The 72,089-nt window shown below is 32.6% G+C and overlaps 4 protein-coding genes across 4 annotated transcripts; 3 read left to right on the top strand and 1 right to left on the bottom strand.

Moving 5' to 3' along the window:
* The first annotated feature begins 38,836 nt into the window (after nucleotides 1–38,836).
* On the top strand, nucleotides 38,837–40,265 carry LOC130979443 (ethylene-responsive transcription factor ERF021-like). Its single transcript, XM_057902890.1, has one exon. It carries the CDS (start codon nucleotides 38,892–38,894, stop codon nucleotides 39,462–39,464), a length of 573 nt encoding a protein of 190 aa, XP_057758873.1. The 5' UTR covers nucleotides 38,837–38,891; the 3' UTR covers nucleotides 39,465–40,265.
* A 1,111-nt stretch (nucleotides 40,266–41,376) lies between these two features.
* LOC130979442 (uncharacterized) lies at nucleotides 41,377–42,705 on the top strand. Its single transcript, XM_057902889.1, has 5 exons — nucleotides 41,377–41,771; nucleotides 41,838–41,952; nucleotides 42,038–42,119; nucleotides 42,223–42,274; nucleotides 42,381–42,705. Exons 1-5 carry the CDS (start codon nucleotides 41,439–41,441, stop codon nucleotides 42,441–42,443), a joined length of 645 nt encoding a protein of 214 aa, XP_057758872.1. The 5' UTR covers nucleotides 41,377–41,438; the 3' UTR covers nucleotides 42,444–42,705.
* A 6,593-nt stretch (nucleotides 42,706–49,298) lies between these two features.
* On the top strand, nucleotides 49,299–52,799 carry LOC130982059 (peptidyl-prolyl cis-trans isomerase FKBP53). The gene is made up of 11 exons (XM_057905905.1): nucleotides 49,299–49,405; nucleotides 49,596–49,669; nucleotides 49,941–50,176; nucleotides 50,280–50,416; nucleotides 50,673–51,027; nucleotides 51,163–51,321; nucleotides 51,678–51,924; nucleotides 52,045–52,132; nucleotides 52,220–52,261; nucleotides 52,337–52,385; nucleotides 52,464–52,799. The coding sequence occupies exons 1-11, from the start codon at nucleotides 49,393–49,395 to the stop codon at nucleotides 52,543–52,545; spliced, it is 1,482 nt and encodes a 493-aa protein (XP_057761888.1). The 5' UTR covers nucleotides 49,299–49,392; the 3' UTR covers nucleotides 52,546–52,799.
* A 754-nt stretch (nucleotides 52,800–53,553) lies between these two features.
* LOC130980524 (uncharacterized) lies at nucleotides 53,554–54,567 on the bottom strand. The gene has a single exon (XM_057904193.1). It carries the CDS (start codon nucleotides 54,565–54,567, stop codon nucleotides 53,554–53,556), a length of 1,014 nt encoding a protein of 337 aa, XP_057760176.1.
* Between the last annotated feature and the right edge of the window lie 17,522 nt (nucleotides 54,568–72,089).

Genomic DNA, 72,089 nt, shown 5'->3' with positions numbered 1-72,089 from the left:
GTCTAACGAATTAGGGTCTAGTCACAAATAGTTTGCCATGAATTAAATCTTGAATGATTAAAATAGTTAATAAGAAGAGTCAATCAGGAAAATAGATAACTCTGAAACCTTAACTGTTTCTCCAATATTTTATTACTAACCTATTCACCTGCTGTCTTCAAACTCTTAATTTACTGTTAAATGCTCTTTTGAACACTTCAACACTCTTTTCTGTTTGCCTAACTAAGCCAATCACTCAATCATTGTTGTTTGATCCATCAATTCTCGTGGGATCGACCCTTACTCACCTGAGGTATTACTTGGTACGACCCGGTGTACTTGCCGGTTAGTTTGTGGGTTATAAAATACTGCACCACACACCAACCAGGAACTACTTGGTGTGCATGCGTCTTACCTATGTGAACACCAGCAGCAGAAAGCATATCCTGGTGCGTGCGTGCGCCTATGGCGTGCGTACGCACATTTTCCGTAAAACACCAGGTGTGTGTGCGTACGCACAAGTGAAGTTGTTGCTACTGTTGGGTGCGTGCACACATTAGTGTGCATAGGCACACACCAGAAACTCTGGTTCTGCTGCATTTTAATAGATTTCAGTTTTTGCACCAGATTTTCGGTGTTCATAACTTCCTCTACAGGATTTGGTTTTCCACAAAATTTATATTGTTCTCAAGCTTATAAAACCCTCTTGATTTGAAACAAATCTCATCTTCATCCAACATTAAGATTCGAGTTATGAACTGCCATTGTTCGTAAAAATCAAGTTTTCGTTCAAAATCTCAAACCTCCATTTTCTTTAAACTTCAACTTACCATCAACATAACCTATCTATATCATTACCACCACAACCCCCATAATAGACCATACCTCAAATCAACAACACATACACACACCTCCCAAATGCATCAACCAAAATTATATTTTACCAATTCTAAGCTCATATACTCATGTACCTAAGTCATTATTTATCAATTCATCAAATTACCAGCTAGTTAATAAGCACCAAAATCAACGTAATATCACTTTACCATTACCACAATAATTCTTCCATAACTACCCTAACCCCATTCCACAATATCATATATCAACCTTGCAAATATATCACCAAATTGTCCTTCACCTATCCAAGATATTCATATATCCCTTCAACAAGTTCATAATCATAATTTCATCAATTCACATCTTGTTATTACTATCCACCACAATAACCCAATACACAACTCATAGTATAATTCAACAACAAGGATACTAAACATTAAACGTTCATTTACATTCCAACTTATTCTTGGGTCATCTAGCATAAGTTTTCATAGAACATTACATATTAAATACGCACAACCTAAACCATACCTTGGCCGATTTACGCGTATCTATCCAAGGTAACCCACAAGGCAAAGTTGTAAGCCTCAACCACCAAAAATCCAGCAACTAGAACTCTCACCCCATACTGTGTGATTGTTTTCAGATGCAGGTCGAGAGGCTCCTCACAAGGCGTCTGGATCCCTGAAGTGGAGTGGTCCCTGGGTTCTTTTGATTAGCTATTTATGTATATAAGTACTTAGCTTTCTCTCCTAGAAACTTGTTTATTTTGTTCCTCTTAGAGGTTTGAGGAGAGTTAAGGTTTTATTTCTGTATTGTGGGTATTTTGGGGATACTTATATAAGTATGTAAATATTCTCCGGCCAGTCATATTATATATGACTGCCTGTTTACTAGGCTCGGGGTTACACTTCTTTTGTCTGATTTTGAAAATGAGATCCTTAGTATATGCAAAGTAGCTCCGTCTCAACTTCACCCAAACTCATGGGGTTTATGAGAGTTTACCAACTCATAACTCGGGAGCTTGATTTTTCTTTATCTTCAAAGATTTTCTTTTATTTGTTCCAACTCACCAAGCTTTTCAGCTCGAGAAAACAACAATGGCTCTCTTTCTAAGCTATATAAGGCCGGAAAGTTTTTTCTGCCTTTGACGAATCCTTTCATGACTTCAAGAATTACTATTTTAAGGACCGGGATGTTGAAGGTGCCTGACTATTTTTTGTTGATGATAACGATGAACCCACCATTAGGTTATATTGGGAAGAGGTCTCCACCATTACTAAATATAATATTGAGGATTTGGATGAGGTAGAGGAGGCTATAATGGCCTTTTTCCATGAGTGTTGGGTTCGAGCTCCAAACCTAGACATAAATAAGTTATTGATAGGCAACCCAAGCTATGTCTGTACGGAATTAGGTAGTTAGCTTTTCTTTTGTAGATAATTTCCTTATGTGTTGTTGGATGATCTAACTCGGATCTCTTGGGTTTTGTCTTTTTTTAGAAAAATTGACCAGTGGTTCAGAAGCTTTACAAAGAGTTTGGTAGGTTAAGAAGAACACGACTACTAAGCCCATCCAACTGAAGGAGGTCGGCAGGTCGGGTGATACCTTATCTCCTTCCAAATCGGATTCCTCCTCCTCTCAATCAGCAAAAATTATCCTCCCTTCACCCCGCCTTTGCATACGGAATCTTCGCCCCGAACAGTTCCTCTCGTGGCTCCCTTTTCTGACCAGGGTTCTCGGAAATAAAAAGCACCTTCTCCTGATCTTAATAGTGTCCAAGACAAAAACTTCAATGCCCTTGATTTTTTGAGGAGCACATCCTACCTTATAGCCGTATAATTATGGATGATGTTTCTCTTTATAAGCATTTAGAAGTGCTCACCCGGGTGGTATCTAGAATGCAGGGATGTATTTAGAGAGAAGTGACCGATCTCTGAGCTGAGGTTGCTTCCTTTCGGGAGATCAAGTTAGAGTTAGAGATCAAAAAAATAGCTCTTTCATCCAACATATCAAAATTCGGGAAAAGGTGAAGCAATTCGAGGCTGCTTGGGTCATGGCTGAGAGTTTACAAAAAAAGGCTAAGGAGAGTTATACCTGTGTTTTCGGGAAGAAGCTGGATATGAAGGAAGATTTGGCTAGGATGAAGGAGCAGTACGCTAGTCTAGAAGAGACGGCGGCTGAGGGAATGGATGAGCTGACAGAACCTGAAGGCTCAATTTTGAGACCTAGCCCCTAAGGTCGACCTTTCTCATATTAATCCTGAGAAGGTCGTGGTTGATGGAAATACCTTTCTCCCATTAATCCTGAGGCTGAGTCCACTCCTATTGGGAATCTGAAGACCTCTAATGCTTGAGTTGAGACCCACATAGACTCCTCCATCGTAACTTCCGAGGGTCTTCCTTCTGTTCAAGCCGATGGGACAGGCCCTATGGTTATTGACGAGCAAGGTCCTCTACTTTCTTAGTTTTTATCTCAAAACTATTTTGAATTCAGTGACCCGATCTGTGGGCCTTTTTTGAATACTTTTTTGTATTTAAGTGGCTTATGGAGGTTGGACCATGATCTGCTTATATAACTTCTTATACGGATTTGGATCTCGTTGCTTTATCTTACCGACCATTTAGGTCAGACAATGATTTTTGTACATTATTGAGCTTAAATCGGTGCATGTAGTAAAATAATTACTTTGTAGAAAATGAGATAAATGATGAATTATCATTAATAGAAAATGATTTATAGATGCTATTTTGCTACTAAGAGTTTTTCTATCTCTAACTCCTAGCCCTTCCTATGATGCCTCGTTAAAATCCCTTCAGGAAAATCCTTCTCGAAAAAAAACTATGAAGTCGGGAAAAAGAGTACACCAGGGAGCAAGGTGCACTTTCTAGCTGTAGTATCTCTTCATATTGCATGCATGCCATGACCTAGGGAGTTTGTTTCCTTGTAGGTGGTGCGGATTTAGAATGTTCGCAACTAAACTCGCAAATGCACCGGGTCGTCCAAATAATACCTCAGGTAAGTAAGGGTCGATCCCACGAGGACTGAGGAACTGAGCAACAATGATCAACTAATTGACTTAGTCAGGCGAATCAAAAAGTTGATTTTGTGGGATTTAAAAGCATTAAACAATAAAACAAGAGTAAAGACAGTAAACAACACGTTTGGTGTAGAAATCAATGAGAGAGACTGTCAAGGTATCGGAGATGTTTACTTTTTCAGATTAAGTTTTCTTACGAACTATTTTAATCATGCAATATTCATTTCATGAAAAACTGTAATTGACTAAACCATAATCTCTTAGTGATTTAGTCTCATCTAACCTTCATCAACCGCCAATCTTTTGGTCTCTTGATTTCGATTAAAGAGTTAAGTTCAAATCTAGTTTGTGGCCACAAAAACCTAATTACCCAATGCTAAACAGATTATATGTCACGTATCCAAATTATTTCAAGTATTTAACAATTTAGGAGGAATTTACTTTCAAGCTATGTTCATGTGAGAAACCTTTCCCAAGAGTCACAAGAACGCATCTGGAATAAGGGTCATACTCTTGTTCCACCCAGATTCATAAAATTAAGAACGAAAGTAATCCTTGAAATTAAATTAGTACATTAATTAAAATAGAAAAATAATAGTCTTAATCTATATAAATAAACAAAGCTCCTTACCTTAACCAAGAAGGTTTAATGGCTCATGACTTACAAAGAAAACAAGGGTTCTGAAAAGTGCGAAAGAGAAAAGATCCGAGCCCTCTTCTAAAAGGTGAATCTTTTCCCTTTTATATCTAACCTAATTTGATTTGAACATAAAAAAAACTATTAAATCTTAAAACTAAAAGATATTATTTGTAAATAAAAATTACAAAAATAAAATCTATGATAACTAATAAAGGCTAAATCCAACTAGAGATGCTCCAAGAGTGGGCCTTCAACTCGAACTGCTTAGCGCTAAACGCCAGTTGGGCGTTTAGCGTCCATAAGGGGGGCAAAGACGTTGCTGTTTGTTGTGCTTACTGGCGCTAAACGCCAGCTTGGCATTTAGCGCCCAAACGGGTAACTCTAACTCTTCTCCTTTTTACTCAAAATTCTGCCAAATTGCTCCGAATTTCACCTGAAATCACAAAAATACTAAAACAACTCAAAGTAACATCCAAAGAGAATTTTCGCACTAAAATATAATAAAACTTAATAAATACTAACTGAAAATAGCTAGAAAATAAAGGGAAAAAAGGGTATAAGATGCTCACGCATCACAACACCAAACTTAAACTGTTGCTTGTCTTCAAACAACTAAAACAATATAGGATTGAGAAAAGAAGAGAGAAATGATCGAGACTTGAGTTTTACCTTAAGCTCATGTCTAGGTATTGAGTGGGGCTAATGACACTGTAATTCTGAATAGACTTGACATCTCACTATCCGTTGAAGTTCAGAAATGTTGATGTCTCTCAGCACTAGAACCCGGATGATATTATAGACTCTCTTTCTCTTGAAGCTCTGGTTGATCCTTGAACACAGCTTTCTCTTATCTTTTCTTTTGGTGCTTTGCTCCTTGAGCCTAATCGTGACTCTAAGTGTTTTGTCTTCAAGCTTAACTTGATACAACAACACTATAAGCACGTAATTGGGGAACTCTTTGAGTTCTAATTTTCTTTTCATTTTTCTCAAAAAGTGGTGCTCAGAGCCTTTGGCATACTCTATACTTGCATTTGGTCACGACTCTTAGTGCTTTGTCTCAAGAATTACTTGACACATTCACACCAAAAGCATATGATTAGGGAAACAACTCTTTTGAGTTTTAGATCAATTTTGACTCTCCTAACCATTGATGCTCAAAGCCTTGGACCTTTCTTTTATTTTCCTTTTCTATTTTTTTCTTTGTTTTACTTCAAGGATCAATGTGTTACTTAGTTAGAGAATCCATAATACTTCTCTAAGTTCCTATGCCTCAAGAACCAACATTCTTAACTTGAAAATCAAATATGCGTTGTTTATTCCTACATTCAGAATTAAAGATAATGCCACCACAACAAAGTAATCAGAATAATCTCATAATATAGAGCTCAAACCTAATGCATTTTACAATTTTTTTTCTTTTTCTTTTGATTTTTCAAGCTTGGTAAGGAATACATGAGACATCTTTTAAAATAAACATAGAATATAGAAATAAAAATAAACAACTAACTAGAACGTAACAAACTACTCCTAATGATCATGCAGAGGCTTTAAACCGAAAACAGGAAATAAGATAAAATACAAAAAATAGATAGATAGATAGATAGATAGATAGATAGATAGATAGATAGATAGATAGATATAGCGAGAGATAATGAAACTCAACCACCTCAGTCATGGTGGCTGCTGCTCCCTCCTGGGAATCCTCTTTGGTGCTTCAACTCATCTATGTCGTGCCCCTGCCTTCGCTGCTCCTCTACTAGCTTATGGAGGAGGGCTGAGTGGTCCTGATGCTCAATCATCAGCTGATCAACAAATAATGTCAGCTCCCCTATGGATGTGGTCAACTGGTCCTAGTAGTCACGAGAAGGGAAACAAAATCCCTGAGGCATCTCCGAAAGCTCTTGCTGAGGAGGAGGAACGGGCTTCTGTGGTGGTGCATTCCCATGTTCTCTAGTATACTCCATACACTTCCTATTAATATGTCTATCGACCTCAATAGAGATATCTCCATCAATGTGAACTCGGATTGCCTCACACATTTGGAAGATGAGGTGAGAAAAGGCCAACCTAGCAGAGGTGGAGGCCTTTGCCACTATGCGGTATAGCTCCTGAGGAAGCACCTGATGCACCTCCACCTCATTGCCAAGCATGATGCAATGGATCATTACTGCTCGTTCCACTGTAACCTCAGACCGGTTGCTTGTGGGATGATAAAATGCTGAATGAACTCCAACCATCCTCTAGCAACTAGCTTCAGGTCATGCCTACCCAACTGGTATGGCTGACCTCTGGCGTCCCTCCTCCACTGTGCTCCGGGGAGGCATATGTCTGTGAGGATCTGGTTCAGTCTCTGCTCAGTGTTGACCTTCCGAGTGTTTAAATGAGGGTCCTCTCTTGATGGTGGCAGGTGTAGTACTTCCCTCACACTCTCGGGACTGAACTCCATAATCAATTCTTAGACCATGGTGCGCCAGTTCTTTGGGTCTGGATACACGCCTTGTGCATGCTTGTACGTCACCCAAGCGTTGGTGTAAAACTCTCTGACCATAAACACGCCTACGTCAGTCACGGGGTTAGTCAAAAATTCTCAACCCTTCCTCAAAATCTGGTACTAGATCTCCAGGTACTCATCCTACTTCATATCGAAGTGGATCTCGGGGATCACCTTCTTTTTTTCACTATCTCATAGAAGTGATCTTCGTGAATCTTGGAGAAGAATCAGGTGAAATCATACAAACTGGAGGCGGGGACCTTCTCTTTCCTCTTCCTGGAGAAGGATTCATTAGTCTTAGGTGCTATGGAGATAGTAAAAAGTGAGAAAAAAGTAGAGCACCCAACACCAAACTTAAAAAATTTGCTCGTCCCCGAGAAAAGTAAAAAAAAATAGAAGAGGAAGGATAAAAGAAAGCAATGTGGTAATAGAAAAGTGAAAAGAAAAAGATAGTGAAATGAGGGAGTTACTCACGGTTATGTGATGAAAAGAAAGAGGAGAGGAAGATAAGGTATGAAAAGATGGAGATAGTAGAATGGAAGATGGTAGAGAGAGTTGCGGGGAGAAGATGTAAAGAGGTGGGTATTTATAGAATTGGGGGGGTTGGGTTCAGTTGGGGTGGGTTGAATGGGAAGGAAAGAAAATTTGAATTTAGTTATGGGGAAGAGAGATTGATGGAAAAGATGAGTGGTGATTAGATGGAATGGGGGGTGAGCTGAAGGAAGAGTAGGATTTGATAGGATGATGGGAGGTGATCTTGGAAAAAGGAGTGGATGAATGTGGATGGAATAATGGATAAGAGAGAAAGAAAGAAAGAAGGTGGTAGACTGGTCAAAGTGGGTGGGGTTAGGGTTTTATCCGTTGGTTGAAACCCCTCCTTCAAATTCGAAGCTGAGGTATTCTGCGCCAGTAAGGGGACTTATTTTTTTTAAATTGGGGCGAGCCATATGTGGTGCTAAATGCCCAGCTGGCGTTTTTCTTCCTTTTTCTCCCTTTCTCTATCTTTTTCGTTTCTTCATTCACTCTATCTCTCTTATATATTATTATCAATAACTAATTATAAATTTGACAAACAAAATATAATACATGATATTCTCTAATTGCATTTAAATTAAACTAAAATTGAATATTGAAATTGAAATATAGTTATATTATATTTATATATTACTAACTAATTTAATAACTAAAATGTGTTATATGACACTCTTTTATTAAAATTTAGAGAAAATATTTTTTCTAAAATTAGTAAGCCTCTTTCTTTCATTCTCTTATCTACCTCTCTCTTTTTTCTATTTCTCACAATCCTTCACACTCTATATATAATTTATTATTTATATTTTATTATTAATAATTTGACAAATCAAAATGTGTCTCCAGATATTTTTTATTATAATTAAAATAAATTTTTTCTTAACTTCTAAAATTAACAAACTCCCTCTCTCATTCTTCTTCTTTATCTTTCTCTCTCTTTTCTCTCATTCTCTATTTTTTTTCTATCTTTCTATTTTATAAAAAATAAAATTAACATAATATAATTTCAATAAAATTTATTATTATATGCATATTTTTTTATTTAGTTTTAAATTTTTACTGCTTATTTTTCTAATCTATATTTTTACTTTTTTCTTCAAATATTTATTACATATAATTTAAAGAAAATACTAATGTTGTGATTAAAAGTTAGAATCAAGATTTCAATTATTTTTAAAAAAATGTGTTAATTTTATAGCTATCAATATAAATTTTTTATGCTAATATCTAATTATATTTTTATAGATAGAGAGAAAAACAAATATTTTTTTAAATAGTAAGTATAAAAATTAATTATTTTTATTTATGCAATAAACTTAACATCTAATCAAATATAAAAGTATACCCGTTAAATTCTTTTAAATTTTAGATAACGAATATTAAAATTAATTATTAGTAAAAAATTAAAGTCTTTTATATAAAATAATAACTAAAAAATTTATTATTTAATTTTTTTTATCTACAGAGATCCTAATTTTTTTAGTTGACGACGAGAACTTTTATCCCTTATTACTTTTTTTATAAAAGTAGTTTAATGTTATAAATTTTTTGTGTCATAATCTATAATATCATAATATAATTTTAAAATATTTATATTTTTATAATGTTATTATAGATAAAAATATTTATATATATATATAAGCAAAATAAACGTATTTTTATACAATGTTTTTTAGATTTATTTGTTTGCTGTTTTGGTGCTCTCTTCAAATCATAAAAAGAAAACGTATTTTTATACGTAATATATTTTAAAGAATATAAAATTGATTAAATTTTAATGTAATAGTATAAATATATAATAATAAGTTAAAATATTAGTTAATATTATATTGAAGAAAGATGATAGATATTAAGAGTAAATAGTTTTTAATAATCAAAGATTTGACCACTAATAAAATTAATTATAAAAAAATTAAATTGATGTTGTATTTATAAAAGATTAATATTGTTTGATAAAATATTTAATCGTTAAATTTAGAATGTATTTTGTTATATATATAAAATTTTTAAAATACTATTTTCATCATCTTTTCTATTTCTACTATCACTACAGCAGAGGCAGAATATAGTGGCGAAGAATTGGGGGCCTCACACAGAGCTGCCGCAAAATGTTAGATACCAGACAAATGACACATCAAAATATAGAGATGAAAAATTATAAATTTGTATAAAATATGGGAACAATTGAATAACTTTTTTTGAGAATTACAACTTCTCTCTATCACAAGGAGACTACAATAACACTCTCTCTTGACAAAAGGAGAACACACTTCTCTCTATCATATATAGGAGAAAACTACTCAAAGAAATATTATGTTATTCTATCTGGATGACTTGATTGAAATGAATTAAAGAAAAACTCAATTTATAGGTGAGTCTCTTCAATATGAACCATCCGTCAATTAGAGGTATATAATTCTTCTCTTTTTCAACTATTAAAATTCTAAGGTTATAAACTAAGATTGTTTATTAGCTCTCATTTTATTTAGTTATTATTTATTTATATATTTCTAAAATTAGCTTTACTAATTTTCACACAAAACAAGGTTGCGAAGACAGGACTCCTTTGCGTGCCACAAATCAACGGCAATCGCATCACAAACGCCACTAGGTGAGGATTTGTTAACTCAATTTCTCCTTTACCCCTTTTTAGTTTATCCTATAAATTCTAATTGATTCTTTCCCAAATTAAGCAGAACCCCGCGAAGAGTCCTTAGAAGCGCGCGAACTCTGTTGTCGCTGCTCCATTGCGAAGGTGCTACCGATCCTAGGTCCTCTGCCCACCGTCGAGCATTTGCCGCAACCACAGTTCCGGAAACCCATACTCTATTGTTCAAGGTATGCGAAATCCCTAAGAGCTGCAAGACCATGCGCCTCTGTTTGGGTTGTGGAGTCGCGCAGCTCCCATACACGATTCTCCCACCGGCGTCGAAGTCTCCCATCACCTTGGTCGTGTACGAAACTGTTGAGCCACCCTCCACTGTTCGCCATCCTGAGATCGCAGCCTCTCCCTGTCCCTGGTTAGTTCTAACACTTTGAGCTTTCATTCGTGCTTTCACCCCTTGTTCGGAATTTTGAACAAGAATTTGTCCATATCTTCTATTAATTCGGGTTAGCTGCTGCTGTTTAGGGTTAGAGATTTGATTCATGTGACTTGGTCCCATATGAGCAAGCTTAGCTGGCTAATCATTATTCTATTTCTGTCATAACTTTAACTACTTAAAACGTGTGTGTTGATCAGCAAGAATGAATTGCTATGTTATTTTGTTTCTCTTAAGTAATGAGACTTGATTGGTTTTAATTAATCTCATCCATCTCTCATATAGAATCGTAAAGATAAATGTAGAATTTCACGAAGATTTCATCATGACGTTAAGATCATTAAAGATATTCTGCAGTGAATCAAATAAACTTTATTCCTAATATGTAACCTTAGTTAAACAATATAAAAGAAAAAAAACATATGATAGTTCAAAATGATCTTAGCCTATATGAAAGCATTTTGGCTTCAATTTCAGATCCACCACCACTTGTAGATACAAGATCATAGCTAAATTTGCTGTCTAAGTCAAACTGAATTGAACCCTCTTCAATTTTAGGCTTTTGATCAATATTTTTTTCTCCCCTTAGTCAAACTGCAGGTAATTATGGAAACCTGAACCATGGACTTAACTATAAAATCATTCATGTCTAATATGCTTTGTTTGCTATTTTTATTGTTCATGTTTTTCATGAAATTGGACAAGACAGAGTTGAATTCGGTCAATTGAGCTCTTGATGCTTCTAGATTATTTCCTGAACCTTTCATGAAAAGTGTCCTCTGAGCTTTCTCTAACACAGCTTGCAAATACTTCCCTTGAGCCTCTATTCTCATTTGCAATTTCTTCTGTACCTATTGGCTATGAAGCATGTTTTATTTTTTATTTTTCATTTTTTTCAGTTAAACTATGCCAAATTATACTATTTTTTTCCAAGGTTTGATAAAAAATACCAAAAATAAGTGCATAAAAATACCAACTGTACTATTATATGAATCTTATAAATGATAAATACATCTAGCTGTTCTTCCAGTCTGTTATCTATTTCAACAGCAAGGTGAGGAGCTGCCACCAGACATCGCTGCAGGGATGAGTTTTGTGAAATGATAGAGTGAAAAATAGAATATTAGGAATCACAATGTTTTGAATTGAAGCAAATGTTTTATTGAATTAGATTGAGAAACTCTTTGAAAGAGATTTCTTTTTGTTCGTATTTTGATGGATGTATATATTTCTTGTTTTGCTTATATTTCAATTTTGTTTTTGCTACAAGTTTAGATTCTAAGGTTGAAAATATTCACTCTTAAAATAAATAAAAAATATATAATGATATTAAAAAATAATTGAATAATATTTTAAACCAATTATGCGGGTTTTTTTGAAAAACCCAAATTTTTATTTTTTTTAAATTTTACTTAAATTAACGGCGGTTTTAAATCGCCTCTATTTTGGTTCAATGAGTATAAAAACTATTATATCTAGCGGCGGTTTGCAACCGCCGGTATCCCTAACAGAAACTATATTAAGATTTAACAGTGGTCTGAAACCGCCGCTAAACGTGCTGGAACTTGGACACTATGGATAAACATTGCGGCGGTTGGAAAATCGCCGGTAAATATGAAGCGAATCTTGACACGCTCATTTGGCGGGGGTTTTCTATTGGTGTGTCGCGAAATTTTAATTTAGCGGCGGTTGCTGGAAACCGCCACTAAATCCAATCACGCGCCCATATCTTTGGCGGTCTGGTTAACCGCCGGCGTTTGATTTTGTGGCGGTTTAAAACTGCCGCTAATCAAGAAAAAAACTGCCGCCAATTCCCGCCTCTCTTGTAGTGTATTATATTCAACCACTTTTTAGAATAAGAATCAAAGTCTACATTAATAACCCAACTCCTCACCCTCACTTCTATAGATCTTCTTCATTCATTTGAATCAACTCAAGCATACACTCGAAAAGCAACTTACTACTTCGCCAAACCAATGGCCGCAACGTTTCATATTCCCCTTTTACTGCAAAAAAAATGGTTTAAAATGGTATTAATAATGCATTGGCTTTCTAGACCCGCCATAATATTCATATATTAGGTTGTTTTATGTTGCTGCCATAATTAATTGGCATTCAATGGCAGTTTTTTTTATGATTCTAACGGTTTCAAACTGCCAATATCTTTATTCATTATTTAAAAAAAATCCAACTTTGATCCAACTTTAAAATTGCACACTGAAACTAACGCTACCATTGTGTTAAGTCGAAAACGCTACCACTGTGATCTACTCCGGCGACGATCTCCTCAGTGGCATTCTCCTCTGACTAGAATCTTCTCCATTGAAATTCTATGCTGTGAACTGAAACTCTTCCCCTGTTATCACCTCTAGTGACGATCTCTTCCAGCACGATCTCCTCCTGTGATATTCTTCTCCGGCGGCGCGGTCTCCTTCGGCCACAATCTCCTCCATTGAGCTACTATGCTGCGAACTAAAACGCTGCCATTGTGTGAGAGCAAGGTTGAAACAAAGATCTCCTCGGATAACTTTCTTCTCTAATGACGATTGATGCGTGAGCATCTTTCCTATATTTTCCTAGTGAATTTGCATCTAAGTTATTGAGTTTGATAAAGAATTAATTATCTTTTAGCCAATATGGACGCTACTTTGAGTCTTTTGCAATTTTGTTTATTTTAGGTAGCATTCGGCTGGATTTGATGGAGTTTCTGCAGCACAAGAACAAAAGGAGATGGCAACGAGGAGCAACGCGTACGCGTGACTGATGCGTGCGCGTGATTTGGAGCTTTCCATGGCTATGCGTGCGCGTGACTGACGCATACACGTGATTTGAAGATTTTCTCAGCGACGCGTGCGTGTGACCGACGCGTCCGCGTGACTTGCGAAAAAGACCATCGACGCGTACGCGTGACTGACGCGTACGCGTGACATGCGCCACGTGCAGAAAATGCAGAAAAATGCTGGGGGCAATTTCTGGGCTGTTTTGACCCAGTTTTCATCCCAGAAATCACAGATTAGAAGCTGCAGAATGGATAAAACATGTGGTCCCCACCCATCAACTGAAGACCTGCTGATTATTCTGATTTAAATTCAAATCTTATTTTTAGGAAAAGATATTATTTTTAATTTTAGATAATTAGATTTTAAATTTATTAGGATTAGTTATAAAAAGGGATTCCATTAGTTAATTTAGAGGCCATCAGATTGGAACTCTGTACATTTTAGGAAAATCCTATTTTTCTCTGAACCATGAGCAACTAATCCTCCATTGTTAAGGTTAGGAGCTCTGTCTATTTGTATGGATTGATTTTATTATTTTTTCTATTTTAATTCATGTGTGGATTTATAATTTAAGAATTATTTTCGCTATTTATCTCATGAATTTGGGTGGAACGGAAGTATGACACTCTTTCTATTTGAGTTCTTGTAAAACTTGGAAAAACTCTTTACTTGAACAACAGCTTGAAAACATATTCTCCTAAATTTTAATTATTTGTATTTAACAGGATACGTGACATATAATCCTCTTATTTTTGGGTAATTAGAATTTTTGTGGCATATAAATTGGAATTTGAACTTCACCCTCTAATTGGAATTAATTGACCAAGGTATTGGCAGTCGATGAATTTTAGAGGAGACTAGAAAGGTCTAAGGAATTAGGATCTAGTCACATATAGTTTGTCATAAATTAAGTCCTACATGATTAAAATAGTTAGTAAGAAAAGTTAATCCGGAAAAATAGATAACTTTAAAGCCTTACCTGTTTCTCCAATATTTTATTTTCAACTTATTTACTTGCGTGCCTGCCTTCTGATGTTTTCAACTTAAACCTTTTGAACATCTCAAAACCCTCTTCTGCTTGCCTAACTAAGCCAATCACTCAATCATTGTTGCTTGATCCATCAATCCTCGTGGGATCGACCCTTACTCACTTGAGGTATTACTTGGTACGACTCGGTGCACTTGCCGGTTAGTCTGTGATTGTTAAATCACCGCACCAACGATCTTCTCCGACGGTGTTCTCTTCCGACTACAACCTCCTTCATCGAGCTACTGTGCTGTGAATTTCTCTTTCCATTGATATTCTTAGATTTTACGAGGTAGATTTTATTGATTTCAGTTCATTAACTTACGTATAGAAAAGAGTGGTACAGGTGAGGTGAAATTGAGAGAGAAATTATGCACTGAATTATTTGATGGAAAATAATCTTGTGATTCTTATTAAGATTAAGATAATGAATTACTCAATTATGTCAATTTGCAAAATTGAACAGGAGATGGAATTCGCCCTGAGAAATTCATATCATTATTTTTTGTCTGTCAATTTTTCATTCTAGACATATCCAAATCTAAAAATTAGGAACATTTTTAGTATTTTTATGTATTTAAACCCCGTAGGTAGTTTAGATTTTAACTATGACATTTTCTTTTAACATTTTGGATGTTGGTCTTGTAACATTTTCTATGTTATTCCCTCTGATGAATTGCAGAACAGTTAAGATTGAAATTCCTTCATCTATGGCCTCAACCTAAAGTTTAGTTTCAGCATGCCACTACCATGAGAGAGAGATTGCTTTGATTTTCAAGTGTTACTCCTTCCTCCTTTTCTCTTATTAGCCATGCCTCTTTGATTTCTCTCTCAACTTCGTCAATTTCATTATTAAGTTTTTTCTCAAAATATTTTTAAATAGGAATATCGAGCCGTTTCAGTTTAAACATGACTACTTCTCAATTGATTCTTTATCATATTTAAAGCTATGTTGGAGTCATTTCTCTTTTTTTCCCATGGTTTTTGTTAAGAGATTAGATCAATTAGTATCATTCATATTTATATAGTGTATTTGTATATTAATTATAAAATTCTATATTTTTATTATTTTGATTCTTCTAACAACTATATATATCTCTTATACATTGTATTTTTGTTCACATTAAATAATACATAAAAACATTTTCTTTAAATTGGTCTCTTTGTTTCTAATATAATTTTGTTACCAAAAAATTGATGAATTGAACAAGGTTACAAGGCTATAGAGAGACTACTTTTTTGTTTTTTATTTTTTAGTTGCTCCCTAGAATTTGATCAAACTTATAACCATGGGGTTTTGTTGTTATGGAATCTACCATAAACACTTATTATCGAAATTTTGACGCACTTATTATGTCATCAATATGCCTGAGAGTTTATCGGTTGAATAAAACACAAAAGATATTGCTTGAAGTAATAAACTCTAGATATTACTTATCACTTTCACTACATAAGAAGTGGTTGGGATGATGGATGCAAGAATTGGGAGCTTGTTTCCTTTGTTATTATGGCTGTGATTGGTGATATTTATGTATATTAAGTCAATTATCTATTTGAAACATGTATTCTGCATTGCAATTAATACATGTTATGGTTTTTACCCATTTCAATTGAGTATTGAGAAAATGATCATATTCACTACATCAAGAAAATGATATTTTAACCGGTAAAAACAGTAATTTTAAACTGCCATTTTAAACAATTAAAAAATTACTATTTCATTCGGTTAAAATAGTGGTTTTGACCACTATTTTAAATGTAGATATGAAAATTATAGCAATCTTTTAAAATTTATCGTAATATCAAAAATGGCGTCTAAAATAACGACGTTTCTCAAAAATATCGTTCTTAGAAATAATAGCAGTTAAAACCACCGTAATTATTTCAAAAACTATTGTTTTAACCAAAAATTTTGTAGTGTTTCTATCAAAAAAGCAAATATCTAACTTAATATTTATGGATTTTGTCAAAAAATTAGAAAAAAATACACAAATGATAAATTCAGCACAAGTTGGAGGCATAATTGTTAAGTTCTAAGGAGTAAAAATAGTGAAAAAAAAAAGAAAAAAAATAACCCTCAATAAACAGGACTAATCTTCAATGTATTATATTCACATTTCTATCCCATTTTAACATGAAACTAGTACAAAATACTAAATTCAGAATGGGAAAAACACACAACAATCAGGCGTTGGTGGCGAGAAGGAGTAGATCAAGCAGGGATGATGTTGGCGGCAACAATTTGGTGGCGTTGGAGGTGACTGGAGGTTGCTGAGCCAGTTGAGAGTGACATGGGGTTACGATTGTGGAGGGAGGTTTTCAAAAGTTTAGAAACAATGCAACCACCACAAATGCAGGCATATTGTATGCCTTTTCCTGAACCACAGCCTCCCTCGCCACATGTGGTGGTGGTGTAGTTGTCTCTGCCGCCAGTTATTCACATTCATCATGTCTTTGCCTTGAGCTGCAACAAAACTGATGGTAATACCGCTACATTGAAGACCTCACTCACCGTCAGAGAGATTTCTCAGCAGCATTTGCTTTGAAATTTTCGATGTGCCAATTTGAGACCCTCCCGATAACCCACTTGCTCCGTAATGGTACCGTCCAGAAGGTGGTGCCGCCGATCAGATTCTGAGAAGAGTTTCCTACGACATTCAGCTTTTTGTCTGGATTGGAACTCAATCCGATGAAGCGTTCTCTGAAACTTGGATCTCAATTGCGCCATACGTGGCTCACATGCACGAGCGAGGTAATTCAAGTTCATGAGGTTACTGCTGCGATTGAGTGAGTAAGGATGAGTTAGCAAGAGTGGCAGTTGAGAGGTCAAGCGGCTGAGAATGGTAACTGAGAAAGAATGAGGGAAGGGAAGTGAGGGACTAAGTTGTTGTTAGAATTGTACGATGGATTAGGTTAAATGATTGGGATGGAGAATGTGATGAAAAGGGTATTTTGAAAATTTTAGAAAATTTTTAACGGAGTCCATTTTAAATTTAACGATTGGATATTTTTATCAAACGATACTAATCTTTTATGTATACAACATCAATTTAATTTTTTGTGGTTAGTTTTGTCTGCGGTCAAATATTTGATGGTTAGAAATGACTATTTACTCTAGATATTAATGTATTTGATGGTCAAAAATGACTATTAACTCTAGATATCACATATTTGATTGTAAAAAATGACTATTTACTCTATTTACTCTCTATGCCATTTTTAGTAAGAAAACATCGCGTTCAAACTTGTTTTGAACCAAGTCTTCAACTAAGTCATGATATGTTTTTTCTTTGTATATATGCTATTGCTGCTGCTTCTTATTCTTTCTCTTCCTCCTCTTCCTCCTCTTCCTTTATTATTATTTCCTACGCATTGTTGCCGCTTCTACGCACTTCTTTCTCTTCTAAACAATTCTTTCTTCAATTCCTCGTGTTGTTGTTGTTTAATTTTTTTTTCTTTTTTATACTTCTTTATTTTCTTTCATCATTATCAACATCAACATCGTTGTCTTTTTATGATTCTCTTTTCTTCTCCAATATATGTTCAGCAAAAATATTAAATAAAAAATTTAATACACAACACAAAAATTTTAGTATATAATAAAAAAAAATCTGCATAATAATCAAATTGATATATACGAATTTTTTAAAAAAAATATTTTAAATATTGAATAATTTCTTTTATATGAATGCACTCCTTAATTTATAGTTTAAAGAGAATTCAAAAAAAATAAGGTGTGCTAATAACACTCAAACAATCATCAAAATACCATTAATATATAGTCTCTAAGTAATTATATCTAAAAAATTTAGATTCTTTAAATTTTAAATTTTATTTTAGAGGATAAAATGTGATTTCTTACTATTTATTTCATAAATAGAACTAAAAAAAATATAAAAAAATATTTAAGAATAAGAGATCATATTTTATTTTCTCAAATAAAAATTTAAATTTTAGATGATTCAAATTCATACCCAAACATCAAACATAATTCTTAGATTGGCAAACACGTTCTAATTCTTTGAAAAAGCTAAATAATTCTTCTATATTTTTGTTAATATAATTCTTTATAAAATAATTTTCCCAAAAAAATAAAACTTATGAGGTACTAAATCTTAGAAACTGTGTCCCCCTATGGTGGTTGCAAATTTAGAGGGACAAGTGAGAAAAAGAGCAACATGGAGTTTGACTTTTTCAGACTTTTCCCTTATCTTTTTTGGTGAGAGTGAAACTGCAGTCAAAGGCACCGCCATTTCCAACACTGGACCCCACAAAATCCTCTGTTCTACCAAGATGGGACCCACAAGAGTGCTTCATTGCCCAATCAATTTCGGTCTAAAGCAAAATCATGTCGTTAACTAGTAAACTAGCAAATATTCACATTAACAAGCAATTAATCTTCTTTGATTAGTTAGTCAATGTTGAAGACGTTTGCTACCACCTATGTGTGTTGCAGCTGTTTCCCTCTCTCTCTATTGATGTTATGTTAAATCAAGTACTAAGAATAGTGTGAACAAATATTTTAACATAACATTTTATTATTAGTGTGTTAAAACCAGGGACGGACTTACATTGAGGGAAGAGGAGGCATTTATCCCCACAGAATTTAAAAAAAAAAAACTAATACATACTTAATATATATATATCTTTTATTATATTATATTTATCCAAAATAAAATGTAAATAATTTTTTGTGTGTTTTATATTAAAAAATATTTTGTTAAACTTAATATTTAATAATAATTATATTATTACATTTGATTTAGTATAAAAATAAAAAAATAAATTAAAAAAATTGTAATAATTAATTTTATTATATGAGTTAATTAGTTAATAATTAAATTAAAATTTAATTTTCTAATTAAATACAACTTAAATTATTAGTGATTTTTTAAAAAATATTTAACATAAAAAATATATTATCTATATATTAATATACTCTATTAATATTTATTATTAAAATGGTATTGATTATAGTTTTTATATATACTATAAAAATTATAATAAGTAGATTTTATAATTAAATATGAGATAATAAAAAGTAAAATAATTGTTAAGAATATATATAAAAAAATAATATTTAATTATGTTAAAAATAAAAAAAAATCATTATAAATTATTTTTTTATTATTTTAAATATTATACTGTGTGAAATTATTTTTTATTATTTTAAATACTATAATAAGTGATTGTATGTATGTTTCTAATTTTTATCAATATGTATAGATAGTTCTAATTTAAAAATTTTAAATATGTCTAAATAAATTTGGGTTAGTCGAGTGATTAGTTTAATTGTCCGCTTAAATAAGTGTTGGGAGTTTGAATTTTATTTCGTGTATGTAGCAATTTATTGGCCATCTTAAATGAAACTTAAAGTCATGATAGATTAGTTCTTAACTTATTGAATATCATGAAGAACCAAAAAAATATATCTATATCTAAATTTTATTATTTTTTTGCTCCTATAACTAAATTTTTCTGAGTCCGTCACTGGTTAAAACCATAAATATATAGATATGAAGGTAATTTAGAGATGTTCGGTTACATTTACGTAGAAAGACAGACAAAAAATAGTAAAATTATAATATATTAATATAATAAAAAAATATTTAAATCTTACAATTTTTTAAATAAGAGATAATTTTTTATTAAATAATATTATAAATTGTAAAAAGGCCATTCTAAGATGATTATATTATGGTGACTACGATAACTATAATATTTTTAAAAGTTCTACTAAAATTAAAATAATATTTTTTATTATTAAACTATACTTTTAAAAAATATGATCAAAATATAAAAAAAATATAACTTTAATTTTAACAACACTTACATAATTACCATAATCACTATAGCATAGTCATACTAGAATTCACAATTATAAAAATAAACTTAGTTAATTAATATTATTTAATCTTTTTATCATAAATTATTTTTAACTCGTATTTTTTACCGGATTTAGGATTAAAACTCAAGATTTACAATTTAATTTTAATATTTAAATTAGAATTTAAATTTTAAATAAAAATTTACTGCAAATATTTACTAAAAAAAACCTCTAATTAAATGCACTGCCGATAACTGTGTTATTTGTTCAACTTTTAGTCTTTTACTATCTATTTGAAAATTCGTGTAAACAAATTATATGTAATAGTTAACTGTAGTATATCCTGTACGTATATCAAACTTTTTTTTCGTCAATTATTATGATGATTTGATTAATATTTTTAACATAATATATATATTCATTCTTTTTCTTTTTGTTTTTACATGCTTCTCTTTCTTTGTGTGACTCATGCGTCGTACGTGGGCTTTAATTTGGATATTGGATATAATTTGGATATTGGATAGATATTCCGAAAACAATGGATTTGGATTATATAATATGAGAAATATTAGTTGTATTTTAATTTTTAATTTTAATTTATTTTTTTTAAAGATTTATTATTATTTAATTAATTTAAATATTTATTTTTATATATTAATTGTTCAAAAAATTAAGAGAATTATTTGTTTTTTATTTTTTTAATTAAATAAAAGACAATATTTAAAAAATATTTAGTTACACTAATATAATATCCATAGTAGTGGGGCTTGTTTTACGTCCTCTACTTCTTAAAATATTGTAATAAAAGTTGGGAAATATATTTTTTATGAACAAAGTTAGTTTAGGAATATTTATTAATAGAATCTTTGATTATAAAGGTAACTTGAGTTTGATTCTATTGTTAATTGTTAATTAATCCTTAAAAGCAGACATTGTCGGTGTAACAAAAGTTTCTTCTTCATTCAATGAACATTTGAAGAAGGTTAAGCATGATGACAGATTATTATTTGACTGATTCGTTATTTAATAAGTTATCTTTCTTTCACAATTTAAAGAAACTTATGTGTCAATCATTACTTAAATCTAACTTAAGATTGAATTTACTTAACTAACGTACATTTAGTATAAATCAAAATATACCGTAAAAGTAATATTGCTTTATATGAAAGTAGGAAATTTTTTTGACGGATTTTCTACCTGTAAAACTAACAAAAGTGTTATTTTTTTCTCTCCAAATAAACTAAACTTATATATATATATATATATATATATATAATTTTTTATCCAAATTCATTCAAACTGCCCAATATAAAAAAAATCTAATTTCATTAAATGAAACATGACTTTACGTGCCCAAACGCACGAAACATTAACATATTCATTCGCGTCTTGAATATGAAACAACGCTCCTTCTTTAACATTAAAATCGCTACTAGAAAAGTTCGAATCTCTTTCAAAATCTTTCAAACTTCACTCGTGTTCTCTACAGAAACTGTTACTGGAGAAGAATCGCGAGAAGATTTCGAAAGGAAGAAGAAAATATGAACGAAAACAAGAATAGAGACTGCAAAAGGTATGATAAAAATTACTGTTCATTTAAAATCTTGCAATCTCGCATTTTTCTTAGTTGCATTTTAGGTTTACTGAATTGAGTTACTTCGTTTAGTAAATTGACTTAATCTGATTCCATTTTTTTGGCATAACTAGGGCATAGGAATAGAAGTGTGTTCTCATTTTCTTTCTATTCAGTGAAGTTGCTCATTTTTGTTCATTTGATTGTTAGTGTGTTTAGTTGAGTCCTTTTAGCAGAAATGATTTACTTGATGATTGAATATTTATCACGTTTTATTCAGCACATGATTGGTGTTCAGTTCACTGGTGTTTGTTATTTGATTCACCTGATTGTTAGTGTGTTTAGTTGAGTTCTTTTGCATGCAGAAATGATTTACTTGATGATTGAATGTTTATCACATTATATTCAGCACATGATTCGTGTTCGGTTCACAGGTGTTTGTCATTTGATTCACCCGATTGTTAGTGCGTTCAGTTGAGTTCTTTTGAATGAAGAAATATTTTTCTTGCTGATTGAATATTTATCAAGTTTTATTCAAAACATCAATGAAACTCAATTCAGTGGAGTTGGTTATTTTAATCCATTTGATTATTAGTGTGTTTAGTTGAGTCCTTTTGCATGAAGAAATGATTTACTTGATGATTGAATGTTTAACACATTTTATTCAGCACATGATTGGTGTTCAGTTCACTGGTATTTGTCATTTGATTCACCTGATTGTTATGTGTTCAGTTGAGTTCTTTTGCATACAGAAAATTTTTTCTTGATGATTGAATATCACATTTTGTTCAACACATGAATGGTGTTCGGTTCAGTTGGGTTGGCCATTTTGATTCACTTGATTAAAATATGCATAATTGTGCTTGTCGGTGTATTGAGTTCAGTATTGACCAAATTTTTTGGCTTAGGCTCGAATATGGTCCAAATATTTTGTTGCACAAACTGAACAAAATCAGAGACCAAGTGATTTGGACATCTGAAGAAATAAGACTCCCAAATCTATCTGCTGTCCTCACCAGTCCTTATTGTAAATTCACATCTGGAGATATAGATAGCAATAGGATATACTTTATTTGACTGGTTGTAATTAACACTATTTTATTTTGTGTGTGTGCGCGCGCGTGTGTGTGCGCGTGTGCGCGTGTGTGCGTATGTGCGTGTGTGTGTTGTTTTGTTCCAGGTTGACAGTGAATGAAATCAAGGTATTTATCAAATATTAAGAGCCTCAAAAAAATAAATGAACTAAAATTAATACACAAGATGAACCGAAAAAGTGCATATATCAATATAGCAGAGAGATAAGTTAAAAAAAATGTTACTATCAGTATTCAGTTTCAGAAATTCCTGAACTCTTTGAAATAATTTTTGTAAAATTTTCTGGTTTCTTCTAGTGTCTTGAAAATCATCCCGACTTTTGGGACAAATTATTCATCCACAACACACCTGGTCTGCAGAATAAACCGAACATGTTATTATGGTGAAACAATTGTATAATACTAAATGAATAGAACATTATCCATTATATAAATTCAAATTCAAACAGTTTTCTGCATAATGAATCGAACACGTCATTATGGTGAAACAATTATATAGTACTAAATGAATGGAACATTATATAAAATTAAATTCAAACAGCTTTCTGCATAATGAACCGAACATTTTATTATGGTGAAAATATTGTATAGTACTAAATGAATGGAACATTATCTTTTATATAAAAACAAATTCAAATAGTTTTCTGCATAATGAACTGAACACGTTATTAAGGTGAAACAATTGTATAGTATTAAATGAACAGAATATTATCCATTATATAAAATCAAATTCAAATAGCTTTCTGCAGAATCAACTGAATACGTTATTATGGTGAAACAATTGTATAGTACTAAATTAACGAAACATTATCCATTATATAAATTCAAAATACCTGTATCTACAATTGAGAGATTATCAATTCAATTCAATTCAATTTAATTCAGAACACATGCGTACATTCAATTCAATTCAATTTAACAATTGCATTCCATTCAATTCGATTAAAAAAAATCTAAACCTCGTCTGCTTGATTCGTTTCAGAAGAATAATCCAAAACGCTCTCATTCAAATGATTTGAAGTTGAATTATTCACTGTTTTGATAGAATATTGAAATCTAAAAATGAAAAAGATAAATCTATAAAATCGAAGAAGAAAAAGAAGAAGAATAGGAAGAAGAAGGACATGCAGCAAAAAAGTACGAGTAAAAAAGAAGAAAAAAGAAGAAGAACGATGAGCAGTAGAAATTGCAAATCCAAAAATTACAATATAAATTATTAACGTTAAAGAAGAGAAGAAAAAAAAGAAAAATGTTTACGTTAAATAAGAGATTTACATAAATCTATTACATTAATAGAAGGGAGAGGGAGGCACGTGTATATTTCACGTAACTTTGAAAAAAGAAAGAAGCACATTAAAAAAGATGACTTAAATATATTTTTTATATAAATGTGGAACATTATATATATCAAACTCTAATTATCACTAATTTTTATTCAATTTTTAAATAAAAAATGAAACGATACTAAGATTAAAATATACTTAATATTAAGCTAAATAAGCAAACAAGTTATAATAAATAGTTATCAAATACGTCAAGCAACTTATCAAACTAATACATGAATACTAAAAGCAAATAAATAGTTAGAATATACTAATGAGAAAATTTAAGGATCAACCTTTTTTTTAAATTTGGTCAGCACTTAATCATAAAAAAAAATAATTTTATATTATTAGATGTAATCTCATTCTATTAAAAATACTAATAATAATTAATTAATAACTACAAATTACAAAATTTGTTATTCTTACCACTCTTTTATACTAATTTCTACCTTTCTTCAAGAACAAAATAGTGTTTTTACTAATTAACAAATTTTTCGTCACTAATAATTAAATACACCACAAAACTAAATAATTTTACTAATAAAATTATTGATGGATTCGATAATTAACCAGTAAATTTCATAGCAATTCATCTTTTGTATCTTCCGTTAATAATTTTAACAGACTATTTTTGTACTAAAATCTATCAATAATTCTTGATTTTTCTAGTAGTAAATAAATAATGAATTATGTTAACAAGTAGGGAAACTTGAAATAGCTTTTAAAATACAATCTTTTAAAATAAAAGTAAACTATTGAAATAGTTCCCAAAAATTTGTATCGTTGATACAATGAATTTCAAAAAATGTTAATTATAAATAAGTGGTTGAAAGATTTAAAAATACGACAAAAAAATTATATATTTAATATATATATTCTAAAAAATAATTTTAAAGATCAAATTTTAATACAAATTATTATAATTATTATTAAAAAAAGATATTTTTATTCTTAAAATTTGATAAATTTTTGTCAAATAAATTTTTTAAAAAATTATTATAAATGATCATATTTTTTTGAAAAATAAAAAAAAGATATTGAAATTAAATTTTACTTTAAATTTTATTGTGCATCTTCTAAATATTTATTCAAATATTGTCACAAAAATTTAAATTTAATAAATAATAAACAATTTGTTAAATATAAACTTTTTTGTTACTTTTAAAAAATATAATATTTATTGATTTTTTATCGTATTTTTAAATTATTCAAAAATTATAATATCAATAACATCTTTAAAAAAAATTTATCGGTAACTGAATTTTTCAAATAAATATTTAACCCCTTAAAACAATGATGATGAGTATCGTCCATCTTTAGAACATATGTTCGTTAGGGTCATGTTAGATAATCAATAATTTTTTTAAATAATATAAATAATTATTAATTAAATTAAAACATATTATATCTTTAAATTATTTATCTAAATTTTAATATTAAAATAACTATTTACATATCTAATAAAATAAATATTTAATATATTTATTATTCACATTATTTAATATTTTTATTGTCTATATATATATATATATATATCCACTTGTTTGACCAAAGAGAGGATTATTAATAATCAAGGGATAGAGGCACATGTGTGTGAATAATAATAATAATAACAATAATAATAATAATAGTCAAGTGGTCAAAGAAAATTCCAAGGTAAACGCGGAGATCGTATGTATAAGCTAAGTATATATATATATATATATATATGTAGGTATATTTATTATGACTTATGATTGGTATCTAATTAGAGTTTTTCTTCTTTTAATTTATGAAAGCGAAGTGTGTATATTGAATGGGATTATCATTGAAGCTTAGCATGATCCAGCTGTTTTCAAATTAAAGCCATCATCATAACGATATTGATTTATTTGGTTAATTACAAGCATGGGCACCAATCATATGAAATATTATTAATTCATTAGCTACATCATCATCGAGTACTTCTTAAAGATGCAGACACTGACTTTAATGATGCCATACATGAATTTAATTCAATTTAACTCTTTTAATTTAATTTAATTTCCCCTCTAAACCTCTCGAAACATATGGTTTCACGTTGAGCAGTGACCACTATCAACCCTCCACTAAACAAAGGTTTCTTTTCTTCTTTAGTTTTTTTTTTCCCTTCTTCTTTTGATTTAAATCAATCTCTTTTCTTTACTTTTGTTTGATAGGAATATAGGTCATAGATTTAATTTAAAGCTAAATTACGGTTCGGTTTATTTGGTCACGTTCCTAATTCAAAATTATTTTTAGTTAAGTTTTCCTTTGAATAAATTTATATTAGTATATAATTATATTAAAAAATATAAAAGATAATCTTTTAACTAGTCGATATTAGTCCATTTTTTATTATAAAATAATTATTTTTAATCTTTATTTCTAGGGAATTTAGAGTTTATGATTAGAGTTTAAGATATATAATTTAAAATTTAGTATTTAAAATTTAAGATTTAAAATTTATAATTAAAAAATAAGCTGATTTTATCTGAAAAAAATTGACTTCTAGATGAATTTTTATATTAAATATAGATTTTGGGAGATCATAATATTTGTAAAATTAAACCTCAAAAGTGGAATTTGTTGTAGCCCACTAGATTGAGTGGGTTTATTCATTTTTAGTTCACTTTTCATCAGAAGATTCATAAACTTAATTAAAGAGGTTGACACTCTTCAAGTTTGTTTGGAAACTCTAATTAATTCATCTCTTCTATATTAACTTGTAGTCGTTTGCATTTTAGTTTTCACGTTTAAAAGAATGTTGAACAAGCTAACATTTCTAAACTTTACAATGTATGCAAATGCATTTTATTTTGTTAAAAGACACAAGATTTTCAACAAGAAGTAGTGCGGTATATTAGTATATATGAGTAATGATGATAAGTTCATTCTAATTTATTTCGTTATCTAATTTATTTTTTAATCATTTTTATTTTTAAATAAAAATTTTTGAGTTTTTATTTTTAATTTCTATCAAAAAATAATATATATTTAATTTTCTATCAATTACACTTTTTTAGCATATATAAAGGTTAGTTGTCGTGGTGGTATGTATTTCTTGATTCTTACACAAAAATTAAATGATCAATGATAAATGTTATGTAATACGTATGTGTCTGAAAAGGTTCATATATGCTCCGCTAAACTCCACTATATATGTATGTGGATAAGTGAGATGAAAAAAATATCAACGCGCTTATGCTAATATAATAACATTATTACCACTTTATGTTAACGTATTTGAATATTTTTAAGAAGTGAAGTGATAATTAGGTTTTGAAGTTTTGATTTTGAATTAATTAGTTTTTTAAAAAAATAAATTATTAAATTTGATTTTTTATAATAATAAATAGTAGATATGTTAAGTTTTTTTATTAATTTATTATGTAAAATTTAACGATGATATTTATATATATTATTAATTATTGTGACATATCTATTTATAAAAGATTGTTATGTAGAATATAATAATTTTTGAAGTGAAATTTTATTTATTTTAGTAGGATTCGTAATAAATAGAGTGCAGTTGATAAATATTATATAAAAATTTAAAAAATAATAAATATTTTATTATCCAAAACTATATCGTTTCATGTTCATGTGATAATAACTGAACACATATCATTGCAGATAATAAAATACATAGACAATTTCATTTTATTTGACATTATATATTGACGAAAGAATATATATGTTTACTGTTTATTATTATAAAAGACCCAATTAGTACTTTTTTTCCTTTTAAAAACTAATTAATCTTAAGTGGAAACTATCGAAAATCTAATTGTCACTTTATTCTTCTTTTAATTTTCAAGTTATTATAAGTATTGATATTTTTAAGGATAAAATTGGTAGTTATCAATCTTCACAAAATTTAAAATTATATTATTTGTGAACTAAAAATTAACAACTAAATCAGTTATTTATATTAAAATATATTAAAACAAAAAATATATATTAAAAATAAATTTTATATATATATACAAAAATTTTATTCAAAAATAACATGTCGGATCGGGTGATTATTATTCAGTGGGAGTATGGTAGGATAATTTATTTCTCTTAAGAAATGATGTATTTGCACTTTAATGTAATAACCCTAAGGCTAGTCCCGAGAAAAGAGGAGACTAGAAAGTAGAAAACGAATTCTTCGGTTTTCAGTTGAAGCCAGTGGTACGGATATATGGTGGTCATTTACTCATTTGTTAATCTTAGTGGGCATTTTAGACTTTTTGTTCACATTCAACTTTGATTAAGTCAACCCATTAGTCCAATGTAGAAAGTAGAAACCTTAAGTCCTTAACAGGCCGGCCATACGGACAAACCAAAAACCAAACAAGCCACTGTCCTTTAATTTGTACCATTTTTTAGGAACACAAGCGTACAATACATGATTACATCATACATGATATTTAGACAGATTAAACTTATAATTTTCTTATGTGACACTTTTATAGTCGATACTATTTTGATATTTGTATGAAAATACCTAGTATTTATTAGAAAATATTTATTTACAAAAATAATTTAATTCTTTTGAAATATATGAGTTACATTTTCATCTTCAAGTTAAAATTAAATTTTAACTTAATTTTTAAAAGTATACATATATTAAGTTTTTTTGTGAATGCTGAATTGCTAGTTTAAAGTTATACAAATTCGTAGAAATAAGATATATATCGTTCTTTAGTTAAGAACACAATCGATTATTAAAGTTTAAAATAAGTCCAAAATAATACTCTTTTTACTCTAGTCTAAAAGACTAAATTAAGTACCTCATTGGAACTGGGTCACCCCGACCCTACTCGACTTAGAAAGTGCATTGATAACAAGATTTGAGAATGGACACCGTAAACTTAGTGAAAATCAACTAATAAAATTGAGAAAATACGTAAAGAAAACTTGTATATTTTTTATTCAATTTAAAATAAAGAAGAATGATTAATTATATATATACACAAAAGTAAAATAAACTAACAGAATTTTGAATTTTAAATTACGCTAACAAACTAAAAGTTTTGAATTTTAAACTTATTCAGGGGCTTCTGAAGGTGGCTGATTCAATATGCCCTGACAAGTTAAAGAATGGTATATATCAAGAATCCCCAACTTAAAAAGATTAGCATGAAACGGTATAATATCTAGTTGAACAGTGGTCAAATAAATTAACCGGCCAATAAGACGGCGATAAACAAAGAGATCTGAAAGAAGAGGGCTATTATCTTAGTAAAACTTAATAGTACTATCCATAGGGACAGTAGTAGGTTTAGAACTAAGTAATTCAGAACCATCTAATAAATCAAGGCATTTATGCTGAGAAAAAGAAATACCATTTGAAGAGTGAGCAACTTCAATTCCTAGAAAATACTTCAGTGTACCAAGATCTTTAATCTTAAAATTGCAGTCGAAAATATTTTTAATAGAAGCAATTTCAGCGGTAGAATTCCTAGTAACGATAATGTCATCAGCATAAACTAATAGAATGCATATTTCATTGCCCAGAAGTTTGACAAATAAACTATAATCAAAAGTTGTCTGCTAATAACCACAAGAAAAGAGAAGAGAAGAAAGTTTCTCATACCACATTCTGCTTGACTGTTGCAATCCATAAAAGACTTAAGGAGTTTGTAACACTGATTGGGACGGAATGGAGTAATACCAGGAGGAAGTGCCATATAAACTGTTTCTATCAAATCGCCGTGTAAAAATACATTATTAACATCCAATTGCTGAATAGACCATCTCTTCATTGATGCTAAGGCAAGAACAATTCTGATCGTTGCAGGTTTTTCCACCGGTGAAAAAGTCTTGAGAAAATCAACCTCCTCTATTTGTGTAAAATCCTTTGCTACGAGTCGTGCCTTGTATCTATCAATAAAACCATCCGGCCATCGTTTAATCTTGTAAACCCATTTGCAGCTAATGGGTCGCACTTTTGGAGGGCAGTCCACCAGCTCCCAAGTCTTGTTCAATGCCAGGGCAACAATTTCCTCTTTCATGGCATTTTGCCAGTAAAAGATCTTTTGTGCTTCCTGAAAACTCCTGAGCTCATACTCAGAATACAAAGATGAGACATTTATTATGGAAAAGAGAAAGGGAATCAAGAGAGAAAATAGATAAAATGGGATACTTAGAACTTGAGGAGCGAGACATTTGAGCATTAAGAAAAGAATTGCAAATAAAATAAGAGAGATGAAAAGGTGGTCGGGATTAACGTTGGCTCCAGCAAAGGTGAGGAATCAGAATTGGTGAAAAAGCACAAGTAGCTGGGGAGGTGGTTTGGTCAGAAAACAAGGGAGTGGAAGGGACAAGACATGAGGGTGGTGATAGGAGAGATAGTGGCGATGGAAAAGTGATAGGGGAAGGATGATATCTGGAGAAGATGAAGGTGAGGACGTGTTAGATGAAGAACAGGGAATAGGTCATAGAATAGTGTATTAGGTCCAATTAGAAGTGAGGGAGTGTTTGGGCCATGAGTAGTGGGTTGGGAAAGATTTTTTTATTAAAGAAAAATTATGCTCATGAAAAATAACATTTATGGGCACGACAATTTTCTTATAATCTAAAATATAGACAATATAACTCTTAAAATCATTTTGAAAGCCTATAAATATAGCCTTGTGTGTTCTAGAATCAAATTTAGAATGTTGATTAGTACAAGTGGAAACAAAACATAAACATCCAAAAATTCTTAAATCATTAAAGTTTGTTGTTTATCAAATAAAACCTCCCAAGAAGTTTTAAACTTGAGAATAGAGAATGGAACTCTATTAATCAAATAAATAGTATGATGAAGCATAACACCAAAAAGTAAGAGGTAAATTTGATTGGAACGTAAGAATGCATACAACATTCAAAATATGTTGATGTTTACGTTCGATTCTTCCGTTTTGTTGGGGAGTTTCAACGCAACTTCGTTGATGAATAATGCCTTGAGATGAATAAAAATCATGTAAAAGAAATTTAGGCCCATTGTCAGAATGAATAATTTTAAGTTTTTAACCATTGAATTAAATTGGGTTTTTACTAAAGCTATAAAATTTTTAATGTGTTGTTATACCTCATTCTTTGATTTTAGTAAAATGACCCAAATAAATCGGCTAAAATCATCTACAATAGTTAAACAAATATTATGATTATGAATAAAGTTTTGGCGAAAGGGCCTCCAAATATCTAAATGCAATAATTCAAAATTAGCAGTTACTTTATTTATACTAATATGAAAAAGAAATTTTCTTTGTTTGAAAAAATGATATACATCACAAACTTCATCATGGTGTGATGGAATAAAGGAAAATTGTCTATTTAATATGTTAAGTAGTCTTTGTCCAAAAATGTGTTCTAAACGGAGATGCCATAATTTGGAGGGCGTGAGATGAGTGGCATGGGTGTAGATGATGGAATGTGGTTGCAACGAATTATTGATAGAAGATATTTGTGTAAGAACATACAATTCTTCTCGTAAGCTACCCAAACCAATCTTCTTTAAACTGTTCAATTCCTGAAAAAGAGATAATAAAATTTTAAAAAAGTGATTTGATAGGAAAGCATAGAAGTAATTTTAGATACAAAAATTAGATTGAAATGAAATTGAGGCAAATAAAGGACGTTGGAAGGAGTTAGAGAATTTGAAAATTTAACTACACCAACATAAAAAACAATAGCGGTGGATCTATTTGACATATGTACGATGATGGGTTTGATTTTAGAATAAGATAAAAAAAAATTGGACAAATTTAAAGTAATATAGTCATCAGTAGCACCTGAATTAATAATTCAAGCATAATTAAATATTGATTAAGATGAAGAATAATTTAAAATAGAGAAAGTTTAGGAAGAGCATAAATGATGGATACCCAAAGTTGGGCTTGGGAGAAACCCAATTTGAAAGAAAGGAAGGGTTGTCTCATCTTTGGTTGCTAGTGCATGAGCCTCAGCTTTCTTCAGAAAAGTCATAAAAGTGTTATGCTAGGTTAGTGTCAAGCCAGGAACTGTTTCTGGTGGATTACCCGTAGCATCTTTCTCTCACGTTGATTCTAAGTACTGAGGGAATAGGGAGGTGCCGCAACTGTGCTATTGATAGAGGTAGTGGTGTGACCTAGGAGGCGCGTTTGACCAGAAAAATGCGGATGACCCGGCGGATAGCCGTGCTTCGCATAATAGATGTCAATGGTGTGACCGGTTCATCTATAATGAGTGCAGATTTTTGACTGAGCACCTCCGCATCCTACGTCGGCAAGGGAGGAACAATGCCTGCGGCCTGAGGAAGGGCGTTGGTCATCGACGGCAGCGGTCAAAATTTTTTGTTCATCAAGAATGCCGGAGACAGTGAGCAACTGTCATTCGTGTTGGATAACCATGGCAAAGACCTTAGTTGCTGGTGGAAGAGGATGAGCAAAAGTAATTGGGATCGAACAACTCCAAATTGTTTGTTGAGCCCTTTCAAAAATCGAATAACAAAATTCTAGAGACAGTGAGTTTTGACATAGGAAATGGTCGAGAGTTTTTCATCTCTTCCCATAAAGTTTTGAGCGTTGTGTAGAAGTCAGTAACATACAGGGAACCTTGCTTTAACCCATATATTTTCTCTGAGAATTCGGCAATGCAGAAAAGGTCAGTCTGTGAAAACCTCTCACGAAGGTCCTGCCAAACAGAATTACACTCTAAGTTATGGATGGTGACAAAGAATGAAAGAGTCAGGAGAGAACAAGATTGTTGCATCTCTCCCAGACAGAGAACAAAGGGCCATCAGACGAGGGAGGATAAATTGTGCCGGTAGGAAATCCATATTTGTTTTTGGAAATAAATTCTCTGGAAAAAGAGCAGTTGCAAGAGTGGTAATTATTTTCAGTGAGCACAGGAGAAACAAGAATAAAAGTAGAGTTCTCACTTGGATGTATGTAAAAAAGGTTAGTTGGATTTTGAGAGGGGTTGGCATCATCCATGGTGGGTGAAGGTAAACCACCAAAAAAGACTAATGATGAAGGTGAGTTATTTGAATTTGTTGTTTCAACCATGTATGATCAGCAGAGCTACTAGAAGCTCTAATACCATAATAAAATTGAGAGAGTACGTAATAAAATTAAGAAAATACGTAAAGAAAATTTGTGTATTTCTTATTCAAAAGCAAATCAAACTAACAAAAATTTGAATTTTAAATTACGCTAACACACTAACAGAATTTCAAACTTTTTCATGGGCTTTTAAAGGTGATTAATTTAATACCAACCTCCCACTACGCAAACAACCCCATCATTAAGAATAATAATTGTCACATGGCCTGGAGTAAGAGTAAAAGGAAGCTACATAACTGAATACACTCGATTAGCCCCATCTACCTCTGGTATGAAAAATCATGAGAAATTAGTCTTTCATTGTTTATGGAGTTGCTCATTTGCCGTTGATTTTTGAAGAATTACCGATTTTTCTTTGCCACTAGTGGAAGAAGATCCTTAGAAATGGTAGAAAAAATTGATAGAGTTGCTCAAATAAGGACTAGAGGCGAAGAAAAGATTAATAGAAGCCTCAAACCTTACTTGACTCATCTGGAAGGTGCGGAATGAGAGTATTTTTTATGAAAATTGCTGAGCTCCGTCAGAGGTGGTGGCAGCAGCTCGTAGAATTTCTATTGAAAAAGTACGACGTTAAAAATAATTTTAAGGCCTCCAAATCTGATACTATGCTAGTAGTCCATCTATAGACCACTTTTATTTATTTACACATAAATAAAATCTGCCTTAGAGAAAAAAAAAAGAGTATCAACCTAGTTTGCTTATAAATATCTATTTCATATAATATTTTATTTTAAGTTACAGAAACTCTAATAAAATATTTGATGATTTTAGCATTAGAAATTTTTGCATGTTTTTCTAACCATTGTCTTAAAAGTGCTTAGAAAATTTTGGATCAGTGTTATTTAAACCCAACAATCTTTAATAGTTCAGATAATACACCTTGAAATATATTTTATTTGAGAAACACTCACATACACGTTAAAGTTGTATATAGAATATAGAAGGGTACTCGTTGTGTTTTTCTTTTTTTTTAAATGAAAGAAAAAAAAAATTCTCGCATCATATTTTCTCTTTCACTATGTATATCTTTCAATGTTCTGAAGATTGAATCGGTTATCGAACTGCTTTATTTATTAGTTCACAAATTTTTTGGTTCAACCGATTCAATTATGGTTCAACGAAAATAACTTTTTTATATAAAAATAATAAATAAATATAAATAAATAAACAAAATATAATTATAGTCTAATGTAAATTTTAAAATATCATCTAAATAAAAAATATTACATCAATCACAATATTATAATCTCATCTACACACAAACTCACAACAACTAAAAATCATAATTATACAAATTAACAATAAGAAGATAAAAAATAACACCATAACAACATTAAATTATCAAATTAACAAATTCAAAAATATGAACTCATATCAAAATAATTATTCAAAATAATAATTGGATAAAAATACAAGAACAATACCTCAACAATAATTTATCAAATTAACAAGATCAAGAACATGAACTAAAATCAAAATAATTGTTCAAATTAACAATTAGACAAAAATACAGCAACCTAACAATCACAACACCTCGACAATAATTTATCAAATTACCAAATTGACAAGATTAAGAACATAAACTTAGATCAAAATAATTATTCAAATCAACAATGGAGCAAAAATACAACAATATAATAATCACATGGTCAAAGAACACCACTTTAATAATAATTTTTTAAATTACCAAATTAACAATATCAATAATATGAACTCAGATCAACCACCATAACAACAATTAAAACAATTAAAATAAAAAAGAACAACAAAAAAGAACAATATTATAGCAAACTAATAATCTCAAGGACAACAATAGGTGCACAACAAAAAATATTAACAATATAATCATAACAGAATCAAAGAAAATTAGTAAATCACTGTAAAAACTAAACATCAAAAAAGAAATTAAAGATAAAAGAACCACAACATATCAGAATCAAAATTCAAGACATCATCGAAAATCCAAACAACAATAATTGAAGAAGAAAAAATGAAAAATCACAGATTAACAGAGGTAGGGAGCATCAGAAGGTTGGACATGGCAGAATTGGAGTATAGGTGGAACAGAGCCGACGCGACGGAACAGCAGTTATGCGACGGAGAAAGGTGACTTCGAGCAATTGCATGGGGACAACGGCTTCGAGTAGTGGCGGAGACGACCGTAATGGGGAAGGCTCCTTCAAGCAGTTGCGACACCAGCGTGGAACAATGGTGGTGAGACGACCGCAGTGGAAGGCGGCTTCGAGACATTGCAATGGCGGTGGTGACTCGGCGGTGGCTGGACGGAGCAAGTGAGGGAAGGGCTCGAAACCGAGAGGTAGAGGAAGAAGATGGAGTAGTGAGGGAGTGAGAGTGCTAAGCTAGGGTAAGGGTTACACTTTCTTTTTTTTTAACTAAAGGACGAAACGACATTGTTTCCATCAAAAAAGGGAAAAACAGCCGGGTCTCGATTCAGTTTGATCGGATGATTCCCGATCGGTTCATCAATTCAATCACAATTTTTAAATTAGACAACTAAAGTTTTTGATCGAGTCGCTTTTTTTTCCAATTTACTATTCGACCGGACAATTCAAACCGATTTTTAGAACCTTGATATCTACACACTTGAAATATGTTTGGGAGCAAGTATCATTTTATTTTAGTATTTACAAATTTAACTTAGCTCTTAAAGTCATACAAAGACTAAAATTTGATAAAAAAAAAATTCTTTGTTGGACAATATGATATGTAATCAAGGTCTCATTGAGTTTATTGTCATGTCCTAATTTTTGCAGATTAAACAATATTAAACCACCTAAACTTTGTTCGTATATTTATTCTTTTTTGAAATTATATTTCATCAGTTATTTTAATCATTCGACTGGTTAATTGTTAGTAAACTGCCGATTAAATTTTTATTTTGGTCTCTAAGATTCACACGATTATATATTTTGGTATCCGAAATTCAAAATTCTCTATAGTGGTGCCCTGGATTCAAATCCGGGCATCAAGTTGGTCCTTCAATCTTTCAAACGATGAGTTAGCAAATGAAGTGTTGAGATGACACTCTCCTTACCACACTGGACGCTACAATAGCTAGCTGACGTGGCTTAATTTGTATTTGTACTCAATGTGACTCCTAGAACTCGAATTCCCGTCTTATCACTACCACTGTCGCCTCCCTCCTCCTCCCGTTCTCTTCCTCCATCGTCGCAACTGCACCGCCCCTTCCACCATCAGAGACGACTGCAAGCCTCCACCGCCTTTCCTACTCCCTTCTTTGTCATGAGACCAACTCCTTTTCTTTTTCATTCGGCCATGGTAGCTTCAACACCATCTTCTCTGGCACCCTCCCTCCTTTGGCAAGAACTCGTGTCACAGTGAAGCTCATGGATCCCACAACAACCTCGCAGTAAGGTGAGCACGAGTTCCACAATACAACCTCGCCTCTGTACTCTGCCAATCCCCCTACGTCATTATTGCCATGAGATTCTAATCAACCCAAAAAGACATCATTTCCTCTTCGCCTACGACCTCGTGGTAAACAGAAACTTCCAAGACGCTCTATTGCATAGAAAGTGTCTTGAACTCATGCAGTGGAACAAGGACTTCTTTATTGCATTGGACATAGCAAAAGGTGTTAGTTTCTTTTATAGTTGTGGCCCTTTAATTCAGAGTGATATTAAGCCTTGGAATATTTTTCTTTTATGGTTGTGGCCAGTTTGAAATTGAATCCTAATTTGGATATTTTAGACTGTGGGGGTGATTTTGAGAAGCAAGGAGTGGTTTTTGGAGTGTGATGGTGGTGGATTTGTTGTTGTTAATAATGGTAAAATGAAAAAGAAGAATAAGATAAGAAGAAGGAGAAAGGAGGACGAAGAAGATTAAAATTAAGATTTCAGTGATTATATTAAGTATAAATACAAATTAAGCTACGTCAGTTAGTTGTTGCAGCATTTAACATGACAAAGAGAATGTCATTTTAACACTCTGTTTGCTGACTCATTCTCTAAAAAAATCAAACACTAAATTGGTGCTCATACCTAAATCTGAAGCATCATTATAAAAATTTTATATTTTAAAAACTAAAATAGATAATCACATAAATCTTAGAGAATAAAATAGAGATTACCATCATTGTTTATTAAAGCGTCATATTAAAATACAAGAGTTCTCTTTTAAATTTTAGCTACCATAGATGAAAATGAAAACCACATACAAGCTGCCAAACGAACAAATTCCCCTTTAAACTGTGCAAATATTACACACAGTTAAGTTAGATTCAGAGTAAAAATATTATCATGACGCTATTACTATAATATTCATTTATTATTGACGCTATTACTATAATATTAATTTATTATTGACTAATTAATGGTGGTTAAAGTTAGAGTGTAAGTCTACCTGATATATTATTCAAATTGAGTTGAGTGATTCAATTATTATTATTATTATTATTATTATTATTATTATTATTATTATTATTATTAAATTGATAATAGATATCTTAAAAATACTAGTTAATAAACAGATAAAGATGATAATTTTAAAACCTAATACATTAAAAAGATCCGAATTCTTTTTTTTTTTCGTCTTTTTATTTTCAACATGTCAGCTTACACAGTTCTTAAAATTGTTCTTTATTTATTGTGAATTGTGATATCTCATATATGATATATCCTAATTCTAGCTAATAAGCTAATTAAGAGCAATATAAATTTTTGAATGATCTCACAGTCTTAATAAGTGACGTCATTTCAAAGTTTCTACTAGCAAAAAAGGATTTGCCGATTCAGTACAGTATCCAAGCAAGAAGATAATAGAATAGACCCAAGACAAATGGGCCAGTGCTTGAAGAAAGAGAGGTGACATTAGTGTTCTTTGCTTGCATAATAATGTATATATAATCCCATTGCTGATTTAAGATTTCCAAGGGAAAAAAAAAAGACTCACAAGGGTTCTCTGAATTTGGATTAGTGGTCTTCCGAAACCCATGCCACCTAAGTTCTCAAAACGCGTTCTTAAACAGAGCCAAGCTCTTTTTACTACCCATGTTATTAATAAAAAATACCAACAATTAAATTATATGTACACAAAATATTAATTATTAAATCAGTTATTAATATAAAATATATATAAAAATATCAAATATATTATATATAAATATATAATAATTTATTTAATTATTAATTTTAATTTTTGGTAAATATATAATAATTATTTTGATTTTATTCTTTATTTTTTCTTTATCCAAATCCTTAATTCGGAGTTCAATAGTTGGCGCACACACATGTCATGCTCTCGTTAATATTAATATTATTCAATTCAATTCAATCCAATGAATATCAAGCAGTAGCAGGAGGAGCATAGATACATAGATTTTGTTTGAAACAATAAGCAGATATATTAAATTAATTGAGAAAATTAAAGTAATATCTGAAATCCCTGTCTCTCACTCGTGCAGCTACGAGGAAGCTCACTGAAGAGGCTCATAATCCTGCCACGTTTCAATTTGAAATGCACGCACATCAATCCCTATAAATACCAATATCTGGCACACACTAACTTTCACATTAATTACTATATAGTATTTCTTGAATTAAAACTATATACTATAATCTTTCATACCTTATAGTACCACATTTTGTGCATGGATATGCCTTCTTCAAGTTCCAACCATCACAACCCTACCGGCCCTGCTACTTCTCCCTACAGAGGTGTCCGCAAGAGGAAATGGGGCAAATGGGTCTCCGAAATCCGCGAGCCGGGGACCAAGACTCGGATATGGCTCGGTAGCTTCGAGACACCTGAGATGGCGGCCGCGGCCTATGACGTCGCGGCCCTTCACTTCAGGGGCCGCGACGCCAGGCTTAACTTCCCCGAGCTCACGGCCACCCTCCCGCGCCCTCTCAGCAACAATGCCGACCACATACGAATGGCCGCGCATGAGGCTGCCCTCAGGCTTAGGACTAACACTGCATCGGTTGAGTCAGGTGATAATATATTATCACCTGGCTCGGCCGCTGCAGTGCCGGTCACGGTGAGACTATCCCCAACGCAGATTCAAGCCATCAATGACTCCCCTTTGGACTCACCCAAGTCGTGGATGCAAATGCCTGACACATTCATGATGGATGATTCAATGATGTTTGCAAATAATGGGTATGATCAAACTTTTGATGAGGAAAATGTGCAGTGGAATGATTCCCTTTGGGATCCTTAGATGGATAATTCTCATTAAGGTTCAGGATTATTATTTATTCAGGGTAAGGATGATATTTAATATAACTTATAGTATATGGTATATAGTACAATTTAATTGGTCTTAGGTATAATAGTAGTAATATAATGTATTATTATTGGGAGCTACTTGTTTTGAATTAAATATTTTAGGTGACATATTAATATTTGAGTAAGGGTGGAGGATGACAGCAACTCCATTTGATTTATGCGGTGACTTTAATGACCATATGAATAAGGTGGACTTGAAGAAGAAAATTCAGAATTTTGAAGTCATTGCTTCCTATTGTTTTCATTCCTTCCTTTATTTCAGGAATTGAATGAAGAAAACATAAGAAACAGGGAGCTTTGTTTAGTGGTAGTTGGATTTAATTACTGCAAAAAATAGGCAGTGGTTTACAGCTAAATTAAAATTGTTGATCTTGAAGCATAGACATACCATGTGTGCGTTATAGCAAATTTGATTAACTGAGATGATGGAGAAGAATAATTAATCATGCATCACAACATATATATGTTACTACTGTTTCATTTAGAATTGAATTAAATTTGCAATTGTTTTGAGGGAATGCCATTTGTAACTCTTGCCACACAAAGTAAGGCAGTGTTTTTGGAGGGTCCCATTAATGTAACTATCAAAGTAGGTAGTGCTTTGGGGTAATGAAAAAAAAAACATATATTTAATATTATTAAGAGTTTATTAAGTGTTATAATGTTATGTATTGTATTGTATTGTAGTGGAGGAGACTCCAATGTCACAAAATTGTTTTGCTGGCTGTGTTTCATAGGCCTGTGGTGTCATTTGTTTAATCATCATATTCTATTGTTTAAATAAAGGTATTGGAATTCCATTTGTCAAGTAGATGAAGCACTACTTAGATTTTTTTGTTTCATGAGATCATTTCTTGTGCCAGTATTTGATCTTGTTACTCTCTCATTACTTTCATGCTATTCTATATTTGACAGCCTTTTCTTTTTTGTCTCCTAAATTATAAGGTTACCGAAATTAAGTCATATATAATTAATTATTATTAATAAATTAAATTTAATATTTTAAAATTCATCGACAACATATACTTATTTGGTATTTGGGGTAAAAATTTAATATTGGATAAATACTCTTGTATTTTTTTAAATATTTAAAAAAGAAAATAAAAAAATTGAATATAAAAAGTTAACAAATAAAATACTCAAATAGGCACGAGTGTTTTTCTTTATATATTTTTTTTTTACAAAATAGGTGAAAGATTGTAGATTTTCAACTTGTTTATAGAGCATGATCTAACTTTTTCAGATATTCCGGTCACCTTCAAAATATATAATTTGGTCGATGAGATATTTTGCATTCTTTTTCAGCAGACTAATATAATCGTTATTTAGGTAAAGATGTCTTAAAGCAAAAATAATAATTAAAAATTATTACATAATTTAACATGTTTAACTATCTTGTTTAGTATAATATGTATTGATATTTTAGTTATCATTTTCATATAAAAATATGATATTTTATTATTTTTAAATAGAAAAAATTTTATGATAAATACTTACGTATAATTATTTTTATGTGAAGTAAATAATAATTTAATCAAATTTGTTAAATCAGATAACTATTCTCAAATATTAACACAGAACACAAAACGAAATTCAAACTTTCAATTGACTAAGTAGATTAATGAACTAATCACTAACAAAGTTAAAGTTGTTTTCAACTTTATTTATTTGTTGGTGAGCGGCTGAGCGCTGAACCCCTCTTATTTTTTTTTAATATGGTATAGGTGAGAAAGAAAGAATATTTTTTGGGCTATTAGTTCTCTCCAATGTTGGGCTTATGTTATAATGGACCACAAGCCCAAAAAAAGAGAAAGAAAAGAAAACAAAAAAGCTTGGAGAATTCAAAGGAATTCAGTACCTCATAAACGAAATCTATGGAGGAAGTAAATAAGTGTGGACCATAAAAATGTCGATGATCATTTCCAGTTGGAGTTCCACACGTTTCGCGGCATGGTCTCCAACTTCACCATGTTCATCTTCTTCCACAACTCCTCTTCTCAACTCGGTTAACAATGCATCTTCTCTTTTACCATCAAGAACAAGAAAATTGAAAGCTCTCATCAGTAAGGCTATTGAGAAGAATCAATCTCCCACAGTAACAGTGGACTCAGCTGCAGATGTTGTGAGGAATTTCTATGGCGGAATCAATTCCCGCGACCTCGATTCTGTGGAGGACCTTATTGCCCTCAATTGTGTCTACGAAGACCTCGTGTTTCCCCGTCCCTTTGTTGGTCGTAAGGTAATTTCACTTTCAAGTTGTTGTATGATTTAGGAATTAGGGTTTATTATCTCTTGTATTGTGCAGGAGATTCTAGAATTCTTTAGACATTTCACGAACGCAACCAGCACGGATCTGCAGTTCGTGATTGATGATTTGTCCACTAACGACCACTCCTCCGTTGGAGTCACATGGCATTTAGGTCCCTTCTCATATTCTTCTAATTTCAACTATATTTGCTTCTTTAATTGTTGTATTATTCATTTCACTGTTTGAAATGGTTGCAGAGTGGAAGGGAAAACCTTTTCCCTTTAGCAGAGGATGCAGTTTTTATCGTTTGGAGGTTATCAATGGCAAGAAACAAATAACGTAATCCAGAATTTCAGATAGATTCATTAGCTACCTTACATTAATCAACTCATTCTTTGGAATTTTTATGATTGATCTCAAGTTATGGTTTTTCTGAAAACAGATATGGACGAGACTGTGTTGAACCTGCAATCAAGCCTGGGGATGCAGCTTTGGTATGTGTATTTTTTATTTTGTTCATTCCAATTATAGTTTTCTATTAATCAACCGAGTTTGATTGAGTTGCAAAAATAATATTTCTGTAATGTAATATGAATGCAGGCAATAATCAGGGGTGTGACATGGCTTCTGCAACAATTTCCTCAGTTAGTAGATCGCTTATAGCCTTATAGTGTGATAAAGTTGAAACTACATTATTCTTAGGATATACACAATTACCATGTTAATTTGATTGTACTTGGATACTTGAATTGGGTATCCATAAGATTTGGTTTACCGAAGTTTTTCGGAAGGAATTAAAAGAGATGTATATAAAAATCATCCAAGTTATATCTGTGATTCAGAGACTCACATGTATATGTAATATGCAATATTATCATAGGTGGTGTTATAATGCACAGGGGTAGGGTACTTATATTTCAATCAATCTTCTTGTTCATCTTATTTTAATGGCTACCTGACATTGTAACAATATTTTTCCAACAATAAATAAAATAGAAGATCGTTAAAAAATCTTACTAAAGAAAAACCCAATAGAAAAAAAATTTTAGTGAAAGAAAAAGAGTACAAAATCCTTTGTGATGAGAATTGCCTTATTAAAAACCTTGTCAAGAAAAACCCAATGAAAAAAAATTTGACCAAGGAAAAAAGAATACAGCTCTCCATCTTGTCGACATCATTTAATATCTCGAAATCAGCGCATCTCAATCTGATGTACCAATCTTTTAAAGGAGGATTTCGAAAGTGACTTTGTAAATAAATCTGCTAGATTATCACTTGATCGGATCTGTTGGACATCAATTGTCCCTTAATTTTGAAGATCATGAGTGAAGAAGAATTTGGGAGAAATATGCTTTGTTCTATCACCTTTGATGTATTCGTCTTTAAGTTGAGCAATGCATGTTGTATTATCTTCAAACAGGACAGTAGGAGTTATCTTATGATCAATCAGTCCATATGATGATAGAATATATTGAATCAGACTCCTTAGCCAAAAACATTCGCGACTAGCTTCATGTATCGCTAGTATTTCGGCATGATTAGAGGATGTTGCAGCAATCGTCTGTTTCGTGGACCTCTATGATATAGCTGTACCACCATATGTGAATAGGTATCCTGTTTGAGATCTCCCTTTATGTAGATCAGACAAGTATCCAACATCTGCATAGCCAATTAATTGTGATTTGAATCCATAGGGATAAAACAATCCCATATCAATCGTTCCATGAAGATATTGAAAAATTTGTTTGATTCTACTCCAATGTCTTCTGGTTGGAGAAGAACTATATCTTACTAATAAATTCACCATGAATGATATGTTAGGTCGCGTATTATTAGCAAGATGCATTAGTCCTCCAATGGCACTAAGATATGGTACTTCAGGACCAATGATATCTTCATTCTCTTCTTTAGGACGGAATTGATCCTTTTCCACATCTAAAAATCTTATAATCATTGGGGTACTTAATGGATGTGTCTTATCCATATAAAATCTCTTTAAGATCTTATCTGTGTATGTTGTTTGATGAATAAATATCCCATTTTTTATATGCTCGATCTGCAGGCCGAGACAAAATTTAGTTCTTCCAAGATCTTTCATCTCAAACTCTTCTTTTAGAATTTTTATAATTGTTGGAATCTCTTCAGCAGTCCCAATGATATTTAAATCATCAATGTACACAACAATTATAATGAATTCAAATGCAGATTTTTTTATGAAAACATATGGACAGATATCATCATTCTTGAATCCATTTTTGGCCATATACTCAGTAAGACGATTATACCACATTCATCCAGATTGCTTCAGACCATATAAAGATCTTTGCAATTTGACTGAGTATAACCCTTAAGAATATTCATTGGATGGTTTAGATATCTTTAATCCTTCAGGGACTTTCATATAGATATCATGATCTAATGAGCCGTACAAATAGGCTGTTATCACATCCATTAAATGCATATGCAGTTTATGATATGCAAATAAACTGACCAAATAACGTAATGTTATCGCATCTACTACAGGGGAATACGTTTCTTCATAATCTATACCGGGCCTTTGTGAAAAGCCTTGTGCCACAAGTCGGACTTTGTAGCGCACAACTTCATTTTTCTCATTTTGTTTCCTCACAAATACCCATCGGTATCCAACAGGTTTTACATCTGCAGGTGTATGGACTACAGGTCCAAAGACTTCACATTTTGCAAGCGAGTCTAATTCAGTCTTCATGGCTTCTTTCAATTTTGGCCAATCATTTCTTTGTCGACATTCTTCGACTGATCTTGGTTCAAGATCCTTATTTTCATGCATGATATTTAATGCCACATTATATGCAAATATTTCATTGACAATTGTCTTATTTCGGTCCCATTTCTCTCCTGTAAAGACATAACTTATCGAGATCTCGTCATTTTCACAATTTTCAGGTACCTGAACGTCTTCTGGCGTTAAAACTATATCAAAATTTTGGACAACTGTATGTGTCTTTACTATGTCTTTTTCAACAGAAATCGTATTTACCTCTTTTCTTTTTTGAAGATTTTTATCTTTGAAACCGACAGGTCTGCCACGCTTCTGGCGTGTATTTGCTTCGGTGGCAATTTGTCCAACTGGGGCATCAATTCGAATTGGGGCATTTTTCGCTAGTATATAAGATTTGGTTATCCTCTTTGTATCAGAAAATGCATCAGACAATTCATTTGCTATTCTTTGCAAATGTATAATCTTTTGAACTTCTAGTTCACATTGCCCTGATCGAGGATCTAAATGCATCAACGATGATGCATTCCAATTAAGTTCCTTTTCAGGAAGCTTATTCTCTCCCCCTAATGTTAGAAATTTTGATTCATCAAAATGACAATCCGCAAACCGGGCTTTAAATACATCTCCAGTTTGTATTTCAAGATACCTCACTATAGAGGGAGAATCATATCTAACATATATCCCCAATTTTCTTTAGGGTCCCATTTTAGTGCGATTAGGTGGTGCAATGGGAACATATATCGCATACCCAAATATTCTTAAATGGGAAACATTTGGCTACTGGCCAAAAGCTAATTGCATAGGAGAGAACTGATGGTAACTCGTTGGCCTCAAACGAATAAGTGCTGCGGCATGTAAAATAGCATGCCCCCAAATCGAGGTTGGGAGATTTGTTCTCATTAGCAATGGTCTAGCAATTAATTGGAGGCGCTTAATAAGTGATTCTGCTAACCCATTTTGTGTGTGAATATAAGCTACTGGATGTTCAACACTTATTCCATTAGCCATACAATAAGCACCAAAAGCTTGGGAAGTAAATTCACCAGCATTATCAAGGCAAATTGCTTTGATTGGATTTTCTGGAAATTGTACTTTTAATCGAATAATTTGAGCCAATAATCTCGCAAACGCCAAGTTGCGAGAGGACAATAAGCACACATGTGACCATCTCGAAGATGCGTCTATTAAGACCATAAAATATCTAAAAGATTCACATGGTGGATGAATAGGTCCACATATATCACCTTGAATCCTTTCTAGGAATTTAGGGGACTCAAATCCAATCTTTACTGGTGATGGCCTTAAAATTAACTTTCCCTGAGAACATGCAGCACAACAAAATTCACTAGTTTTAAGAATCTTCTGGTTCTTTAGTGAATGTCCATGGGAGTTTTCAATAATTCTTCTCATTATGGTTGTTCCCGGATGACCCAATCTATCATGCCAAGTTATGAATTCATTTGGGCTAGTAAACTTCTGGTTTACAATGGTATGTGATTCAATTGCACTAATCTTGGTATAATATAACCCAGATGAAAGTGAGGGCAACTTTTCTAATATAACCTTTTTATTTGAATCATGAGTTGTGATACATAAGTACTCATGACTTTCCTCATTCATAGTTTCAATATGATATCCATTTCGGCGAATATCTTTGAAACTCAACAAGTTTTTCAGAGACTTAGTAGATAATAGTGCATTATTTATTACAAATTTTGTTCCTCCAGGAAACAAAATTATAGCTCTTCCGGAGCCTTCTATCACATTGCTTGAGCCAATAATAGTATTAACATACTCTTGTTTTGGCACAAGATGGGTAAAATATATATCACTTTTAAGAATAGTGTGCGAACTTACACTATCCGCAAGGCAAATATCTTCAGAATATGTCCTTGCCATTTTTCTTCAAAAACAAATGATAATAATAATAAAATGAATAGAAGTACATGCACAGTAAAATTATTCACATGAATACTTAACAAACACACATATTAAACTATTTCATCATTGAACAAATAGCCAATATTTCCTTCGAGATCCTCAAAGAAATCAGATACATCATAATGAGTGGTGGAATTTTTAGCATCATTTGAAACGAAATTCGACTCTTTTTCCTTGTCATCTTTTTTCAAAGATGCCTGGTAAAGATTGACTAGGTGCCTTGGGGTACGACAGGTACGTGACCAATGGTCCTTTTCACCACAACGGAAACACTTATCCTCTGTTGATTTATTATGCCCGATATTTCTTTCTTTATCCCACTTCTGTTGAGATCCTATCTTTTGAATATAATTCCTTTTCCTTCCATAATTTTTCTTGTTATTAAAACCTTGTCATTTACCTCTTCTGGGATAATTTGCCGCATTTACTTCAGGAAATAGGGCGGCGCTAGTTGGGCGCGCTTCATGATTTTTCAATAGTAACTCATTGTTGCGTTCAGCAACAAGAAGGCAAGAAATTAACTCAGAATATTTTTTAAATCCTTTTTTCTCGATATTGCTGCTGTGTGAACACATTCGAGGCATGGAAAGTTGAGAAAGTTTTCTCTAACATATCATGATCGGGTATCTTTTTCCCACATAATTTCATTTGTGAGGTGATTCGAAACGTTGCAGAATTATATTCATTTATGTATTTAAAATCTTGTAGACACAAGTGCGTCCATTTATATTGGACTTGAGGAAGTATTACCGTTTTTTGATGATTGTACCTTTCTTCAAGGTCTTTCCAAAGATTTGCAGGATCTTTTAACGTGAGATATTCATTTTTCAATCCTTCATCAAGATGACAATGAAGAAAAATCATGGTCTTGGCTTTATCCTTCTGGGATGCATTATTTTCAGCCTTAATGGTATTTTCAAGATCCATTAAATTAAGATGGATTTCAGCATCTAATATCCATGATAAATAATTATTTCCAGATATATCAAGAGCATTGAATATAAGATGAGAGAGATTTAACATAATGAAAATTTGTTACCTGAGTCTTCCTAAAAATTTGATTAGAATCTCGTGCTGATAACGTGTTGTAAAATAAATATAAAATAAAGAAGAATAAGTAGAAGACTCTAGTACTATAATTACTATCTCAATATAATAAAGATGATTAATATATTTACTAATATTATATGTAAAGAATAATAGAAAAGAGTATTTAAAATACTTGTAAAATAAAAAAGAGAGAGAATTATAGTAGTAATATAGAGAGAGAAAAATATAAAAGAGAGAGAATATTATATTGATTGTTTATTGTTATTACTGTGTATAAACTCAAAACAAGATTTTACCTATTTATATAGATAATAAGCCTTTGTTTTCGATCTTTATTAACTACCAATTTACTTTAAAAAGTAATTCCTTTAGTATAGAAAAAGTAAATCGCCAAATCTCATAAATAGACATTCAATTTGTTTTTATCACAATGATAACCAGTTTGTACATAATACGTGCATTACGAAAATCGCAATTAAAAAATTTCATCTTCATTTTCAAACAGTTTAATAGTCAAACATGTATGACTAATTTATTATCATAATATAACCAACTTAATTGGTCAAAGTGGTCAATTTTCTTATGTGTGTAAGTGTAGAAGTTTGACATAATATATGTTAGTATTTTAGTTATTATATTCACATAAAAATATTTTTATATTGATAGTTATTAATAAACAAATACAAAAAATACTATTTATTAAAATATTGGTTATTAAAACACGTGGTTGGTTGTTAAGAGCTAAAATGATGGTTTTTTTTTCTCTTATGTACGGTTGAAAGTGAGTCGAGTTGAGTAATTAGATTAAGTTCAAACTCGACTCACGAAAATTAAGCTTGGTTCACAGTTTGACTCATTAACAATCGAACCTATTTCGTAAGTTCAAACTCGACTCAACAAAAACTCACGAGCTAGTTTGAGCTCACAAGCTGACTCAAATAATAGAAATATAATCTATAATTTTATATCAATAAATTATAACTTATATATATATATATAATATTTAAAAAATTAAATTTAATATATTATCTATCTATCAATTATAAATTTTTTATTTATGTCTTACATCAAAATTATATATAAAAATGACTATAAAATTTTAAACAATTAAAAATATTAATATATATGTAGAATTATATATTACTATTATATATATATATTAAATTATTAATACGCATATCCTATATGTATTTAACCTATAGTTTTAATATTACAAATATAATCACACCAACTCATGAGCTAATGAGCTAAACTTGACTCATTTAATTTATGAGCTCAAATCCAAGCTCAAGCTCGACTCACCAGCTCACGAGTTCAGTTTATTGAACTATTAATGAGTCGAGCTTGAGTTGGCTTGACTCACTTCCAGCCCTACTCTTACAGTATCCACCAGTCCAGCAAGTAGCAGCAGGCCAAGGACTAATCAATCATGGATCGAATCTTTATTTAAAGATTTACCATTGGCAACAAGTTGTTATATATATAAGGTGAAATTCGAACCCCTAATATTTATTTAAACAGACTAGTGAACTAACCACTAAATCAACCCAATTTACCTACCCAAAATGATGTTTATTATAAAGGGTGTATTGAATAAATATTTATGCATATGTCAAGCTTTTTGGTCCTAAAACACACAAATATTATAATTGGGCCAATATTCGAAGTTAGGCCCATGAGTGTAGGTGTCCGTTTCGGTGGACTAGGGTGCTGCTGATTTGTGGTGAGTGCTGAGTGCTGAGTGCTGAGTGCTGACTAGGGTTAGTCGCATTCCCTTTTGAATTCTTAATAAGTATTTAAGGGTCAGGAATCAAAGTTGAATTGGACATCGTGAGTTTGGTACCAACAACAACAACAACAATGGGATTCTGGGGTTAGTCACCTTCCTCTCCAATTTCACTCTCAACTTTGCAATCACCAAACCTTCTTACTCACTTACTTACTTACTAGCTGGATTACTGGACTTTATTCAAACATTTCAGCTGCATTGCATCTTTCATTCCTTCATTTATGGATAACACCTTAACCTATTCATACTTTTCTCTTTTCTTTTCTTTGGTTAGGGATTGAAGTTAAGCCCGGGAAGCCATATCCTTATCATGCAGACAACATCCAGGGAAAGCTTCATGTCACTCACGTCTGTATCATTTAATTCGCTCTTTTGTTTCAAAAATATAGAATTCTAGGTTTGTTTTGTTAGTTATTGATTTCTACTGCCTTTAATGTTATATTTGAGATGATAGATAATGATAATAGCAATAATTGAGTGAGACACTTGACAGTATGATATGAATCTAGCACTTTATGCATTGTTGGATTTTGATATCTTTCTGAGCCTGATTAAAAGTTTTAGTGTTAGTAATAATTAGTTTCCTTGTGTCTTATTTCTTTGTTGTTCTAAATTCCAGGCTACACTAGGCATTGGTTCATCCAATGAGAAAACCATTCTTCAGTGCTCTTCTGGACACAAAAGTCCAATTTTCTTGTGTTCATTGCTACCGAATAAGATTGAGTCTTGCCCCTTGAATCTTGAGTTTGGTGATGATGACTTAGTGGCTTTCTCCGTCATTGGACCACAAAGCATCCATCTTTCTGGTTATTTTGTCGCAGATGATGGGGATGACCTTAGGGACGACTATGAATAGTATCCTTTTAAAGAACTTCAGTATTTTATTTTTTATTTTATTGTGCTACATTTCAAATTTCTGTTAACTATATTCTGTATTTTTCTTACTACAATGTTAAAGTGATTCATTCCCAGAGGATGTTGAGGGAGATACAGAGGATTCATCTGATTATGATACTGAAGGTGAATATGATGATGACTACACAGATGATAGTGATATGGAAATTTACCGATCTTCGCCTGTCCCAAATAGTGGAGGTATTGATTAGCTGATTGCATTATTATTGACTTTTGTCAAAGCCAGTATCTGATTCTTTTCTGCCTTTTTCCCTTGTGTTGTTTTTTTTTAAATCATTATGTAGTGTTCTAATTGATGCTCATACAAAGTAATAGCAATTATTCTGTATTGCGGCATGAACCTTCTTGTTTATTCGCGTATTCATTCATGCTGTTTGCAAGTAGCAAAGACAGTTGCATTTTTATTATTATTGGCTAATTGCGTTTAATTATACAGTTAGAATTGAGGAAATAGTGGACGATGAAATGCCTGAAAATGAAGAAGATCCAGATCAGAAATTGAAGAAAAAGAAACAGGAAGCTCAGATGAAAGAGAAAGTTAACAAAATGTCTCCAATTAGGGGTGAGACTGGCCATCCTGTTTCGGAAAGTGAAGAAGATGATATGGAAAGTGAAGATGAGGATGGTTTTCCAATTTCTGCTGCTGAGAAAGTTAAATTTGAAGTTAAAGGAAACAATGCACATAAGACAGCTGAGGAGGCTGGCAAAAATGCAGAAGATGTTAATAATTCTCCAAGCTTAAAACGGAAAGTCGAAAGTGCCGATGGAGATGAACCGCAGCAGCAAGACAGGTGAGATGGATCTACTGATTTAGTGACGTCTTACATCTTCCTTGTGCCAACCAGCCTTTGGTTTTCTTAAGTCACTGACAAAGAACACTTTGCATTTTTTTTCCTCTCCTGATAATGATTTCACATAATTTTCAGGAAAAAGAAGAAGAAAAAGAACAAGTTGAAAGAACCTGGTAAAGGGGAAAGTGCTCAGGCACCTGGCAAAAGCATGATGACTGCTACACCAGATGAAAAACATCCAGAGGAGAAGGAAGTTAAGACTACAGAAGTGCATGATGAAAAACCATCCAATGAGTAAGAATTTTCATATGAATAACTACAGTATCACTGTATCAGTCATACTACAGAGTTTTTCATGTTGAAGATATATCACTGAAATATTTTAATCTACAATATGATGTTTTTTTGGGCTAAACTCTCATGATACCCGGCAACTATTTTTGTTGCATATAATACCTTGTAAATTGAGTTTTCATTTTCATTTGGTGTCCTTATTTTCTGTAAATTTGAATTCAATAGGATAACAACTTGTTCAGTATTGTTTTCAATGTTTGAGCATTTAGGATGCTAAATTTCCTCACTTGTGTATTTCCCTCTTCACATTATATATTGTGGTGCTAACTACTTGGATGTGTGGTATTTGTTGGCAGGGAGCTTGTTGAGAAGAAAAAGAAAAACAAAAAGAAGAACAAGGCTAAAGAGTCCCATGGAGGAGAAGCAACTCCAAGTCAAATTGATAAACCTGTTGAAAATAAGTTGTCTGCCTCAGAGAAAAAAGGAAAGAAACAAGAGACAGAAGCGAAGCCATCTCAAGTGAGAACCTTTCCAAATGGGTTGGTTATTGAGGAGATATCTATGGGTAAGCCAGATGGCAAAAGAGCAGCTCCTGGAAAGAAGGTTAACATCCTCTACTGATTGAGTTGGTTGAACTTGCACAAATTACTACTGTAGACTAATGTTATTGAACCTATTTTCCAAATCAATCTCTTTTAATGGGAATCAATTGTTTGGTTTCAGGTCAGTGTTAAATATATTGGCAAGCTGCAGAAAAATGGGAAAATATTTGACTCGAATGTTGGAAGGGCACCCTTTAAATTTCACCTTGGTATATGCAAATTCAGTTGATTTTGTTTTAATTTGCATGGATTTCCTTTCTACATATGCATTTACCTATTTTATCCTGTGATTGCAGGTGTAGGACAAGTCATTAAGGGATGGGATATTGGTGTCAATGGTAGGTTATAATATAGATCTGTGAGTTAATTGATAATTAATATCTTGAACTCTTATTGTATTTTTTTTGTCTCAGGGATGAGGGTTGGGGACAAAAGAAGAATCACAGTTCCACCATCTATGGGGTATGAACTTCTGTTCAGTAACTTCATTTCTTTCTTCTTCACTCTTATTGCTAAGTGTCTTGTTTTATGTTTTCACAGATACGGTGACAGACGGGTTGGAAGTATACCACCAAATTCGTGGCTTGTGTTTGATGTTGAGTTAATTAATGTTGATCGCTGACTTCAACTTTTTGGTCCTTCATATTCAATCTTCTCAGACTGGGAGAAACATTAAGTTACACATGATACATTCATCTCGAGAGTTTTAGCATTAGAGCACAATTTTGTAGGAAATTTTGGATTCATAAGAAGGATTTAATTTTTGTTTTAATATAAAGTAAGGAGATTCAAGACCAAATATAATGAAAGAAAAGGATTGTGAAAATTGTGGCAAATGATATGTATTATTACATTTAATTAATCAACTACTTTTTATTGGGAATTATTATCATTGATAGGACGTGTTCGCAAAATTCAGTTTTTATATTATCTGACGCTGCAAATTCTCAGAAGAAAATTTAAAAAAATGTATAATTCATAATATAAGAATGACAATTCCAATTTAAAAGAACACTCATTAAAGCTTCCATCCATGAGGAGTTTAATCATTCTTCATTTCTTCTAATCGTCTTGATATATACAACTTGTTAAATAAATTTTCAGAAACTCTAATCAATGCATTAAAACATTGCTTGGGTTAAAATTACAAGAACAGCAGCCAAACCAAAAGTCTCAATGTTCCAAAGGTTGGATTCCAAAAGGAAATAAAGAAGGTAAGGTATTAGAGACCAAAGGAAATAAAGAAGGTAAGGTATTAGAGACCGTGACACAACAATTGTAAATATTTAGAGACTGTGACCCCACAATAGACTTCATGTTTCCACAGTTAGTGATTTGAAAATTCGGACTTCATGTTTCCACAGTTAGTGATTTGAAAATTCGGAAAGGAATCCAACAATGAAAAGGATGCTCAATCCTCAACTCTTGTAGTGATTGGGAGGAACAATGTGAGGTGTAAAATACTCGAGGCAACTCAGTTGCATGTGCTTAATGGCAACGCAGTAAAGGAGGTAGCACTAATGAAAGTAACATTAATGAATATAAACATATAAACAATGTCATTGATGCTAACATAATAATATTCACAATTTTTTCAACTCAATTCCAAATTAACTACAATCAAATAATATCAGAAAACTTCTCCTTCTTCCAAATCTTCACTAAGAAAGTTGTTGTCTTCAAAATCCTCTTCCTTAAGAACCAAACCTGTGAGGTTCTTCAACAATGGATTTTCCTTTGTGCAATAACGTGTCAGTGAATGGCCACACAAGTTTTCCAAATCCTGAAAGGACTTGAAAGTATCATCAAAGAAAATTGTTCTCTCCATTTTCTGCATCATCTCCCTTTGTTTCTTCCTTTGCAAGCAAACTCTGTTCTGTTGTGCAGCTTCATTGTTTTTCTTCTTCTCCAATATTAATTTAGCTTTGGCAATAGCAATTGATAAATCTGAACCAGAAAATTGTTTCCTTTTCTCCCCTACATTAGATTTCAAAGGCTTTGAATTTGGCTTTGGCGCTTCTTTCTCTAACTTGTTTTCCTTCTCAGCTAGCCATCTTCCCTCCAAATTCTTCCACTTTGTCTCGAAAAGATCGCTTAACTTCGCGGCGGTTCCATGAACTTCATGCCCCGAGGGGTACTGGGACATGACATTGCGAAAGACCGCTCTGATATCAGCAGCAAATTGATCAGTTTTGTTGTACAAATTGTTCCGTAGCTTCCGCTGAACCCTCTCCAAATCCATCAAAGCCTTTCCTTTCTTGAAATACACTCCGTCTGGATGAACCAATAACCTTCTCAGCGTTACTGAACACTGCATATTCTTGAATTCATCCATACCCGAATAACTTCGTTTCTTCTCCTCTTCACGTTCCTTTATGGCATCAGTAGTAGTACCCTTCTTCATCCTTGAATTTTCTTCACTCTTTTCCAACTTAGCTCTCTTGTTGGCATGAGAATCAAGAACAATACTGTTACGGTTGTTGTTGTTGTTGTCGTTGAACCGATGAACATGGCTGAATAATGTTGAAGAAGAAAAAACTTCTTTTTCGGGTACCCTTTTATGGGCAGCATCTGAATATTTCTTGGGCACTGTAGAATAAGAATTCGCAGGAACAAAGGTTGAAGACTTTGTAACAGAAAACATGGTAGTTAATAGAATGCAACTCTAGTAGAGGATTGTTGACTAGGTGAGAAGGAAAAAACCCTATGAAGTGAAGTGAACTGAAGATTTATGTTTTTGTTAAAGTTGCTTGGAACACAAGAAAATTGAGAAGTCTAGGTTTCTTAATTAAATAGTCAATTTTTTACTAAAAAACTAAAGAAAATTAATTTTTGGGCTAAAAGATCAAGTTTGAGCTAATTTTTTTAATAGATTATTGAGTTAAAATTTGAAATATTTTGGTTAAAACTTAAAAAAATGGGTTAAATTGTTAAAATTATTGTAAAACACACTGCATATTCTTGAATCCATCCTTACCCGAAGAACTTAGTTTATTCTTCTCTTCACGTTCCTTTATGGCATCAGTAGTAGTAGCCTTCTTCATCCTTGAATTTTCTTCACTCTTTTCCACCTTAGCTCTCTTGTTGGCACGAGAATCAAGAACAATGCTGTTACCGTTGTTGTCGTTGAATCGATGAACATGGCTGAATAATGTTGAAGAGGAAAAAACTCTTTTTTCGATTACCCTTTTGTTGGCAGCATCTAAAGATTTTTTGGGCATTGTAGAATAAGGACTCGGAGGAACAAATATTAAAGACTTTGGAACAGAAAATATGGTAGTTAATAGAATGCAACTCTACTAGAGGATTGTTGATTAGGTGAGAAGGAAAAAACTCTATGAAGTGAAGTGAAGAGTTTTATGTTTTGTTATAGTTGCTTGGAACACAAGAAAATTAAGAAGTAGATATTTTTGTCGGTGAATTGGGGCACAGCTTCAAAAGCGCAACACTATAAATTGACTTGGCTTACTCTTCAGTGGAATGCTTAAACTCAAACGGGATTATGAACTATGAAGTATTGGGCATTTGGGCTTCATATTTTGGCAGTGAATCCAATCATTATTTCGGTTTCTATAGTGAAAATTAAAAAAAAAATTCAAATCATGTTGTATTAGATGCAGAACCCTAAATAAGTGAGTTGTGAAGGAGTTACCATCAATGTCAATGGCATCGTGAGCAAAAAAAAAAAAAAAAGTTTGAATGGCGAGTAGATTGAAAATCAGAGAAGAGTTGTCTTATAAATTAGTGGTTCAAAAAATATTACACAATTTATTAAGCTACTTTTATTAATAAAAAATATGTATTATTATTGATTTGAATGGTAAGAAATAATAATGTATTATTGAAAAATAATATAAAATAATTATTTAGTTATTTAGATAAGTTTAATAGAGAGGAACAAAAAAATATGTTATATTCATATTAATTCATCATTTTAAGACTGCATAATTTAATAATTTTGAAATATTATTAAAGAATTAATTTAAAAAAATAAAAGCTCATTTTTTTGTTGAGTATAATAATATAATTTTTTACTTTCTACCATGAATTGGAATAATAAAATATCCAAATATCTAAAATTTAGATATATAACTATACAATTCAATTTATTAAAAATTTAGACTACTACACCACATAAATTTCCTTTTGATATCACCAATTTTTTTCAAATTATTCATATAAGCAATAGTCAACCACATTAACAACGAAGAATAAAAATGGATAAGTTTTAATCATGCATAATACCACCTAAAATTTAACTCTAAACTTAATTTACAAACAAAAATGAACATTTTATATATAATAGAGTAAAAATAAATATTTTATAAATTACATGAAAAATATTAAAAATAATGAAAATATAAAAAAAATAAAAAAGGAAGAACTTACAAAAGCCTATAAAATAAAAATATTAAATATAGTTTAGTAAAGTGAATAAAAAATTTAAATTAGTATAAAAAATTGAATAAAACACTTCAAACAATTTTATATAGATTCAATTTTTTTATATAGAAAAAAAGGTTGATCTTTCTTTGCAGGAACAAAATATCAAAACTTGATTGAAACAAAAAAGGATTTTTTTATTTTTATAAATAAAATAAATATAAAATTTACCGAAATAAATATTTTTACGAGTATTTACCGTTTTAAATAATTCTATCATATCTCGTTTATACTGTGACGAGATTATTTTTCACGTATCTTGTTTACAGTGTAAACAAAATATGGCAAGCATGGCTGGGACGTGTATATCTCGTTTACACTATAAACGATATATATATATTAGAATTTATTTAACATCTATAAAAGGATGTGTAACCCTTGGTATTTTTTACACACATTTCATATCCTTTCTCTATCTCATGTCTCTCTAAAACAAAGCTGAATGACTAGTAACAATCCATTCATAGTTGTGGAGCTTTATCCGAATTGTCATTTAAGAAATGGCGACAACGGGGTGACATTTGAGTGTCAGAATCTGATATTGTTTCACACTCAGCGTGTGGAGACGTTTTTGGATTTAAAGAGTTTGATATTGAGCAAACTTGGGGAGACACAAGCGAGAAAAATCGGAAGGGTGGCGTATAGGTTGCTGGCACCCATGGGAAATGGAATCTTCCGGTTTCGGCTATTTCGACTTCACGGAGACGAGCATGTGCGACTGATGTTCGACATTCACGGGAGGATCATGTGTGAACAGGTAATGGAGCTGTCCGCCAAGGTGGGTCATGGTGGTAGTGGGAGTTCCGCACAGGACATGTATGTGCAGGATGACCGACCTCTCGCACCACCACCCATTCATGTCGCGATTCCGGAGAATAAGGCAGAGGAGGGTGAGGAAGAGTCGGGACGCCACGAGGAAGGGCGAGATCGTCCCTGGGCTGGCTGGCAGTGGGCTGTACGTCAGCGGGCAACTCCGCCAGCCTCGGGTCCTCCAGTACCTCCTGCCCCAATAGATGTCTAACCCAGCAAGCCCCACTTCACCAGTCATAGTACTCCAAGGTCAGCCTCGTATCGAACGTGTGCTGCACAATGATCCGGCAACCGGGCTCAAACCTCTGGTGCCACATATCGTACAACTCCTTCAGCTTGAGCGGCCACCATACATCCTCACCTAGACCAGTAGTAGTCAGGTACCTGTCAATGAAGATGGTGTGTTAGATACTTCCTTAAGTCATAATAACTGAAATCTTTTAACGAATAAGTAAATAGAAATATAGCATCAATCTCACCTATCAAGATTTACCGGGGTGCCTGGTACCTACTGCTCTCCATTGAACTGTCGTTTCACCCGATCAAATGGTGAAAACGGACGATATTGAAGCACACTAGGGGGACGGCTGACAACCATGTCCCCCACTCCTCCTCCTCATGAAACCATGGTGGACACAAAGCCTGCAGGGCGGGATCATCGTAGACTCTCCATGCAAACTGAAGAAAGAAAGTTTTCAGTGTAACACAAATACAATTATTAGACGAAAAGTTTCGAATTATCCATATAACAATCATACTAAACCATACGATTTCTATATAATTATCCAAAATAAAAAACGTGCGTATTTTACAACTAACCTCGTCGAAATGTAGCCGGTCAAGGAAAACCCTCCAACGCAGGACCCTGACCTCATGCTGATCCCTGCTCTGCTGCGGCAATCCAATCAACCTAACACATCGAAGGAGAGCATATACGGTTCGTTAAGTAACATATCAAAAGTTTTGACAAAGTTATTTAACTCAAATACATAAAAATACATTTCTCACCTCGCAGCCAGCGGATACTGGTAGACGCCTCTATCTGGTGGACACCACTGCGGGAATCTCTGATAGATCTAGAATATCAACAACGGAGTGCAACCAGCGATGTCCGTGACGCCCCGCTGAACTGCCAAAGATAGAGACTGATACGTCCAGACCAGCACAGCCGAGCTCCACAAAAACGCTCTACACTTTGTAAAGTCCCGGAGCAGCGGTAGCCAATGAAGGTGCACCAGATTGTTGGACTTATCGGTCATTAGATACCCTCCGATCAATAACATGATATAACACCTGGCGTACTGTCAGAGGTTCTCGGAATCGTCAGTCTGGGGCATCTGGCGAAAACAAACCCGTAGTCACACAAGTTTCAGCGTGAACAACTCTTTCCTCTGAGCCGCCTGCTGTGCTACCGCGGGAGGCCTGACACCGAGGAACTTCTCTACCAACGCCCACGTCTTCGTATGGTACCACCTACCAAAGTCACGGAGGCACCCCCACGGGGTTACCATGTGCACGTAAGCCCAGATGGTACGCCACGTCCTGCAGGGGGATAGTGACCTCACCCCACGGGAGATGAAACGTGTGCGTCTTTGGACGCCATTGCTCCACCAGTGCCGAAATTAGGAAGTTGTAAAAAGTAAAATCTCTGAGTGGCATGGTGTCGCAGAATTCAGTCTTAGCCAAATACGGGACGATGACGTCCGGTGGAGGTAAAGTATGGCTCACTCGCCGGGGCAATAGGAGGCGAGGCCTTTGATTAATGACAAACAAAAATAATATTTAAATTATATACAATCAATTATAACTTATAAATTTTTTTAACATTTTACAAATTTAATTTCACCTTTGATAATATTTATCTCCCAAAAGTCTCAAGATTAATTATTTTTATTATTACTTTTATTACAAATTAAATAATATAATACAACCAAATAAAGTCCTAAATTTCTTATAAAATAAAAATAGAAAACCTTAATAACATAAACAGTGTTATACTATAATGGCATTACATTTATAAACACTAACAGCATAGTACAGGAATAACAAAGTTCCAAACTGATAACATTTATCTCATACGAACCTAGTACAAGCGGATAGAGTTCTAAATTAAGCCTACAGACCTAACTTCTAACTTATATATCAACGTTCTAGATCTACATGACTACCCTAACAATGCCAAAATCATTAAATTTAACAACCATAACGAAACTAACCTCAAAGTCGGCCGCTCCGGCATAATGTGTCGTCTCATTCAACCTGTTTATGGGAGTCATTTCCCACTTGGCAGGCCATCACCGCTCGGATCAAAGGTATAGTCAGAAAGGGTTAAAAGAGAGGAGAAAGATGTCAAGAAAGTGAAACTGGGGCCTGGAAGTCAGCTGTAAACGACCTCTATATATAGGGGCGTACGAGCCATATCTCATTTACAGTGTAAACGAGATATGCACGTGTCACACTTACAGTGTAAACGAGATATGTGCAATGCCATCTCGTTTACACTGTAAACGAGATATGACCAGAAAATTTATTTCGATAATTTCTCTAAAAATTATTTATTTTAGTAAATATTACATTTATTTTATTTATAAAAATAAAAAATCCAACAAAATAAGAACACAGCAAAATCATATAAAGATTGCAAGAAAAATGTCAGAAAATAAAGAAATTATAAAATATATTAAAATTCATTAAAATATTTAGGCATATGTAAATATTTGATAAATACACATAGATCAAAAAATACAATTAGAAATAGAATTTGATAAATGTGATGCATTGTAAACAATTATAGCAAAAGGCAATTGTTTTGTAAAGTTAAACAAAAAAAAAATCAAATTTGAGTAAGAACAATTAGGGATAAAAATAAGTAAGGCAGGTTGTCAGAGGTCTAAAACCTAAATAAAATATAGATTTGTAGCGCCTCACACTCCTCCTCTGTTGCCACGCTCCTCCCCCGCCCCACGCTCCTCCCTCGCACTGCCCTCCTCACCAGCCTCGCACACGCTCTTTCTCTATCCCGTGCTCCTTCCATCTTTGTCGCATTCCTCCGACGGCTTCATTAAAGCAGTCTTCTTTTTCGTCACGTTCCTCAGCCAGAATTTAGATGTGTAAGGCACTCTTCACCTTTCCTATCTCTTCTAATAAAAGATTCTATCTTTTTAATTTATATTTTTGTTTGTATTTGAGGAAAAAAACTTCATTTTTGTAAGAATAATTTTAAAGTTATTATAACTAGATAAACATAGTAAAATCTATTTTCACATCATTTTTTTATAATTTTTGATAATTTTAGATGTGTTTACAAAATATTTGATTTGTTATTTGTTATTGTAGATATATTTATTTAATTTTACCAAAAAAATTATATTAAATATATTTTCAGATGTATTTTAAAAATATTTTATTTATTATTTATTATTTTTTATGTGTTTTGAATATAATTAAAAATTATATACCATAAATCAAATAACTTTTTTTGAAAGCCACCTATAAATAATGCGTCCTTTAGCTTTCATGTAATATTAGTTGCTATTTCGTTTCTTTATGTATTTTACCCTAAAAATTTGAATATCTCCAAATAAAATTTAGACTCTTTACGTCAAATACGGTTAAAAATATTTTAATGCATAAACTTATTCTTATCACTGGATAGTTAAATTATTTTTATTTAATAATAATAATAATAATAATAATAATAATAATAATAATAATAATAGTAACACTTATTATTTTTTTAACATTATATTTTGTCTAAAATATTTAAAAAATAAATTTTTTCAAGTGAAGATCGTATACATACCTAAAGTGTATGTACTCATCACTAGGGCTGAAAGTGAGATGAGTTGAGCTGAGTCAAACTAAGCTCAAGCTCAGCTCACAAAATTGAGATTGGCTCACAGCTCGTCTCAATAACAATCGAGTCTATTTCTTAAGTTCAACTTTAGCTCACCGAAAGCTCACGAGCTAGTTCAAATAATAGGAACATAATCTATAATTCTATATCAATAAATTATAACGTATATATTTTAATAAATATTTAAAAAGATTAATTTTATATATTCTCTATCTATCAATAAATTATAAATTTTTTGTTTATGTCCTACATCAAAATTATATATAAAAAATAGATGTAAAATTTTAAATAATTAAGATCATTATATATATATATATATATATATATATATATATATATATATATTAAAAATATAGATTAAATGCATATAGGATATGTGTATATATATAATCGAGCCAATTCATGAGCTAATGAGCTAAACATATCCAAACTCAAACTTGTTTCATTTAATTTATGAGCTCAATTCCAAGCTCAAGTTCGACTCACCAGCTCACAAATTTAACTTATCAAACTATTAACAAGTCGAGCTCAAGCTGACTTATGAACTAGTTTACTCACTTCTAGCCCTACTGGTCATTCTTCTAAAATTAAACTTTTACATTATTTTTTCAAAATGCTGTGTTGATAATCAGAAATGCCATAAACCAGTCAAAGGAAGCTTTCAAGAAATTAAACATGAAAAAAGGAGGACAAGTGATAGCAGAGACAAGAATTGAATGGAAACCTCCCCCTATTGGATGGGTGAAACTGAATACAGATGGATCAGTAATAGAAAGTGTGAGGACGGCGGGTTGTGGTGGATTGATCCGGACTCATGAAGGTGATTGGGTAGGAGGATTCATGGCAAATTTGGGAAATTGTCACGCCTTTCAGGCAGAATTATGGGGTGTCTTTCATGGCCTCAACATGGCATGGGACTTGGGGATGAGGAGAATTATTATTGAGACTGATTCGTTGGAAGTTTACAAAGAAATTAGTAAAGGAAGAAAAAGTCAAAATTACAACTCCTTAGTTAGAGAAATTTAGAAACTAAAGGATAAGCCTTGGGAGATCAAAGTCATGCACACACATAGAAGTGGCAATGCCTCTGCTGACCACTTGGCCAAATCTAGTATAAGAAAACAATTTGGATTTTACTTCCTTGATAGTTCACCTGAAGAGATGAAAGATCTCCTTTTAAATGATGTAAAAGAGGGGTACTAACCCCTCTAACTAGTTTATTTGTTTTCTTTTCTTGGGCTTAGGCCCCGCTGGTTTACCAAAAAAAAAAAATAAACTTTTACATTATAAAATTTTCTGAAAAATATATTTTGTTAGAATAAAATCTATACCTTTTGGACATTCTATCATCCAAAAAAGGTCCATCTGATAACTCAAAAGCTTCCGGCCTTGCAATGATTCCACATGTCAAATTCAAAGCCTTCTTGTCTTCTCCACAAAATACGATGTTGGTCCATATCCAACAAATTTAAGGCCCAAAATACAAAAGGCCCAGTGTCTCTTTCTTTCTCTCGCTCTCTCTATCTTTCCCCCACCACAGACAAAATTATCGTAGTTATTTGTCTTGCAGCCAGCCAACCATATATATGCATGAATTGCACCATCTCCACGCAATCCAGCTGCCAAGAGGATGTGGCAGCATGTTCTTGAACAGAAGAAATTCTGCCACAAACAATAGAAATGACAAGAGTGGAAGTGAAGCAAACAAAAAAGCACTAGGCTAAGAACTATTTTTTTAGTGGTTCTCAAAATTCTGAAGTCCTATAATCCTCGTGGGGAACCTTGAATTAGTGGAAGGAAACAAATGGAAGCAGTTCAAACATTTTATCAGAAGTGACAAGCATGTATTCATTAAGAGAAGGAAGTGATGGATTTGTCATCAATCATATTGAAATTGCTATGTACTCTCTTGTAGATATGTAACTGAATAAGCTAAAATAATATTTTTGTTCTTAGATTTTTTTATACAAATATGTAATTAATTGTTATAAATTAAGGTAACATTATTTGATAATTTCAAGTTGACATTGTCAAGCAAAGACTTTTAGTTTCATGAAATAATAATAAAAGAATATGAAAAAATTAATGTTCTTCATTAGAGGCAATGCTTAATAGTGCAAAACAATTTAATAGTTATTAATGTTCTTAATAGTGCAAAATTAATGGCTTTAGTTTTGATAGCAATAACGAAACTTAGTCAAAAGCGAGCTTTTTCCTTTTCTTTTTTTTTAATGGGAATCAAAACAAATGGATTCAATTTGTTTAAATTTGTCTATTTAAATTCGTGGATTTAAGTTTATTAGTTTAACTAAGGATGTTAACCAAACTCTAATTTCGCTTATCCCTAAAATTCAGGCCCCTGAAAATTTTACACAGTTTAGACCTATTAGTCTTTGTAACGTCTGCTATAAGATTATCACTAAGATTATTGCCGATAGATTAAAACCGCACATGTCTTCTCTTATTACTGATAATCAAGCAAGTTTTGTTCCAGGAAGGGTGAGTGCTGATAACATCCTTGTTGCCCAAGAGGTTATACACACAATGAGGACTAGAAATTCAGGCATAGGTCTGATGGCTATAAAAATAGACCTTGAAAAAGCCTATGATAGATTGATTTGGGACTTTGTCATGGAAATGCTTAAGGATTGTAAAATTCCTGAGAACCTGATCAAGATAATATATCATTGCATCTCCACTCCATCTATGAATATTCTTTGGAATGGCTCCCCTTCAGAAGATTTTTATCCTACCAGAGGCATCAGACAGGGAGACCCCCTCTCACCTTACCTTTTTGTTTTATGTATTGAAAGATTATCCCATCTTATTACTTCTCTTGTTAATAATAAAGAATGGAAGCCTATTATCCTATCTAGAGGTGGACCTAAGATCTCTCACTTGTGTTTTGCAGATGATTTGGTCCTCTTTGCTCAAGCCAACAACGACCAGGTCCGTGTCATCAAGAAAACTCTCAGGATTTTTTGTGAGAGGTCAGGACAAAAAGTCAATTTTCAGAAATCATGTGTTTTCTTCTCCAAGAACGTAACCCACACTATCAGGCATGATCTAAGCTCACAACTAGGTATTAACCTTACTAACAATTTGGAAAAATACCTAGGGGTGCCGCTCATTCATGAAAGGTGTACTAAGCAGCATTTCCAATTTATCCTCGACAAGATGCGTAATAAGCTCAACTCTTGGAACATGAAGACTCTTTCCTTTGCAGGGAGATGTACCCTTGTTCAATCCGTTCTATCTACCATTCCAACTTATGTCATGCAAACCATGAAGATCCCTAAAGAAGTGTGCAATCAGATCGATAGAATTTGCAGGGATTTCCTTTGGGGGGCTAGTGAGGGCGAGAAAAAAATTCATCTGGTTAATTGGGATGCTGTTTGCAAGCCCAAGCATAGAGGGGGTCTAGGCATTCGTAAAGCTCAAGATTCGAACCGCCTTTTCCTCATGAAGTTAGCATGGAACTTAATTACAAACACAAACTCCTTATGGGTTAAGGTGATGAGATCCAAATATGGCTGCAGTGGTGATATTATGCCTAAAATTCACCAAAAGCCTAATTGCTTTAATGCCTGGAAGGGAATAGCTAAGGTGTGGAACCAATTCAAGACTAGCATTATTTGGAGGTTAGGAGATGGTGAAACAGCCCGTTTTTGGGAGGATCATTGGATCCCAGGGATTGAGTCTCTTAAAACTGTTGCTTTGGGGAACCTCACGGTAAATGCTCTTGAAGAAAAAGTAAATATGTTCGCTGATCATAATGGTAATTGGAGGTGGGAGAAGCTTCAACAAGTTCTTCCTGAGGATATCCTAGACATCATTCGCCTTATGAAAGCTCCTCAAAGGGAATTTGGGCCTGATAGTCTAAGCTGGCTACCAGAATCGCATGGGAAATTTTCTATCAAGTCAGCCTATGAAGAGTTCTATGATAATGATAACACTACTGGTAACTATGTCAAGAACATATGGAAACAAAAAATTCCTCAAAGACTAAAAATATTTGTTTGGCTGATTATGCACAAAGCGCTACTCACAAATTCTAGAAGACAAAAGAGGGGGCTTACCAATGATGCAAGCTGTCCCAGATGCCCTGGAAATGATGAAACGTTGCTTCACGTGCTAAGGGACTGCCCTTACATCAGAGACACATGGGAAAGAAGTGTTGATAGCACCTTGCAAAGTGACTTCTTCAGTCAAGATCTTCAGAGCTGGATGGAGGAGAATCTGAACTTGGTAGCTCGAAAATTTAATGGGATCTCTTGGCCCATTTACTTCATCACTGTGTGCAACACTGCATGGAGAAATAGGAATGAATTGATATTCAATCATGAAAACAGCCCTGATAATAGTATTGCCTACTCAGCGCAGATCCTAGCCAAAAGATACGAAGATGTTATATCTCTAACTGAAGCCAGTAAGAAAACTCTCACCTCCACTAGAGTGCATCACATTGGCTGGAAATTGCCGGACGAAGGAAGATACAAGCTCAACACGGATGGCTCCTTCTCCTCAGTCTCCAAAAGTGGTACTTGTGGAGGCTTAATCCGAGACTCCCACGGTCGATTTATAGCTGGATTTTGGATGAATATTGGGAACACTTCCATAACCAAAGCGGAGCTTTGGGGAATCTACATAGGTCTGAAGCTTGCTTCGGAGCTCAACATCCAAAATCTGATTGTTGAAACGGACTCGAAATGCGCTCTGCAACTCCTCCATAATCACCCTGCCCGGCGGCATTCAGCTTCCTCTATTATCCGTGCAATTAGGGAGTTACTAGCCAAGCCTGGTCACTTTCTAATTAGACACATCTTCAGAGAAGCGAATTTTTCAGCGGACGCTCTGGCTAAGCACGCCCAAGGAGCTCCTCGCGGCCTCCATTGTTGCAACCATGCGCCAGCTTTCATTGCCCTGCAATTAGAAGCGGATAGAAGAGGGATAGCTTTCCCTAGAGGCTTTTCTTCTTAGTGTTTTTGTTTTTTTTTTTGGGCTTGTGGCCCTGTTTCCTCATCAAAAAAAAAAAAAGGAGTTAACTCTAAAATAAAAATTTTACTTATTTAATAAAAGAAAAATATGTTAGAGCTAAATGATGTAAACTAGCCATGTTTATTTTTTATTTTTTTATGTTTTATTTAAATAGGTAATTTTTTACTAAAAATCTAAAAAAAAAAAATTGGGCTAAAATATCAACTTTGAGCCAATTTTTTTAATAGATTGTTGAGTTAAGATTTGAAATATTTTTGTTAAAACTTAAAAAAAAAACCAATGCATTTCTATATCATCTTACAAATTATAAGTAAAACCTAGTAATTATTCACATCCATACATAAAAGATTGTTATAACAAAACTATAACTAATTTACCTAATAAAACAGAATCCGAACATCTAATTAACAAGCTATATAGTTTGTTTTGGTGGAGTACATACTATATAGTTTTGACAGAACATCAAATAGATTTTTTTTTTCAATGATTTTTATTTTATTTATGTTCTTTTTTATTATCAGTTATGACCAACTTACCACGAGTAATATAATATCTTATCTTCGAACGAAAAATAATTATATATTTTTAAAAATTAATTTTACATGAATTATTTTTTAATAGGATTAATCTCTGCATACAAGCGATTAACGCTTACAAGTCTTACAAGTCCTTTACCCTCAAATGCGCGTCTTGTGGCATCTGTGTTTCACGCGCCTGCTTAATAAATTTTTAAATCAATTAACGCGCGAATATATAACTTCCATTTTTCAAAGGATTTCGTTTCCTTTTTCGAAATTTTTGTCTTCTTTGTTCGATCTCATTCGTGCGTTTCTCATTCCCTTTTCATTCGTTGCTTTATGTGCGTCTATCACTGGTTTCTTCTTCGTCATTTACGTGCATTTTTCTCTCTATTTTCTTGTTTCGTTTTTTTCGATTTTCATAGTTTTTGAAATCAAGTTTTGAAATCGTTTTGAAAATAATGGATGATTCAACTTCAGATTGTCAGCTGAACCAGTGCGAAGTGAATTTTGAATTTGAATCGAATGAAGTTCCTGAGATGTGATTTAGTTTCAGTTAATTATTGAATCTGAATTTAATGCGTGAACATTAACTCTGAATTGAATCTAAAGTACTAGTTTTGATTAATTTTGTGCATTTTATACTAGACATTCAGGTGTAGATCAGAACAATTTGGGTGTATTTTAGGGAAGTTTGGGGGTATTTACAGTTTATGGCTTTTCTTATTATTTTAGTTGAGTTGTTGTCATTCGGGTGTAGATCAGGAATTCTTGGATGTATTTTAGTTGAATTGTTATTATTTTATGACGTGTAGAAACTCTATAGTATATCCTTGTTTTTAACATGGTCTATTTTGTAACCCCTCTGTGTTGTTAATGACCAGTTTGTTCCCAAGGTTGGAATGCCTTTTAATACCCTTGAAGATGCTGCAAAATTTTACAAGGACTATGCGAAGGCTGCAGGTTTTTCTACAAGAGTTTGGAGTACAAATAAGAAAGAAAACATAATTATGAATCAATTGATTACATGTAGTAGAGAGGAAAAATAGAAATCTAAAATATCTCCGACCAAGAAGACAAATCCCTCCGCTGGTTTAAATTGTCCTGCAAGAATTTATATAAACACATTGAAGGATGTTGGTGCTTGGATCATTTCAAAGGTCGTGTTGCATCAATCACATCCTTTCTGTCCAACTCAAGCAGAGATGCTCAAACAGCACAGGGAACTAAGCATGTCCGTTCGTCGTACAATACAGAATAACGAGAAAGCCGGTATTAGACCAAGCAAAACTTACCAATCATTCGTTGTGGCAGCCGGGGGTCACCGCGAGTTAAATTTTATTGAAAAAGACGTGAGGAATTACATCACGAGAGAAGTGCGAAATGTTTCGGAACAAGAAGATGAAAAAGAATTCGGGAAATACTTATTAAGAATGAAAGAGAAGAATCATAATTTCTTTTTCGAGCTTGAACTCGAGGATGATCAGTCGATTAAGCTGGCTTTTTGGGCCGATGCAAGGAGCAGAGCTGCCTTTAAGTATTTCGGAGATGTTATTTCATTCGACACCACCTACAATACAAACAGGTAACATGCTGTTCTGGTTTATGATGCTGAATTAATGTTGTTTTATGAATCTGCTACAGAGGCGTATATTGCAAGATTTTGGGTGTATAGGATCATTATTTGGGTGTATGTTGTTGATTTTAATTATATTTTATCGTAATCTATTTCAGGTATAATCTGGTTTGTGGTTCTTTTGTCGGGGTGAATCACCACGGTCAGTCAACACTTCTTGGATGCGCTTTGATAAAAAAAAACAAAGATATTGAATCATTCAAATGGTTATTTCAATGTTGGCTTCGTTGCATGGAAGGAAATGCTCCGAAAGGGATACTCACCGATCAATGTGTGTCAATGAAAAGGGCTATAGAGGCTTGTATGCCAACAACAATTCACCGTTGGTGTATTTGGCACATTACGAAGAAGATTCCAAGCAAATTAAACGGGTACAAGGGACACGCAGAAATCGATCAAGAAATGAGCCAAGTTGTTTGGAACTCTCATAGCAAAGATTCATTTGATAGGAATTGGAATGATTTTCTGTTGAAGTATATATGGTCTTGTGGATAACAAGTGGCTTTCAGGTAATGTTATTTAAAATCTACAGTAGAGGTGTAAATTGCATGTTTTTGGGTGTAATATAGTCTGATTTGGGTGTATTTTGTAGATCTTTACGAAGACCGTCCTATATGGGTTCTAATTTATCTGGATCACCACTTTTGGGTAGGGATGAGAAGCACACAAAGGAACGAGAGCATGCATTCATTTTTTAACAAGTTCATTACACGGAACAGCTCACTTATCCAAATTGTCAAACAATACGATAATTGCCTCAGAAGTAGGGAGCAAGCAGAGTGATATATGCTCGGAAAGACAACAGGGACATTCTAAGACAAAAGGGCAAAATGGGAATTTCACACTTCCAGAGGGTCCCATCACTAGAGCACGTGCAAAGAAGCTCAAGGAGAGCTTTGGGAACCTGGCAACGCTTATGCATATGGAGTTACATCAAGTTCTAACCAAGGAAGAATGGCAAGGCCCATTGGGCTAAGTCAGGACAGCAAGAAGCCCAATAATGCTTTCCGAATTCAGTGGGAGGTATAATTTATCTTTAAATTTTGAAATTCTAGACTTTTATTTTAGTTTGTTATGTGGTCAAAAGTTTGTTAGAAGACTTGTTTTAAATCTGCTATGCTTAGTAGTATATTTAGGAATTTTAAATTTAAATCAAATCTGATCTAATCTAATAAGATCAAACTGATTTAAATTAGTTATCATATCTTTAGGATTTTAAAATTTAAATCAAATCTGATCTAATCCAATAAGATCAAATCTGATTTAAGTTAGTTATCTTATCTTTAGGAAATTTAAATTAAGTTATCTTATCTTATCTTTTAATTAGTTGTTAGGTGCCTATTTAAACACCTTTGGTGAGACAATTTACATAACTTTTGATGAATAAATTTCAGTTGCTTTTAAGCACGTTTTATTGTGTGAGAAGTGAGGTGAGTGATTTGCTTCGCTTGTTGCATGAGGAAGATTGGAGGATCCAACACTAAGGTGATCTGCGTGGTGGTTTCTTTCAGTTTTCATCCCTCTGATCTAGGTTGTCAAGGACAAGTTCTTTGAAGGTTTAGTAGGGAATCCTTTCTGGTGACCTAGGTTGCTAAGAACATGTATCTTAGAGGTCTAGTAAGAAAACCTTTAATTATCTTTTTATGTTTCCGTTGTGTCTCTTTATGCCAATAAATTCCTCTTCTTGATGTCATTCTTTTCTTGTCCCCTTTTACTAAATAATTCTTATCTATTGTGATAAAAGTTAAAACCCCTAAGTCCCAAGCTATTCCTTATCACAGAGAGAGAATCGGGTGCTGCAGATTTTTATACGGTCATACCGTGTGCAACAAAATCTTCCATTGAATCTCAGTTTCAACATGTGTACACTCACCAAAAGTTTAGGAAAGTCCAAGCACAATTCAGAGTGAAGGCGAATTACATCACAAGATTAACGAACTCCGCTCTAGGCTATTCAATATACGAAATTGGAGAACAAGTTTCTAGCTCAATATTCAACAAGTTTGTGGTTACTTACGACTTAGTAGCAGCCCAAGTGAAATGCCAATGCTTATTATTTGAGTCAAGAGGGATATTGTACCGTCACGCCCTAAGTGTGTTAAGCTTTGAACAAGTAACCCAAGTGTCACCGAGATATATATTGGAACGATAGAGCAAGAAGGTAAAAAGGCAACACACACACATCAAGAGCAGTCACGACGAGCCACTGTTGGAGCCAAGAAGCAAGAGGTTTGACAAATTGGTGTTTTGTTCACAAAATATTTGCGAATTTGCATCAGAATTAGAAGAGTTGACTGCCATTTTGCACCGTGCCTGCGATAACATCATGGTTGAGATGGAAGAGCTAAAAGCTAAAAGAAAGGGGACATGTTCGTTATCTCATGAAGATGCCAACTTGGAATCTGTTAACGAGCTTCAAAGCCTTCCAAAGGTTCGAATAAGAGGACGTCTAAAAAATAGGCTAGGTTCAAAGTTGGACAAACAGATTGCAAATGCCTCAAAGAAGAAGAAAACGAAAGCTCTAAACGAGGTAAAAGTGATGTTCTTTAAATAGGTGGTGATTGAGTTTAATTTTCTTGTTAATAGTTTTGCTAATATGTGAGTTTATTATTTCCAGTTAAACCTTTTTAATGCTACATCAGTGGTACAACCAAATTCCAACCAAGATCATGGACATGTTATGAATTATCAGTTCAGAGAACCAGCAGCAGGGGATAGTTTTTTGGGTGTATAGTTATAGAATATTAGTGTAACGCTCAGTTTTTTGGGTGTATGTCTGAATTTTCTTGTGTTTGCTATTTTATATTTATATATTTTCAGATGCTGCGGTTTATGTTAGAAATTATTGTTTTGTTTAGTTTTTATGGTTTAAGCTTTATGGTTTTAAGGTTTAGGGTTTAGAGGGTTTAGGGTTTAGAGTTTAGGGGTTTAGTCTTTAGGGTTTTAGGGTTCAGGGTTTTAGAGTTTAGGAGTTTAGGTTTTAGGGTTTAGGGGTTTAGGGTATAGGGTTTTAGGGTTTAGGGTTTTAGAGTTTAGGGTTTTAGGGATCCAGCATCAGGGGATAGAACTTTGGGTGTATATTGAAATTATTTGGGTGTAAAATTTCATTTTTTGGGTGTATAGTAGGTTGGGGTGTTTAGTGTTTAGGATTTAGGGTTTTAGGGTTTAGGATTTTAGTGTTTAGGGTTTAGGGTCTGGGGGTTTATGGTTTAGGATTTTAGGGTTTATGGTTTTGGGTTTTGGGTTTTAGGGTTTTAGAGTTTTAGGGTTTAGGGTTTAGGGTTTAGAGTTAGGGTTTAGGGGTTTAGGATTTAGGGTTTTATGGTTTAGGATTTTAGGGTTTTAGGATTTTAGGGTTCAGGGTTTAGGGTTTTAGTGTTTAGGGTTTTAGGGATCTAGCATCAAGGGATAGAATTTTGGGTATATATTGAAATTATTTGGGTGTAAAATTTCATTTTTTGGGTGTATAGCTGGTTTGATGTTGTTTTCCTTCATTTTTTAGAACCTATAATTTAGACCTTTTGAATACAATAGAGACAATTTAATTATGGAAATTTTTTTTATAATAAAACTGGATTATATTGGCAAAATTTTACACCATGTGTTCAAATTGTTACAAGACTACATAACACTTAGATTAATCAATGTCAATATCATAAGAATTTATCTGACAATATGGACTCAACAACAGTGAGGATGGCTTGGACAATCTTACTACATTACTCCCCCTAATGGCTTCAGCTCTGTCTTGATTCATTTCATGGAATAGAATTCGGGAAGCATATTCTACTCTTAAGTAGTCCACCTCCTCATACAGTTTAAAAGAATATTATTTTTAATCAACTATGTTAATTTAGTAAAGTAATAGAGAGTTATATAGTTTTAAACACAATTACCTGAGTCCA

This window comes from Arachis stenosperma, chromosome 5 (genome assembly GCF_014773155.1).
Source record: "Arachis stenosperma cultivar V10309 chromosome 5, arast.V10309.gnm1.PFL2, whole genome shotgun sequence".
Taxonomy (NCBI): domain Eukaryota; kingdom Viridiplantae; phylum Streptophyta; class Magnoliopsida; order Fabales; family Fabaceae; genus Arachis; species Arachis stenosperma.
The sequence above is the reverse complement of the archived record's forward strand: the minus strand, read 5'-3'. Positions and strand labels throughout refer to the sequence as shown.

Bases quoted from the DNA above. Each gene is read 5' to 3' on its own strand.
- LOC130982059 (XM_057905905.1), top strand. The intron at 49,670-49,940 runs GTCTGTATCATT...TCTAAATTCCAG, and splicing joins GAAAGCTTCATGTCACTCAC to GCTACACTAGGCATTGGTTC. The intron at 52,133-52,219 runs GTATATGCAAAT...CTGTGATTGCAG, and splicing joins ACCCTTTAAATTTCACCTTG to GTGTAGGACAAGTCATTAAG.
- LOC130979443 (XM_057902890.1), top strand. From the start codon at position 38,892: ATGGATATGCCTTCTTCAAGTTCCAACCATCACAACCCTACCGGCCCT.
- LOC130979442 (XM_057902889.1), top strand. From the start codon at position 41,439: ATGTCGATGATCATTTCCAGTTGGAGTTCCACACGTTTCGCGGCATGG. The intron at 41,772-41,837 runs GTAATTTCACTT...TGTATTGTGCAG, and splicing joins GTCCCTTTGTTGGTCGTAAG to GAGATTCTAGAATTCTTTAG. The intron at 42,120-42,222 runs GTAATCCAGAAT...TTCTGAAAACAG, and splicing joins AATGGCAAGAAACAAATAAC to ATATGGACGAGACTGTGTTG.
- LOC130980524 (XM_057904193.1), bottom strand. From the start codon at position 54,567: ATGTTTTCTGTTACAAAGTCTTCAACCTTTGTTCCTGCGAATTCTTAT.